The 72,089-nt window shown below is 43.0% G+C and overlaps 3 non-coding genes across 3 annotated transcripts; all 3 read left to right on the top strand.

The window, feature by feature from the left end:
* The first annotated feature begins 11,566 nt into the window (after positions 1-11,566).
* On the top strand, positions 11,567-11,672 carry LOC120110951. The gene has a single exon (XR_005512073.1). It is a non-coding gene; the product is annotated as a small nucleolar RNA R71 (small nucleolar RNA).
* Positions 11,673-36,442: 24,770 nt separating this feature from the next.
* On the top strand, positions 36,443-36,551 carry LOC120110948. The gene has a single exon (XR_005512070.1). It is a non-coding gene; the product is annotated as a small nucleolar RNA R71 (small nucleolar RNA).
* A 9,573-nt stretch (positions 36,552-46,124) lies between these two features.
* Positions 46,125-46,233, top strand: LOC120110949. Its single transcript, XR_005512071.1, has one exon. It is a non-coding gene; the product is annotated as a small nucleolar RNA R71 (small nucleolar RNA).
* Positions 46,234-72,089: the final 25,856 nt, after the last annotated feature.

A 72,089-nucleotide genomic window follows, 5' to 3' on the forward strand; every position in this document is an offset into this window, starting at 1 on the left:
ACTTCCTCACCATAGCTACTCCAATTTTGGGCATTTTCAGCTAAGTCAACAAGAAATTCATAGGCTTGATCTGGAGTTTGGTTCATGAACCTACCCTTGTGTATGGACTCAATCATGTTTCTATATGCCGGAGGTAGTCCTTTATAAAAGAAGTGGACCAGATCAGCCTTATCAAGCCCATGGTGCAGGCACTTGACCAAAAGATCATGGAATCTTTCCCAAAGTTGGGAAAATTCCTCCTTAGATTTTTCTCTAAAAGTTCTGATGGCATCCTTAATTTTTTCAGTTTTTACCATGGGATAGAACTTAGCCATGAACTTCCTAGATAGTTGTTCCCATGATGTGATGGAATTTGAAGCTAGGAAATACAGCCATGCAGCAGCACGATCCTCTAAAGTCATGGGAAATAACCTTAATTTAATACCCTCTTCATCTAAATTTTGATTTCTAAACGTTTGACAGATTGTCAAAAATTTGTTTAGATGAATGTAGGGTTGTTCACTCTCGAACCCATGAAACTTGGGTAACATGTTTATTGTTGCAGCCCGAATCTCGAATTGGGCTGCATTATTAATCGGTAATACTATGCAGGTAGGGGGACTAGCGGATGCGGGTGCAAACAATTCATTTAGGGTTCTAATATGTTCACCCATTGTAGAGATCGACGGTTGGTTTACAGTTCGCAAGTTGTGATGAAAAGTTCTGTCAATCTCAGAATCAAATGGGGTTAACTTATCCCTTAATGACCTTCTACCATGCATACATTATTGTTGCTGGAAATTGGACCCGGGGGCCGCCGCGAAACCAGGGGAGGAGGAGCTCCGCCGCAGGGACGGTGGTCGGCGGTGCGCCGGCTGGTGGCGTCCTCCTGGAGGGTGTGAGTCCTGCAAAAAGCCGGTGGCCGGGCTCTCCGGCGCCGGCCCTCCGATGCTTAAGTCAGAGGGGGCAAGTATGTGGAGAGAGCAAAGGAGAGATATGTGGAGAAGATAAAGAGAATATTTTGCTCAATTGTGTCTGTGCTGTTTTTTCCTGTCTTTCCCCCCCAGTTTCCTTTTATAGAAGGGCATTATGTTACCTGGGAGGTGACAGGGGAATTTGTCCTCTTTTGTGATAATTGGGCAAGATTTTGCTCATTAATGGCGTAGTGGAGGATAAGGCCGGATCAGACCGGAGTCAGGAAGTTGTCGCGGTTTGATCGGACCCGTCGGAGTGGTTGAACCGTCGGCCGTAGTGGGCCTGGGGTTCGTAGATGGTAAGTGCATTTATTGTCGAGTGAACCGGCGGTCAGGAAGAGCCATACGCTCTGATGGTTCAGTGATCCGGAGATCGTCTTGGGCCGTGTTCATTAAATGACTGAGTGCATCGGAGACTTGAGGGGGTCTCATGCATTAATGACAGGTTGTGCCAGAATACCTGCGGAGATCTCGTGCCTTGACGGCTCAGAGATGGTGGCAGGTTATAGTGGAGTTGTGTATGTAGCCGTCAGATCCTTCACAAAGGTTGGGCGGAGATGAGTATTGGTTAAGGCATTGGCTCGACGGGGGTGCCGAGCCGAGCTGGTCGCCCAGCGGGGCGCCCTGTGGCGGGGTTGCTTCTAGTACTTCTGGTCGGCGCCTTTTGGGCGAGCGCCTTCTAGCCGAGCGCCTCTATTGGGCGGTTTTTCTGGTCGGCGCTCTTTAGTCGAGCGCTTTCCTGGTCGGCGTCCTCTGGTCGGCTTTTTCTAGCCGAGCGTCCCTACTTGGTGCTTTGGTTGGGCCTTTTCGGATCGGCGCTCTCTAGCCGAGCACCCCTCTGGTCGGTGCCCTTTGGTCGAGCGCCTCTTAGCGCTCTTTCTGGTCGGCGCTCTCTAGTCAGGTGCCTTCCTGGTCGGCGTTCTTTGGCCGAGCATCTTTCTGGTCGGCGCTCTTTGGCCGAGCGCCTCCGTGGCGATATGACTTGGGTTTTTCCCCCAACACTACCCCCCGACTTCCGAGTTCCAGCTGGCTACTAGCTGGAGCGCGGGAAGTAGCTTTAGTTGGGTCATTACGGGTTCCGAAGATTTTAATTTATTGCGCGTTTTGAATTATCGGACGCTTCGAGGTGCCTTTAATAGGCGGCGTCCCTTCTTTCCCGAAAAGCCTCATTATTGGGACACTTTTTGCGAAGCGTCCTCGCGTCGTGGGCTCATGATGGGGCCGCACGATCCGATGGGGCGCTTCGGTGTTCGAAGCGCTAGCCCTAATTAAATGCGTCGTTCTGTCTTTCAGGCCGACACGTGTTGCAATCTAAACGGGATGCGGCTTCTCTTTTCGCCGATCGGGGCCGTTGGGGAGGTTTATATAAACCCTTCCCTGGCCCTCTGTCCCTCCTTATTGCCTTCTTCCAGCTTTTCTTCTTCCAGTCTTCCTCAGGTTCCCCTTTTTCTTTTTGATCTCTTTCTTCCTTCACAATGGGTTCTATTCCCAGTGAAGTCGAATCTACTATGAGCGTCCTGGAGGTCGAGATGACCGAAGAGTGGTTCTTCCCTCTTCGCGGGTTGCGTTTGGAGCCCGCCAGGCGGAGGGATCGGGTAACCGATCCTCCGGTAGGCCGGATCGGAGTGTATCTAGAATCACTCTGGGCCGGCCTACGATTTCCTCTTCACGGCTTCGTGAACGAGTTGTTGACGGTATGCCAGCTGGTTCCGGCGCAACTCGCTCCGAATGCCTGGAGGACAGTGATCGGTTTCCTGTCACTGTGCTTACTGCACGGGATTCCGACTTCTGTCAACGTTTTTCGGCCACTTTTTACTTTTAAGTCGAATCCGGGAGACGGAGAGTGGCTCTATATCGCCCTTCGGGCGGGTCGGCCACTTTTTCATGGTGCCCCTTCGTCTATTCACGACTGGAAGAAGAAATTCTTCTTCCTTGGTTCTGAACGGACCTGGGGGTTTGACCCTAGGTGGGGGCCGGCCCAGCTCAGGTCTATCAACAAGCCCCCCCAGCTTTCTCCACGTGAGCAGGGGATCATCGACACCATCCGCGGCCTCGGGGACGGCATTTTGCTGAACGGCCTCATATGTGAGGACGCTCTAGTGAACGTGGGCCTGAGCTCGGCGCGTCCCCATGGTAAGGATAGTTACAGTGTCTTTTTATTTTATTACTGTTCTAATGTTCTAATCCTGTTCGCCTTTGCAGATATCGCAAAGATGGTGACCAAAAGCGAAGTCCTCTACGCCCGCTTCCAGAAGAGGGCCGCCGAGCTCTCGGGCGAGCCCACCGAGCCGAGGAAGAAAGCGAAAGTCTCGGCGACCTCGACTCCCTCGGCGGCGGCAGTGGCCGAGGCGGGCCCTTCTCGCCCCGCGCACTCCGGCGCGGATTCCAGGGGCACGGGCTCCCAGGGAGCTTCGGCGGTGCTCCCATGCCCGGTGCCCCTGGCGCAAGTTCCTGGTCGGCAGGACGCTCCAATTGCCGACCAGGGAAGGAGTCCCGCGGGTCTCGCGCTTGCGCGCCCCGCTCCAGTCGTGCGGCAGTCAGATCGGCCGCTTGTCCGACCCCAGCCCCCTAGCTCCGAGCCGGGGAGCAGTCAGGGATCCTCAGGGTCGGCTCCACCTAGGCCAGCCGGTGCTGACCTTCCGGGCCCATCAGGCTCGGGGGAGCGAGTGCCCCTTGCACTCACCTGGTCGGTATTCGAGGGCGATTCAGCCCTCGAAAACCCTCGAGTAGCGCGCGAAGTGTTTCGGGTCGCGCTGCTCCCGGCCGACCAGGCCAGGATGCGGTCCATGAGCTATAATGCTTTCATGGACGCTACTCTCTGCAACGCCGTCCGAGTAAGTTTTTCTTCGTCTGTGTAATTTACGAGAGTTTACTCGTAGCGCCTTATGTTTTTTCACGTCTCTTTTACAGCACTTGCACGAGACAGAAACGCTGATGCACATTATCCAAGACTACCGGGAGCGGGCCCGGAGGTGTCAGCGTGGGTATGAGGAGGCCCAGGCGAGGTACCTGGCCGCCGAGGCGAGGTACCAGGCCTCCGAGGCCGAACGTCAGGTGCTCCAAGAAAGAGTAGGAGCATCCGAGGAAGGAATTCGAGCTCTGACCGCCGAGCTCGATGAAGAGAAGGGCGCGCATACATTGGCGAGGTCCGAACTGCGCGCCGCAGAAGCTCGTCTGGCCGAAGCCGAGCTGGCGCTAGCCTCCCGCGAGCAGGAGGTGGGGAATGCCCGCCTTCGTCACTTAGAGCTCGAGCGGGAATTGAGAGATCTCGAGCGGAAGGCCGCGTACCACGAGGCTCGGGAGCTCGAGGCTCGGGAGAATGCCCAAAATGCGGTAAAGCTCTTCCGCAAGTCGGAGGAGTTTCACGACCTCCTAGCAGAGGAGGGCGTAAATGGGCTGATTCAGGGCTTCCGGGATTTTCGCAACCAACTGCGGCGGCTCCTCCCGGATTTTGACGTGAACCTGCTCCAACCGGGAGCAGGGGTCGAGAGGCCGGAGGCGGAGGCAGACACCCCGGAGGCCGACCAGAGAGGTCTGGCCGAGGCGGCCGAAGCCATCCCTGAAGTCACCGAGGTCGCCCCCGAGGCTGCTCCTGCTGCTGCCGAGGCCACTCAAGAGGTCCCGACCGCTGAGCCAGCCGCTCCCGACACTGCTGGAGCCGAAGTAGTCTAGCTCGAGCCTTAAAAGTGTAATTTTTGTTGTTAAGTCGGGATGGCCCCCACATTTGTAAGGGCCGAGCCCGAATTTTTGTACTTAGCCTGCGGGCTCTTTGAAATGAATATACGTTTTTGGAAACTTGTCTTTTACAGACTTAAAGTTTCTCTGCTCGGATCCATTTTAGGCTCCGAGGATATGGGCTCTATGGCCTCAACTTCGCCCGCCACAGGGTTCGGGTTTAGGTTCGGCTTGCCGAGCTTCATTGCTCGGTCCTTCGGCCAGCTGTACAGTAATGCTTATGCTTATACTAAGGGGATTTGGGCTCGGAGAATTTTTCCGAGCCTAGCCCAGAATTCGACCAAGCCCTAGGGCGGTCGCTAGGACTTAAAAGACTTTTAGCGTAGTGAACTTCGAATCCGAGCCTCGAGTTGCCGGGGCGGACCGGATTCTTTTCTAACAAATGGGTTGAATGCTCGTCAGCCCGTGACGGGGATTCACCGAACTTAACTAAGTTTGCCGGTAACGTGAGCATTTTCACGCCGAGGCGACCGAAAACGCTCCTCTGCTCGGGGTCCGTTCTTTGAGGACGTCGGCAGAGAGATCCAAGAATAGGTAAGATAATGTAAAAACATTAAATAAATGGGTACCTTGTACCGTGTGCGTCCTTGCGCCGAGGCGACTGAAGACGCTCCTCTGCTCGGGGTCCGTTCTTTGAGGACGTTGGCAGAGATCCAAGAATAGATAAGATAATGTAAAAACATTAAATAAATGGGTACCTTGTACCGTGTGCGTCCTTGCGCCGAGGCGACTGAAGACGCTCCTCTGCTCGGGGTCCGTTTTTTGAGGACGTTGGCAGAGATCCAAGAACAGATAAGATAATGTAAAAACATTAAATAAATGGGTACCTTGTACCGTGTGCATCCTTGCGCCGAGGCGACTGAAGACGCTCCTCTGCTCGGGGTCCGTTCTTTGAGGACGTCGGCAGAGATCCAAGAATAGATAAGATAATGTAAAAACATTAAATAAATGGGTACCTTGTACCGTGTGCGTCCTTGCGCCGAGGCGACTGAAGACGCTCCTCTGCTCGGGGTCCGTTCTTTGAGGACGTCGGCAGAGACCCAGCGATGGAGAACGAGCCGAGCTTATTGGCTGAAGTCGGTGGAGAACGAGCCGAGCTCGTCTGGTCAATGAAGACCGCATCCCAACGTATCGGGGCATCCCGATGAATCGGGGCATCTCAACGTCTCGAGGCATCCCGGCCGAGGTCGGGGTAGGAGAATGAGCCGAGCTCGTTGGCCGATGGAGCACGAGCCAAGCTCGTCGGTGGAAGTCGATGGAGAACGAGCCGAGCTCGTCTGGTCACTTAAGACCGTATCTCGACGTCTCGAGCCATCCCGACGGATCGGGGCATCCCGACGTCTCGGGGCATCCTGACCATGGTCAGGGTAGGAGAACGAGTGATCGGTTCTTTCAATTTTGAAAATAAACCACGCAATAGCACGTATCCCGTAGGATAGTGATTACGGGTGTCGGTCCACAGGGATTGGAGATAAGTTATTTTTCTTTTAAAAATAAATCACGAAGAAGAATTTGCTAACTTGATTTAACTAAATTAATCTATAAGTACGAATTGAAATTTATCAAAGTAGTTGGATCTAGGGTTTGGAATCCACCGCGTAGCATGGCATTAGGGATTGTGTTCTTAATTTTTATCTTTTGGAGAGGCATGCAAATTGGCTACAAGCCTTTTTTTAAAAAAACATAAAGAGTTTTAGGAAAATCCATCTTCGGTATAGAATGAAGTGTCTACCTAAGTATGCTAATCTAGGGTGCAGCACACTTCATCTTCCTAGGCATGAATCATCTTAGACTACTTTAGCAAACATGATTAGTAACTAGCATGCTCAAAGTTTAAATATCATAAAGGAATATTTCATTGAAAATAAAAATTTAAACAAGCTCCAAAATAATAAAAAATAAGAACTACAATGCCCTGATACATTGCTAGGGCTTCATCCAGCCCTAGACTAGACGTTTAGCCGCGCATGGTGGCCGGATGTCCTTCCATCTTCAAATGAAAGCCTTCACCTCCCATTCTTCCCAATATATCACAAACTATTCTCTCTCCTCCCCTCTCTCTTCTTTTTTTATTTCTTTCTCTCGGCTTTCTCCTTCTTCTTCTTCACCGAAACAGGGGTTCCCCTGTTTTCTTTCGAACCGAGCTCAGCCCCCCCTCTCTCGATGGCTCCCTCTCCTTTTATAGATCAACCCCCCTGGGGAGGGGGAGGATACTTGGGATCATGGAAGGAAGGAAAGAGGCGGACTCTTGGGCTGCTGGGAGGAGCCAATCACGGCCATGGTGGAGGCTGGATCATCGGGAGGAAGGACGTGAGTTCCCGCTGGCTACGGAATGCTGAGAGGTTGATTCGGGAAGGGATTAGATGCGGAGTGCCCATCCAGCCGGCCACGAAATCACTGGATTACGGGATAATAATCCGGATTGGATTTGGGAACGGGATGCTTCACGGCTGGCCGCATGATCACTGGGAGGAGCCGGGACATGGAGCGGACGCGGGAGCTTGATCTGTGGAGGGGGTGATTCACGGATGGCTGAATCACGGGCGGAAGGAGAGGGCGGACTGCCGGTGATGCGTGGAATGAAGTTGGGACGTTGCGGATGGAAGGAGCTTGACGCTGATTGTGGGATGTTGGAGACGCGGGCGTTGCAAGGCTGATACGCTGGGAATCCGGAAGCTTGGACGCTGGGACTCTGCTGATGGGCGAACGGCTGGAAGAAGCTGCTTCGAACGGGCGCCTGGGAGGAGGCGTGGATCACGGACGCGACGTCGGAGGCTTGGAGATCGCACGGGATCATTTGGAGGCTGATCCGGCTGGAAGCTGGGATTTGAGAGGAGCTTGGATCACGTTGCAGTCGGACGGGGGCGGATTCTTCACGGGCGTGGGAGGTTGAGCCGATCACGAGATCCTTGGAGCTGAAAGGATGGACGGCTGCGATGGTGTTGTGATCCGTGGGATGCTAGGAGGGCTCGTTGAAGATGCGGACGGAGTGGATTTATTTGGGATGTTTATGATTAGCTGGACGGATGGCTGCGAAGGAAATGATTTTTCACGGGATACTGTTCATATGAACAGTGTTTCCAGTAATTCTTCCCGAAATTATTTTTATTTATTTTATTATTTTATTATTATTAATTATAAATTTTATATGAAGGCACGCAAGGCATTGGTTGGGAATTGACTTTGGGTTTGAGGTGGGTCATGATTATTGATTTGCTTGAATTTGTTCTCGAGCTCAATGACATTTAATTCTTACCATACCGCTTCAGATTGAACTCAACCAGATCAGACCGTGACTTAATAAAAAGGTTAATCAAATATTTTTCCATATAATTATAACTTTCAATCTAACCAGGACCAAAGCCCATTGAATTATACCCTTAGCTTGATTGCAACTCCATCAGGTTAATAATTCGGGTCAACACAATCTCCTCCTTATATGTTTTTATGAAAGATCTCAACCAGAAGAGAGACAATTCAGAGTTTGTTTTAAGAAAAGTATTATTTACCTCATAATTTAAATTTATTTCATTGTTTATTCAATTTCATGGTAAAACAAGTAGTTATCCGTTTAAGAACATTGATAAGTGCTGGAAAAAGAATATTAAATTATAGATTAATCAGCACTTATCACACCCCCAAACCTATGTTTTGCTAGTCCTCGAGCAAAATAAAACTAGAAAAGAAAAACTCTAACTCACTTTCGCAGGTATCGCGATTGTATTTACCACATGCAACAAGGCTTTAAACCCCTAGGTTACCCTAGTGGACGAGTTATAGTCTCGTGAGGGTTTCCAGTGAAGATACCCACAAACTTCAATATCATTTATTGTTATGATTAATTTGTTGTTGTTATTGTCGTTGTTTTTTTTTTTTTTTTAATTCGATTGATGAAACTTCAAATTCCAAGTGCATACTAGCTAGAAAAAAATTTTTTTTTTTTAAATTAAAATCTAATTTAAGATACATAAATGATAAGAATTTCAAAGCACACACGGTTTTATTTACTAAGTCAGCCCAAATTCTAGATTAGTATGCAATCTAAGTTAAAGTCATTAAGTTTCCGTTTAGGGAGTTGTAAGACTTATTTATACTGGAGTGCTCGATGAAATCTGGACCGTACACAAGCTAAGGGTTTGGATCTCCAAAATATTGTTAATACTAGTAGTTTCCAAGGATTGGTCGAAAAAACCTACTCACTGATTCAAAATCATCTTATCTGCAGGATTTCGAGAGTTGTGGATGTTTACTTTAGTACCTCACGGGCTTTATCTGTAATATTCCAGTTTACTCGAATTTTTACAACGACGGCTTTCACACTATTGTCTTTTCGGTCAATACAACATTTTTTTTTTCTTTTTTTTTTCTCTTTTTTTTAAAGAAAGATATATAAATTGTGCACTTTTACTCTTGTGGTGATTTCTCCGTGTAACGAGCAATCAGTCGACAACTCTCACACCAGTTGGCATAAGGTGTCGGGCATCAAGACTCCCCTACGGACTTATGCTCGGAGTCCTCATCACAAGCCCACTTGACCTTTGACAATAGGTAGCCCTTTTCGATGTTCCTGACTAAATCCATTTTTATTGATTTTTTTTTTTTTTGGATTAGATAAGTATGATTCATCAGGGTCCAAGGTTGCTACTATACTATCAACATAATGTCGAGCCTAGACCTTAGAAGGGTCGGCCAGTGTGTAGTGAAATTCCAAAGTATTAATTAGCTTACAACTCCCTAAGAGAGACTTAATAAAAAGAACTTAAATTTGTATTACTTCCCACTAGTCATTGGGCTTTTAGATTTTATATACCTTGTGTGTTTATCATTCTCGCATAAATGTATATAAATTAGGTTTTTTTTTTAACAAAACTTTTTTTAATAATTTTTTTATTATTAATTTATGAAAATAAACACATTTTTTTAAAAAAAAATATTTGTAATTTTTTTATTTTTTTTTAAGATGATTTTTTTATTATATTTTTTTTAACTCTTTTTTTTTTTAATGAAAATCAAGATGAATACCCCCAAACCTAAACCTAACATTGTCCTCAATGTTAAGAAATAATCTAAGAGAATTGGGTTGCCTCCCAACAAGCGCTAAGTTTATTGTCTTCAGCCAGACACAGTCAGGTGGTTTTTGCATCTCCTTTTATGGGTTCATCTATTTTGTCTATCATAAAACACTCAACTTTCCTCGCGGGTTGGTCGTCTGCATTGAACACATTTAATTTTACCTTCATGTTCCCAAATGATATATTCATTACCCCCGTTCTACAATTGATGCATGCATTGGCTGTTGCTAAAAAGGGCCGCCCAAGGATCACGGGGATTTGTTTATTAGGATTGGGCTCATGTTCCATATCAAGGACAATGAAATCTACTGGAAAATAGAATTTATCTACCTTGACAAGAACATCTTCAATTATCCCACGTGGTGTTTTTACAGATCGATCAGCCAATTGAAGGGATACCGAGGTTGGTTTTAACTCACCTAACCCAAGTTTCTCATAAACTGAATAAGGTAAAAGGTTGACACTTGCCCCTAGATCTAAGAGTGCTCGATCAATGAAATTATTTCCTAAGACACAGGAGATGGTGGGAGCCCCAGGATCTTTGAATTTCGGAGGGGTGTTGTTTGGAGAATAGAACTCACTTGATCAGTTAGGAAGACCTTTTTAGGCACATGTGTCCTAGATTTTCGTTTTTGTGTACAAAGGTCTTTGAGAAATTTGGCATAGGAGGGAACTTGTTTGATGGCATCAAGAAGTGGAAGGTTGATTTTAACTTGTTTGAACACCTCCATCATCTCTTCTAGTGAAGTTCCCTTCTTGCCAAAGGGAGTGGGTGCATTAAATGCTTCAGGGAATGGAGCCTTTGGAGTATGGGTTGTGACAGATGGTGGACTAGCTGAAGAAGGTTTTGGGTTTTCATGTGAAACATTCCTCTCCTCTTCTTCATCTTCCTTATTGTTACTCTCCCCAACCTTATTATCTATTATACGACCACTCCTTAGGGTAGTCAAAGCATTGGCTTGCTCATGATTTAGTCGGGTTTCTTGAGCCACGTATTGTCCCCTAGGATTACTTAGTGGTTGGCTTGGAAGCTTTCCTTCCTCTCGTTTGTTTAGTGCATTAGCTAGTTGACCCATTTGGGATTCTAGCTTGGCGATTGATTGCGTATGAGAGTGCACTAATTGTGTAATGGTTTCCAAACCTTGAAGGGCGTTCAACACTTTCTCCTCAAAGACTGTGTTTCTTTGGGGTGGAGGAGGAGTGTGTTGAAATTGAGTCGAGGGATGGTAGGGATGAATATTTTGTGGGGTTTGAAAATTCTGAGGGTTTGGAAAGTTTTGGGAATAAGGTTGGGCAGTATTCGAAGCTTGCTGCTTCCAAGAAAAGTTTGGATGATTTCGCCATCCCGGGTTATATGTATTGGAAAATGGGTCATTACCCGGTCTGGGCAGTGTTTGAGCAGCATTGATGTGTTCTTGCACGAGTTCGGGGAATTGGGGCGCTGAAGGGCACTCATGAATAGGGTGGGATGGGCTAGAACAAATAGTACACACTTGTGCTTGGGAAGAGTTCATGTAATGCCCACCTATCATCAGTTGGTCAATCTTATGGGACAATGCATCTACCTTGCTAGACAGGTCCATAGAATGACTTATTTCACAAATGGTCCCTTTTCTTTGAGAACTCGGGGGTGCTTGACGAGAACATGAAGCATGGTGGAGAGAGTTTTCATTTAGATTTTCAAATAATTTCCATGCTTCATGCTCATTTTGAAGCATGAATGTCCCCCCACATGCGGCATCAATCATCTGACGGTTTCGTTCAGTCAACCCGTCATAGAAGCATTGCACTAGCTGCCACTTAGGTATTTGATGATGTGGGCATTTACGGATTAGGTCCTGAAATCTCTCCCAAGTTTCATGAAATTCTTCTCCCTCAGTTTGGGAGAAGCTTGTGATAGCACGTCTAAACTGGTTCGTTCTTCCTATGGAAAAGTATTTTTTTAAGAATTCTTGTTGCATTTGACCCCAGGAATGAATCGAATTGGCCTCTAAAGAATTCAGCCATTGCTTAGCTCTATCTTTAAGGGAGAAGGGGAATAATCTAAGTTTTAAAGCATCATCAGTGAAATTTTGAATCTTGACAGTGGTGCAAATCTCAAGGAATTCATCTAGGTGTTTATATGGGTCTTCATTGGTGAGCCCATAAAAAGATGGAAGCATTTGGATCACACTAGACTTTATTTCATATTGTACCGCTGCTACTTCAGGTAATCGAATGCAAGATGGGGAAGTGTAAATGGTGGGAGTAAAGTACTCCCTCAAGAGTTTGGGTTGTTCTTCAGCCATCTCAGGAGGTAGGGATGATTCTAATGTTTTGATCTTAGCTCGAATATTCCTAAGGGTTCGTTCTATTTCAGGGTCAAAAGGTAATAGATTTTGTACTCTAGAACGACTACCGTGCATACACTAGTACTCGATCAATCAAGCATGCAATAAAAGAGAAAAGCATATCAATCCTAGTCTTTGTCCTAAAATCACTAGACAGCTCCTAACTGGTTTGAAGAGGGCACCCAAGCCTCCAATCCGGTCTAATGAACCGAGTTGACCAGGTAAGCTCCCAGGTAAGTGGAGGGGTCACGATGCGTTCGCAAAGGTCCCACTTAAAACCCACTTGCCTCGAACAGATGAACTGTCTCCCTTATAGGGACAAAGCTTGCCTAGACATCAACTAAGCCACAGAGCAAAATTGGTGCAACTTTCGGTGATCTTCGTCCTATTGAGCTCGAATGTCCCTAGGGGCCAACGTCTAATTGATTTTAATTAAAGATGACACTTTGTGAGATTGAGTTCACCTAAGTTGGGCAAGAGTCCGGTGATGAAATCCGGCTCTTATCTTGTTGGGGTGATTGCCCTTACTATGTGCAAATTGATTTGTGTATGTGTATCAAGCATGCATTCACAATTTTGCTATAATTAAAATCAAACAATCACCACAAAATTTCAAACCAATAATTAATTTAAATAAGAAAAGTTTAGAGGTTACCAAAGGGAATTTCCCCAGCAATTTAATTTTTTTTTTGTAAACCTCTACAGCATTTCTTCTCCGGCAGTTCTCCTTTTGATCATCCCAGATTTTTTTTTGGATTCCTGATAAAAAAATAAATAAATAAATAAAAATTAGTAAGGGAGAAAAAGAAGATAAGAAAAGTAACAATAATAGAAAATTTTTTTTAAAGAAATTTTTTTTAATTTTTTAAAAAAATTTTAATAAGAAAAATAACTATGCTAGCAATCCCCGGCAACGGCGCCAAAAATTGATCGGTTCTTTCAATTTTGAAAATAAACCACGCAATAGCACGTATCCCGTAGGATAGTGATTACGGGTGTCGGTCCACAGGGATTGGAGATAAGTTATTTTTCTTTTAAAAATAAATCACGAAGAAGAATTTGCTAACTTGATTTAACTAAATTAATCTATAAGTACGAATTGAAATTTATCAAAGTAGTTGGATCTAGGGTTTGGAATCCACCGCGTAGCATGGCATTAGGGATTGTGTTCTTAATTTTTATCTTTTGGAGAGGCATGCAAATTGGCTACAAGCCTTTTTTTAAAAAAACATAAAGAGTTTTAGGAAAATCCATCTTCGGTATAGAATGAAGTGTCTACCTAAGTATGCTAATCTAGGGTGCAGCACACTTCATCTTCCTAGGCATGAATCATCTTAGACTACTTTAGCAAACATGATTAGTAACTAGCATGCTCAAAGTTTAAATATCATAAAGGAATATTTCATTGAAAATAAAAATTTAAACAAGCTCCAAAATAATAAAAAATAAGAACTACAATGCCCTGATACATTGCTAGGGCTTCATCCAGCCCTAGACTAGACGTTTAGCCGCGCATGGTGGCCGGATGTCCTTCCATCTTCAAATGAAAGCCTTCACCTCCCATTCTTCCCAATATATCACAAACTATTCTCTCTCCTCCCCTCTCTCTTCTTTTTTTATTTCTTTCTCTCGGCTTTCTCCTTCTTCTTCTTCACCGAAACAGGGGTTCCCCTGTTTTCTTTCGAACCGAGCTCAGCCCCCCCTCTCTCGATGGCTCCCTCTCCTTTTATAGATCAACCCCCCTGGGGAGGGGGAGGATACTTGGGATCATGGAAGGAAGGAAAGAGGCGGACTCTTGGGCTGCTGGGAGGAGCCAATCACGGCCATGGTGGAGGCTGGATCATCGGGAGGAAGGACGTGAGTTCCCGCTGGCTACGGAATGCTGAGAGGTTGATTCGGGAAGGGATTAGATGCGGAGTGCCCATCCAGCCGGCCACGAAATCACTGGATTACGGGATAATAATCCGGATTGGATTTGGGAACGGGATGCTTCACGGCTGGCCGCATGATCACTGGGAGGAGCCGGGACATGGAGCGGACGCGGGAGCTTGATCTGTGGAGGGGGTGATTCACGGATGGCTGAATCACGGGCGGAAGGAGAGGGCGGACTGCCGGTGATGCGTGGAATGAAGTTGGGACGTTGCGGATGGAAGGAGCTTGACGCTGATTGTGGGATGTTGGAGACGCGGGCGTTGCAAGGCTGATACGCTGGGAATCCGGAAGCTTGGACGCTGGGACTCTGCTGATGGGCGAACGGCTGGAAGAAGCTGCTTCGAACGGGCGCCTGGGAGGAGGCGTGGATCACGGACGCGACGTCGGAGGCTTGGAGATCGCTCGGGATCATTTGGAGGCTGATCCGGCTGGAAGCTAGGATTTGAGAGGAGCTTGGATCACGCTGCAGTCGGACGGGGGCGGATTCTTCACGGGCGTGGGAGGTTGAGCCGATCACGAGATCCTTGGAGCTGAAAGGATGGACGGCTGCGATGGTGTTGTGATCCGTGGGATGCTAGGAGGGCTCGTTGAAGATGCGGACGGAGTGGATTTATTTGGGATGTTTATGATTAGCTGGACGGATGGCTGCGAAGGAAATGATTTTTCACGGGATACTGTTCATATGAACAGTGTTTCCAGTAATTCTTCCCGAAATTATTTTTATTTATTTTATTATTTTATTATTATTAATTATAAATTTTATATGAAGGCACGCAAGGCATTGGTTGGGAATTGACTTTGGGTTTGAGGTGGGTCATGATTATTGATTTGCTTGAATTTGTTCTCGAGCTCAATGACATTTAATTCTTACCATACCGCTTCAGATTGAACTCAACCAGATCAGACCGTGACTTAATAAAAAGGTTAATCAAATATTTTTCCATATAATTATAACTTTCAATCTAACCAGGACCAAAGCCCATTGAATTATACCCTTAGCTTGATTGCAACTCCATCAGGTTAATAATTCGGGTCAACACAATCTCCTCCTTATATGTTTTTATGAAAGATCTCAACCAGAAGAGAGACAATTCAGAGTTTGTTTTAAGAAAAGTATTATTTACCTCATAATTTAAATTTATTTCATTGTTTATTCAATTTCATGGTAAAACAAGTAGTTATCCATTTAAGAACATTGATAAGTGCTGGAAAAAGAATATTAAATTATAGATTAATCAGCACTTATCAACGAGCCGAGCTCGTTGGCCGATGGAGAATGAGCCGAGCTCGTAGGTGGAAGTCGATGGAGAACGAGCCGAGCTCGTCTGGTCACTAAGGACCGCATCTCGACGTCTCGAGCATCCCTATAACCGGGGCATCCCGACGTCTCGGGGCATCCCGACGGATCGGGGCATCTCGACGTCTCGAGGCATCCCGACCGTGGTCGGGGTAGGAGAACGAGCCGAGCTCGTTGGCTGATGGGGATCGGGTCGAGCTTGTCGGTGGAAGTCGATGGAGAACGAGCCGAGCTCGTCTGGTCACTTAAGACCGTATCTCGACGTCTCGAGCCATCCCGACGGATCGGGACATCCCGTTGTGTCGGGGCATCCTAATATATTGGGGCATCCTGACGTCTCAGGGCATCCCGACGGATCGGGGCATCTCGACGTCTCGAGGCATCCCGGCCGAGGTCGGGGTAGGAGAACGAGCCGAGCTCGTTGGCCGATGGAGCACGAGCCGAGCTCGTCGGTGGAAGTCGATGGAGAACGAGCCGAGCTCGTCTGGTCACTTAAGACCGTATCTCGACGTCTCGAGCCATCCCGACGGATCGGGGCATCTCGACGTCTCGAGGCATCCCGGCCGAGGTCGGGGTAGGAGAACGAGCCGAGCTCGTTGGCCGATGGAGCACGAGCCGAGCTCGTTGGCCGATGGAGAACGAGCCGAGCTCGTTGGCCGATGGAGAACGAGCCGAGCTCGTTGGTCGATGGAGAGCACGTCACGAGCTCACGAACATCTTCAGGGAGTCCTCGTAAGTACTCCATCATCCCGAGACATCGGGGCATCCCAACCGTGGTCAGAGGAGGAGAAATAACCTGGTACCATGAGATAACCAGGAGAATCGGTGAGCTTGAAATGAGTACGCAGACCATAAGTTTATTATGAAATGAAATTCATAAAATGAAATTCAATAGTTGAATAATGGGGGACCCCTTTGGGTTCTACTGGTGGTACACGCGGAGATGTTCAGAGTTCCAGCTCCGCGGAATGGGAGTCCCATCTAGAGACTCCAATTTGTAAGTTCCGGGTCGGCGGATGCGCGTGACTCGGTATGGTCCTTCCCAATTCGGGGCTAGCTTCCCTTGCTCAGTTGGTCGGGAGGCTTCAGCTCTTCTGAGGATGAGGTCCCCTGGTCTGAAAGATTTGGCTTTGACCCTGGCGTTGTAGTACTGAGCTGTCTTTTGCTGGTACCTCGCCATACGAACTCGGGCGGCCTCCCTTGTTTCCTCGATTAGGTCAAGGTTGCTCCTGAGCTGTAAAGAGTTGGAGCTGGTCGTGATGCTCGACTCTTGGAGAAGGAATCCCAATCTCCAGTGGGATGACAGCCTCCGTCCCATATGTTAGGTTGAAGGGAGTCTCGCCGGTGGGGACGCGGAACGTGGTCCGGTAAGCCCACAGGACATTGTATAGGTCTTCGACCCACTATCCTTTGGATTTATCGAGCCTGGCTTTGAGACCCTGCAAAATAGTACAGTTTGTTACCTCGGTTTCTCCATTTGTCTGAGGATGCGCGACCGAGGTGAAGCGATGGTCGATGCCAAGCTCGGAGCAGAATTCTCTGAAACGGATGTTGTCAAACTGGCGACCGTTGTCAGAGATGAGGATGCGGGGAAGCCCGAATCTGCAGATTATGGACTTCCAGACGAAATCCCGCATCTTCTGCTCGGTGATTCGGGCAAGGGGCTCGGCTTCCACCCACTTTGTGAAATAGTCGATGGAGACGACCAGGAACTTCCTTTGCCCGGTGGCCAGTGGAAATGGCCCTAGGATATCAATTCCCCACTGGGCAAAAGGCCAAGGAGAGTTGATTGAAGTTAAGGGAGCCGAGGGCCGGCGTTGGACATTGGCGTTCCTCTGGCACCGGTCACATCTTTGGACGAAGTCCATAGCATCCCTCTGGAGTGTCGGCCAATAATATCCTTGGCGTAAAATTTTGTGGGCCAAGGCTTGTCCTCCCAGATGATTTCCACAAATTTCTTCATGGACTTCGCGCATGGCGTAATCAGCCTCCGTTGGGCGAAGGCATCTGAGGAGGGGAGAGGTGAAGGATCTCCGATAGAGCTTTCCCTCATGCAATATGTACCGGGTGGCGGAGCGCTTTACTCGGCGAGCCTCTCTTTCATCAGTGGGGAGGACTTCATTTTGCAGGTATCTGATGAACTCGTCCATCCAGCTCGACTCGTACTCAATGCAGAGGGTCTGCTCGGGCTCGTCTGTACTGGGCTTTTGGAGATACTCCAGTACTGCCTCCTTGGGAAGCTCGCTCATATGGGAGGACGCCAGCTTTGACAGCTGGTCGGCCCTAAGATTCTCCAACCTGGCAACATGTTGAATGTAAAAAGAGTCTAGGGTCGAGGCGAGATCCCGTACCTTCTGAAGATACTTTTGCATGGTCGGGTCTCTGGCTTCGAAGTCGCCTATGATTTGATTGACGACGAGCTGAGAGTCACTGAAGGCCTTCAAGTCCTTCACTCCTAGCTCTTTGGCTAGCTTGAGTCCGGCGACGAGCGCTTCGTACTCCGCCATGTTATTGGAAGCAGGAAACTCGAGGCGCAAGGCTTGCTCGGCGACCACCCCCTCTGGGCTGGTGAGGATGAGCCCTGCTCCGCTACCCCCCGAGTTTGAAGAGCCATCGACATGCAGAGTCCATGTCAAATTCGGGGTCTGCTCCTTTGGTGGCTCAGGTTCGGGCTCGACCTCATCTGGTATGGTGCACTCGACTATAAAGTCTGCGAGCGCTTGTGCTTTGATCGCCGGTCTGTGTCGGTACTCGAGGTCGAATTCCCCGAGCTCAATGGCCCATTTAGTGATCCGACCCGCACGGTCTGATCTCTGCAGGATCTGCTTGACCGGCTGGTCGGTCAGCACAGCCACTGTATGAGCTTGGAAGTAGGGTCGGAGCCTCCGAGCCGAGATGACCAGGGCATAGATAGTCTTCTCCAGCTTGGAGTATCGGGTCTCGGCGTCCCTTAAGACCCGACTGGTGTAATATACTGGCTTCTGGAGTTTACCCTCCTCTCGGACCAGGACCGAGCTTACTGCTACAGGGGAGACAGCTAGATATAGGTAGAGGAGCTCGCCCTGTTGAGGCTTCGTGAGCAGGGGAGGGGAAGCCAGGAGATGCTTGAGCTCTTCAAAGGATTGCTGGCACTCGTCCGACCACAAAAAGTTCTTCGGCTTCTTGAGGGCTGCAAAGAATGGAAGGCAGCGCTCGGCCGAGCGGGAGATGAATCTCTCGAGAGCTGCAACTCGGCCCGTGAGCCGTTGTACCTCCTTGACCGTCCTAGGAGGTGTCATCCCCTGGAGGGCTCGGATCTTTTCAGGATTGGCCTCAATTCCTCGTTGTGTAATGATGAAGCCAAGGAATTTGCCGGAGGTAACTCCGAATGCACATTTGGTTGGATTGAGCTTCATCTGGTACTTTCGGAGTGTGCAGAATGCTTCATCAAGGTCGGCCACATGATCTTGTGCCACCCTGCTTTATATCATCTACATAGACCTCCATGTTTCGGCCTATTTGGTCTTTAAAGATCCGGCTGACCAGCCTTTGATAAGTTGCCCCAGCATTTTTTAAGCCGAACGGCATCACTTTGTAGCAGTAGGTTCCCCCGTCAGTGATGAAGGCTGTCTTTTCCTCATCTTCTGGCGCCATGCGGATCTGATTGTATCCGGAAAAGGCGTCCATAAATGCCAGCAGTTCGTGACCTGAGGTGGAGTCCACGAGCTGGTCGATGCTGGAGAGTGGGAAGCTGTCCTTTGGGCAGGCTTTATTCAGGTCGGTGTAGTCCACGCACATACGCCACTTCCCGCTGGCTTTCTTGACGAGGACCACGTTGGCGAGCCACTCCGGGTAGGATATTTCCCGGATGAAGCCAGCCTCAAGGAGCTTGCCGACCTCCTCGGCTGCTGCTCGCTGTCGTTCAGGGGCGGCGCCTCGCTTCTTTTGTCGCACGGGCTGGCTGGTTGGCTTCACTTGGAGCCGGTGGACCATGACCTCTGGATCTATCCCTGGCACGTCCGCAGGCGACCATGCGAAGACGTCCATGTTGTCTCGTAGAAAATTAACGAGGCGACCCCTCTCATGCTCGTTGAGGCCAGAGCCGACCTGTACGGTTAGCCCGGGAGAGTTCTCTCGTAAAGGAACTTGAATTAATAATTCACCGGGCTCTACCCGCTTTTTCTGTGGGTTGTCCCATGCCTCCAGAGTCTTAGTCGAGGGCTGGTCGGTCGCTGGGACAGGTACCTCGGCTGGTCGCTTTGCCTCGTGGGTCGCCAGGTAGCATCGCCTTGCCACCATTTGGTCTCCTCGAACTTCGCCGACTCCCTGGCCGGTGGGGAACCGCATGAGCAAGTGGTGAGTTGAGACCACTGCTCGGAGGGCGTTGAGGCCTGGCCTTCCGAGGATGGCATTGTAGACTGAGGGGAGGCGTATCACGAGGAAGCTCATCCCTACGGTACTTTCACGGGGGGCGAGCCCAGCTGTGACCAGAAGGTCAATCTCGCCCTCTACTGGGACTGAATCCCCAGTAAATCCAACTAACGGAGCATTCATCCTCCGTAGCTGTTCTTTGGTCATCCCCATTTTACAATAGGCACCAAAATACAAAACATTCGCCGAGCTTCCATTATCAATTAAGATGCGTTTTACATCAAATTTATTTATGATCATGGAGATGACCACGGCATCATCATGGGGAGTTTCGACTCCCTCTAGATCATCATCTGAAAAGGAGATGGCTTCAGAGGCGCGCAGGCGCTTCGAGGAGGTTTCTTCCCCTGAAGCTTCTCCAGCCGAGGTCCCGCCCCGGATGGTGTTGATGATGCCGGCGATGGGCCTATTGGCATTTGAACCTTCAGGCTGTGCGGCTTCTTCGGCTGGCTTCTTCTCTTCACGCCGGCCTTGCACGAACCGATCGAGCACCCCTCGGCGGATGAGTGCCTCGATCTCGTTTCGGAGCTGATAACAATCCTCAGTATCATGGCCGTGATCCCGGTGGAAACGGCAATACTTCCGGGAATCACGCCGGATTCTGGTATCTTGTTTCGGAGGTGGGAGCCGGATGCGATCCCGACCCTCAATCTCCATGAGGATTTCAGCCCGAGGAGCATTGAGGGGGAGTGTATTTTTCATACCTCTCCTCGGGTGCACGGGCCCGTAGTGGGAACCTCGGGCGGAGTGGTGACCTCTGCTGCGGCGGTCCCCTCAATCGGGGTGGACTCTTCGGGCGGGGCGGATTGTTAGCTCGTCGCGGAGACGGGCTTCTGGGCTGACCGCGCTCCTCGCGACGTCTCTTCTTGGGGTTCTGCTCGGTCCCGCCCCGCCTAACTGCCACGGCTTCTTCCGCCTTGGCGTACTTCCGCGCCCGAGCGAACATTTCGGTGAGGTCCGCGGGGAAACTCTTCTCGATTGAGAAGAGGAACCTGTAAGACCGGGCTCCAGTCTTTAGCGCTGACATGGCGATTGACTGGTCAAGCTCCCGGACCTCCCATGTTGCGGCAGTAAACCGGTCCAAATATTCCTTGAAGGACTCTCCCTCCTTTTGCTTAATGTCTAGGAGGGAGTCGGACGTCCGTCGCTGGGGCTGGCTGGTGGCAAAGTTGCCGGCAAATTGTCTGTCGAGCTGCTCAAAGGAGGAGACAGTACTCGGCTTCAGTCCGGTAAACCACAGCCGGGCTGGTCCTCGGAGTGTCGCCGGGAAAGCTTTGCACATCATGGCCTCCGAGGCTCCTTGTAGGGCCATCAAGACCCGGTAGCTTTCCAGGTGGTCAAAGGGATCAGCCTTGCCGTTGTAAGGCTCCACCTGGGGCATCTTGAACCGTAGCGGAACCGGTTCATCTTCAATCTCCGGGGAGAAGGGTGACTTCGTAGTGAACTCGAAGTCGCCATCACGTCCTGGTTTTCTTCCGTGGAGTGCCTGGATTTGGCGCTCCAGCTTCTCGACCTTCTTGTCGAGTTCGTCATTCTGGAGGATCGCTGCAGCGGTTCGTTCGGGCGCAGGTTGCCCTGGAACCGACTCAGCTTCTGAAGGCTGTGGCCAGCCTCCGTGGCCTCTGATTGGGTGCTCTCTCCAGAGGGAGGCCTGGACTTGAGAGTCCTGACCTCGAAGGGGAAGTCCGCTTGTAGGAGGCTCCGGTTGAACTGGAGCCGGAGGAGGTGGTGCCGTTGGGATGCCCCTGGGTTGCAGGCTTTGGACAGCGGTGGCCAAGGCCTGCACCTGTTGCACCAGGGCATCAAACTGCTCCGACCGAACTTGAGGTGCTGACTCGGCCGGAGGTGGTGAGTTTCGGACAGAATGTTCTGGACTGAGTGGAGGACGTCGAGAGGCGTTGGAAGCCCCTTTACTTCTTAGTTTCATGGCAGCAACTCGGGCCCTTCCTCTAGCGCCAACTGTTGCTGGAAATTGGACCCGGGGGCCGCCGCAAAACCAGGGGAGGAGGAGCTCCGCCGCAGGGACGGTGGTCGGCGGTGCGCCGGCTGGTGGCGTCCTCCTGGAGGGTGTGAGTCCTGCAAAAAGCCGGTGGCCGGGCTCCCCGGCGCCGGCCCTCCGATGCTTAAGTCAGAGGGGGCAAGTATGTGGAGAGAGCAAAGGAGAGATATGTGGAGAAGATAAAGAGAATATTTTGCTCAATTGTGTCTGTGCTGTTTTTTCCTGTCTTTCCCCCCCAGTTCCCTTTTATAGAAGGGCATTATGTTACCTGGGAGGTGACAGGGGAATTTGTCCTCTTTTGTGATAATTGGGCAAGATTTTGCTCATTAATGGCGTAGTGGAGGATAAGGCCGGATCAGACCGGAGTCAGGGAGTTGTCGCGGTTTGATCGAACCCGTCGGAGTGGTTGAACCGTCGGCCATAGTGGGCCTGGGGTTCGTAGATGGTAAGTGCATTTATTGTCGAGTGAACCGGCGGTCAGGAAGAGCCATACGCTCTGATGGTTCAGTGATCCGGAGATCGTCTTGGGCCGTGTTCATTAAATGACTGAGTGCATCGGAGACTTGAGGGGGTCTCATGCATTAATGACAGGTTGTGCCAGAATACCTGCGGAGATCTCGTGCCTTGACAGCTCAGAGATGGTGGCAGGTTATAGTGGAGTTGTGTATGTAGCCGTCAGATCCTTCACAAAGGTTAGGAAGAGATGAGTATTGGTTAAGGCATCGGCTCGGCGGGGGTGCCGAGCCGAGCTGGTCGCCCAGCGGGGCGCCCTGTGGCGGGGTTGCTTCTAGTACTTCTGGTCGGCGCCTTTTGGGCGAGCGCCTTCTAGCCGAGCGCCTCTATTGGGCGGTTTTTCTGGTCGGCGCTCTTTAGTCGAGCGCTTTCCTGGTCGGCGTCCTCTGGTCGGCTTTTTCTAGCCGAGCGTCCCTACTTGGTGCTTTGGTTGGGCCTTTTCGGATCGGTGCTCTCTAGCCGAGCACCCCTCTGGTCGGTGCCCTTTGGTCGAGCGCCTCTTAGCGCTCTTTCTGGTCGGCGCTCTCTAGTCAGGTGCCTTCCTGGTCGGCGTTCTTTGGCCGAGCATCTTTCTGGTCGGCGCTCTTTGGCCGAGCGCCTCCGTGGCGATATGACTTGGGTTTTTCCCCCAACAATTATCAATAACTTAATTAGACTCGACTCCTAAACGAAATCCTAAAAGAGAAGAGAAGGGCTAGACACAGATGACCACAATCAACACCACACAACAATTTGACCCTATTAGTCTTAGAATTAAGTGAGGTTTAGTAGCTTCTTAAATCTAGTTGCACAGAGATTTATCAGGTTAAAAAATTCCTGAAATTCTCTCCTAGATTAGACAGCTCCTAATCTCCCTTTCAGATTAAGCTTGAGCTTACCAGTTAAGTAATCCAGTAACCAGTGACCAGAAAAGTCCCGGGGTGTGTGGTGGTGCCAGAAGGGATACACCGATCCCACAATACCCGTAACAGTTCTCACTGTTGTAAAACTTTCCTAGACATCACCAATTACTAAATCCTCACTGGAGTGGCTTTCAGCCGCTTCTTTCCAAGAGCCTAATTGAGCTCGAAAATCCTAAGGACAACGTCTAATTTGATTTTAATTTAATTTGGCTTAGGATAAGTATGCAAGGTGGTGATTTTTGGGCTAAGGACAGATAATGACTTCCTGACCTTATCTTTTTAATGGGTTTTGCCCTTAAATTCTTTTATGCAAATGCTTAATACTAAATGCAGCAAATAATCAATGGTTTTTTAAAGTTTATGCAATGTCATTAGGTTGTACTGATTAAATGAGCAAGCAATTTTTTTTTATTTTTTTTATTTTTCTTAATTTTTTTTAATTTTATGTTGTTTTTTTTAATTTTTTATATAGGAATAACTTGAATGTAAACTAAAACTAATCCTTATGCATCAGTCAATCTCCGAATGCCCGTTGAATAAGCTCTAGAGATTACTCCGTGAGGAGCCCCAATAGAGGTATGATCACCTCGGAGGATTGCACCCTATCAATTACTAGCAAAAAAAATTTTTTTTTTAATTAATTTTTTAACCTTTTTTTAATTTAAATTTCAAATTTCGAATCACAGAATTCAAATTTTGAATTTAAATTTTTGAATTTTTTTTGAATTTTGGAATTTTTTTCAATTTTTTTTAATTATCTTTTTTTTGAATTTTATTTTTTTTACTTTTTTTTGAAAAAAAATTTTAAATTTTGAATTTCAAATTTCAGAATTTAATAACTACGAAATTATTAACTAGAAATTATCAAAATAAGGAAAATTAATAAAAATAAAAACTTACTACCGGAGTGCGTTCACTCCGGGCATCCAAAATTTGTTTTGATCTTCGTGATCGTTCTTGCTTCTCGATTTGCTTCCCCGGCAACGGCGCCAAAATTCTGTTCGTCCGATTCCTGCCTACCTAAAAATATGCTAGACAGATCGTTGTTAGAACCGACGAACAAAAGTTAAATTTAAATTCTACTCTTACCTTTCCTACTCGAAGAATAGCGGTTGTAAGAGGTTGATCCACAGGGAGATGATTGGAGTTGCATAAAAATTAGAACGTTCACTCGGATTTGAAATTGATTTTTGAATGATAAAAGAAAAACATTATTTTGAGGATGTTGATGGATTCTCTAGTCTACCGGAGAATGTTTTTAATTGAAACTACCTAAAAGACAGGTACTTAGATTTAAAGAGCATTTATATTTTTAACTAATCAAAGAAAAGCTTTGGCATAAATTAAACTGGATGAAAAACAGTGCTAAGAAGATCAAAAGCCTAGAACATAAATTGCATAAAGGAAAATTAGATGTGTTGCATAAAAAGAAAAAAATAAACGGTTGCATAAAGAAAACAGAAATTTAACTAAGCCTAGAACAAGGATTGCATGGAAGAGAAATGATAGATTTACTAAAAAGAAAATTCATTACAAATAAAAGTGGAGATTGGAAATCTAATGTTTCTTCTCTTTTGCAAATAACATAAAAAAAATAAAACAAAAAGCCTCTTCCTCCCGTTAGAACATAAAATATTTTTTTTTTACTCTTTTCTTCCCCAAAAACAGAGGATTGCTCTGTTCTTCTCTTCCCCACCGTGGACTTTCAACATAACATACTCTTTTTTTTTCTTTCTTCTTTCCAAGAACAGAGCTCCCCTGTTCTTGGCCCAACCGATGGCCTCCCTCCTCCTCTTTCTTGGACCCGCCGGCCACCTCGCCGAGAGCTCTCCCTCTTCTCCTCCCGTCCTCCTCTTATAGATCGCCGAAGACCGATGGATCCCGGGAGAGGAGGAGGGCGCGGTCTGCGGTTGTGTGCGGGATCACGGCTGCATCACGGCGGAAGCAGAGGCGGAGGAGGCTGGATCGGGAGCTGATGCACGCGGGATCGCTGGAAATCTGGGAGGATGACGTGGATCTGCCGTGGAGGAAGGCTTGGAGGTGTCATGGACGGCGAGATGAGGTGCTTCACGGGCGGCTGGGACGTTGATCACGAACTTGGGGCCGCGGGATCGACGGAATGGAGCTGGACTGTCCAGGATGATGGCGTGATCCGTGGGAGGAAGGAGAGGGCGGACGGGCTGGGAAGACGCCATTCACGGACGCGGTGCTTGGAGGCGATCTGTGAGGCGGGATCATTGCAAGGAGGGGCTGGCCGCTGGGATTCCGGGATGAAAGGGGAGTCGGATGCTTGGGAGGAGTCGTGGACGGCGGGATGATTGGGCGTGATGGAGGAGGCTGGATCGCTGGGATGTTCACCGCGTGAAGAACGCGGGCTGCTGGCACGGTGGCTGGCACAGAAGTTGGATTTTGGAAGAAGGTCTGGGACTTTCTTTGCCCTCCTAAGAGGGGAGCTGGGAGACACCAAGTTCCGTCCAATTAGTCATATAGATAAAAAAAAATAGTGTGATATGAAATTTGGCTTGTAGAGGACTTAGTTCGTCATGGGTCATCTGTTCTGACTGGAGGTCAATTGCAAGTCTTTCAAGTCCCAGCACCTCATAGTTATGATATGGTCAAATTAGATTTGCCAAAAATTCTTTCTCAAAAGCACAAAGAAATTGGACCCGATTCGGAACCGACCCCGACTCGGACCTGACCCGATCTTCAACCGGGTCGAATCTGGGAAGGGATCCTTCTGAAGTCAAATTTGTACTCAATGTACATTTTATCTCTAATTTATGATAATCTGTGTCAAACCCAAATATAATATTAATCTAGTGAATTTATTATTATCGGTTAGCAATAACACTAATTTTAGTGACATGTAGGTCGCACTTTTGTGCTCTCATCACAAAGCATGATCAAGAAGTCATCCAAGACCTCCAAAAAATCAGGTATGAAATTTGATCTCATTAAAGTTAAGATTAGATCTTAAACATGGTTGCTGAAATTTCAAGGTTGCTGAAATTCCATAATTCTATATTAGACATACAATCATTGTTTCATGCTTTACCTAAATATTTAAATCATGGTTCTTATTTTTGTTGTAGAGATATGATCTCTAGCATGCATAAAAATAAAATAGTTTAATTTTTAAATGCTTCCGCTGTAATTTTTTGAAAATAAATGCACGCAACCCGCAAGGATTTCTTTCAATGGTATCAGAGCCAAGGTTCATTGAATGTTTAAATTGTTTATGCTTAAAATAATTGTATTAATCTAAGCAGTTTAGTAATCTAATTGGATTAATCATCAGGCCGTCTGGTCATAGGAGAAAGAAGGGTTCGTTACCCTCTTTTCCCATTCGATGGGATCTCCTATGGCATGTAGGGGTGCCACTGTGATTGATCCTTAAAGATGAACAACGAAAGGTAGATTAAAATCTGTTTTAATCTTTGTAATTAAATCCAAGATTTATAAATATGTTTAGATCAGATCTAAAGAGTATTTATGAATGATTTAGTTACTGATTTTTCATAATTAATCAGATCTGAAAATCAGTTGCATGTGATGCATGAGATCTAGGTAAATTCATGTTGATGTATACGTGATATAAAGAACATGAATAAATTTGAAATCATAAACTTGTTTAGATTAAATCTAAATAAAATATATGATTCATTTATTTTCTGATTTTGTATGACAAATCAAATCTGAAAACAAATGCATATGATGTATGTTGTTTAAGCTAATTCATATTAGTTTGTATATGTGATATGTGAACACAAATCATCTAAGATTTAAATATGAATTAAATCTGAAATAAATATGATTAATTGCAAATCTCAGATCTGAAAATAAGTTTTAAGAACTGAAACTTTGTAATTAATATGTAATTAAAAGAATATGCAATGATCTGAAATTTTCATAAGCTTACACTTAATTAAGAATTAAGTGACATGAAAATCTAGATCTAGAATTATGAACTCAATTCAATGACATTGCATAATTCTTGGGGGTTTGGGTTAGCTTGAATCAACTTCTTAAGATTGGGTTAGACCTAAGGTTAGAATCATTCATGGACTATTAAAATTAATTGATCAAATCTAATTAAGTAGTAACTAGATTAGGTCAAGGTAATTCTAGTTCAATTTGCAATAATTGTAGATTGATCAAGTGCATGTCTTTGATTAGACCAAGATGGAACTTGATTTAGGCTCAGAGGTAGAACTCGAGTCATTTGAGTGATCAAATCGAAATTGATTAACTAGTCGGTGTCTAAGGTAAGTTTGGCAGACTTGACTGGTGGTTTTTAATTGAAAACTACTTGCACTGATTCGTCTTTGTCGAGTTAATGGCATATCCCTTCCACCGATCTCACTTACCTGGTGGACATGGTCAATCACATTTTGATTAAATCACTTAATGATTCGAGTTGACCCAAGCCTTTAAGGAAAATCAGTATGACTGTTTTAGGTGTCTCCTTAACCGGATTAAATCTAGTTCTTATTAATCTGACTTAATGAAGTCAGTGGGAGGATCCAGATTAACCGATTTTTCTCATCTATTCTTAATTAAATCAAATTCTCTAAAATTATTAGGTTCCTAAAATAAAATAGTTATAGAGATAACTAGGTCATAGCTTCCCATTAAGTTGGATGATAATGGGTCCAATGGCTAGATAATCATTAGAGGCGCCACACGCCTGGTGATTATTTGACCATTGGAATTATCATTCAATATATGATGAGTCGAGTGTACCTTCAATAAGTGATCAGGTGGGCCGACCCACACTAGTGTATGCAAGGGAGTCGTTCTAGAGTACGTGACCTATTATTTTTCTTTTATTGCATGCTTGACTGATCAAGTACTAGTGTATGCAAGGGAGTCGTTCTAGAGTATGTGACCTATTACCCTTTGACCCTGAAATAGAACGGATCCTTAGGAATATTCGAGCTGAGATCAGAACATTAGAATCATCCCCACCTCCTGAGATGGCTGAAGAACAACCCAAACTCTTGAGGAAGTACTTTACTCCCACCATTTACACTTCCCCATCTTGCATTCGATTACCTGAGGTAGCAGCTGTACAATACGAAATAAAGTCTAGTGTGATCCAAATGCTCCCATCTTTTTATGGGCTCACCAACAAAGAACTATATAAACACCTAGATGAATTTCTTGAGATTTGCACCACTGTCAAGATTCAGAACTTCACTAATGATGCTTTAAAACTTAGATTATTCCCTTTCTCCCTTAAAGACAGAGCTAAGCAATGGCTGAATTCTTTAGAAGCCGATTCGATTCGTTCCTGGGATCAAATGCAACAAGAATTCCTAAAAAAATACTTTCCCATAGGAAGAACGAACCAGTTTAGACGTGCCATCACGAGCTTCTCCCAAATCGAGGGAGAAGTGGTGCAAAAATAAAACTGTTCTCCCAAGTGCAGGAGAATCGCACAAGTAGTATAACTCGGAAGTCCGAGGTCGATTTCTCAGGGAATGATCTATGGATTATTAGCTTAATTTCAGATTAATTGATTCAATAAACTTGTGGATTAAGATGATGGTTTGCAAATAGAAAATAAACCAGTAAATAGAGAGTCGAAGTTTGGATAGATTAAAATGGTGTAGGGATCCAGAATCTCCTTTAATAATATCAAGTTCATGCAATAAATTCTATGATTCTTTTGTTTTCTTTTAAAAATTATAAGCAGATAAAATTTAATTATTGAGTATGTTCTTGATAATATGAATTCTCTTTTTAAGCATTCAACGTGCCTTAGAACGTCAACGATGAATCAAATAATTGAGGAAGACATGTATCAATAAGCATAAATTATAAAAGAATTTTCAACATATGAGAATCATAACATAATCAAAAGATAAATCGTATAAAGCAAAGGATTAGAATTTACATCATGAACTCGGTACACCAAAGGATCCTCCTTCACCCATCACCAAGGATTTTAGCTCATCATCTTCCTCTCTCTTTCTCACTCTTTTTTTTTTTTTTAATAACAGAAACAGGGCATCCCCTGTTTCTTTCTATTTTTTTTCTTTTTCTTACTACTGCAGCAGCCCGGCTCCTCTTTTCTTCTTCAATGGCTCCCCTGTTTTCTTCCTCAAATCCCCGGCTCCCCCTTTTGGATCAGAGGCCTCCTCATATAGATCGCCCCAGAGCCCATGGACAAGCTAGGATTCCCCTGATCGCGCGTGGAGGAGATTGCGGGCGGATCCGGCGTTGAGAACGGACGCCGAGGATCGTGCAAGGGAGGCTGAGGTCTGGGAGATTCAAATGGATGAGAGCTGCAGCAGGATCTTCGAATGCTGGGAGGCGTGTGAAACGGGCGGAAGAAGGGGCGTTGATCGGGATGCTGGGTTGCGGAAACGCTCGCTAACGGCTGGGATATTGCGGAGAAATGAAGCCGCGGACGCTTGGGACGCTTCACGGCTGGCTGGGACCATTCACGGGATGCTGTAGAGGAGGCGGACGGATCTTTGGACGCTGATTGCGGATGCCATGGTTCACGCTCGGGATGAGCGGATGGCTGGGACGTTTCACGGCTACCTGGGACGGATCGCGATCGCGGTAGCTGGAGCTGGAGCGTGTGAGGCGCAGGGTGAGCGGACGTGGTGGAGACGGGGTGCTGGGATACAGGGTCGCAAGCGGAAGGAGGAAGCTGGGAAGCGCCTTAAACGGGCGGAAGATGAGGGCCTTGATCGCGGGATCTGGATGAGGGGTTGCGGGAGATCAAATCACAGATCCGTTGCGGGCTTTTGGATCCTCCCGGATGATGAAATTAGACCCTTAGTGGATCCATCTTGTGCTGCCTCCGGATGGCTGCCATGTGTCCCTCGGGTGCAAGTGTGCTCGACCAGGTTCAATTCTATTCCAGTGTAATCAGGCTTGAAGTCAACCAAATGCACATTTAAACTCTGATTTACGATAATCTGTGCCAAATAAAATATAAAATTAATGCAGCCTTTTTATCATTATTTGTTAGCAATAAAATTAATTTAAGCAACGTGTATAACGCACTTTTGTGCTCTCATCATACCCCCCAACTAGCTTATTGCTAGTCTCTAGCAATTCAGAGTAAATAATAACATGAGAGTACAAAAAAGTGTTGGTCAATTCTTTGACTTTTTATTAAAGCTAAAGACATAAAACTAAGATATGTACCCACTTTCGTAGGGCATCACGATTGCACTTAGCACGTGCAACAAGCCGTTAAACCCCTAGGTTACCCTAGTGGACGAGTGTTGTCTCGTGAGGGTTTTCAAGGATGTTACCCACAAACATCATGAATGATATGAAAGCAATACCCATGTAATTAATATATATTTTCAAGCATGGCAACTATTAAAGCAAGGGGAAATATGAAAGTGTAGTGTGCATAAAATAGTATGACTTTTTCAGAGTACTAATACCTCCACCACAACATGATACCTTTTGAATTTTAGGTGTACTACTCGAGTTCACAAGTGTTTACTACAGTTTATTAGGGCCTGATCCATCAAATTTTCGGAATATCTCATGTTGTCTAAAATTGTCAAGAATAGTTCGCATAAAAAGAAGGAGTTATCAATCCCAACTAAATATCCAAAGTACACAAAGGTCCAATACAATGGAGTCAAACCAGCCATTACCACATGTCACTGGGTTCAGCCCAACCAACCCTATTCATGCTTTTTTTTTTCTTTTTTTTTTTTTTTACCAATGGTGATTACAATAGTCCAACCCCCTTAGGCTCTAGCAAGGTCCATGTAGCGAGTTTTCGGCCAATGACTCCTGATCCAGTTGGCTCAAGGCATTAGGTGAAACACCCCTCGGGCTTAATTACTCGAACCAGACTACGCCACGAGGTTAGACTTGTCATCTCCTCATTTATTTATTTATTTATTTTAATTTTTTTTTTTTTAAGATAGAGAAGGTAAACTGAACCATATAATGTGACTGCAACGTGACTATAGGTCAACCAAGGTCGGAACATAAGGCACTTAGATGATCTAGCCGGGGTATTCAATCTCTATCTTTATGTGAAAACCAAATCAAGAACCTTATAGCACGGACAAGGATACTCGTACTTCTTTTACAGATATGGCTTAATAAAAATGCATTAAACAAATGTGAACTCCTGAGGCCTTCCTATAATCATTAAATACATGTGCGGAGATCTAATAATAGGTCTCTGATCAGTCATAGTACGCATGTATTCCTTGCCTTAATAGTTGCACAAACTCAATATGAAAATACATGTGCATTTGCTTAGAAAAGAATGCAATTATTATTATTATTATTATTATTATTTTTTTCAAAATACTTCCCTCCCCCCAACTTAAACATTGCATTGTCCTCAATGTAATAGATACAAGAAAGCTATAATGAAAGACAGTAGAGAAAATAATATTGAAGAGAAGAGGAATACCTTGAGCTGTTGATATCCAGAAAATAAAACCTACAAAACTAGAAAAATAATCCTAACTAATATACACATACCTTTGCCTTCATGTTCAGTCATAAGAAGGCTCCCCCAAGAAAAAGGAGTCTTCTTTATCTGCAAAATTCTCAAGAAAAGGTTTAAGTCTGTGTCCATTTACCTTAAAAATTCTACCATCCCGTGGATTCTCAATCTCTACCGCCCCATATGGAAAAACAGTTTTTATGATGTAGGGACCTGTCCATCTTGATCGCAACTTACCAGGAAACAGATGTAAGCGGGAATCATATAAAAGAACTTTTTATAAAGGTTCAAAAGATTTTTTCAAAATTGATTTATCATGTAAGATCTTCATTCGTTCTTTGCAAATTTTAGCATTATCATAAGCATCTCTGCGAATCTCATTAAGCTCGTTCAATTGTAATTTTCTAGCTAGACCGGCATTATGTAAATCAAAATTTAATTTTCTAATTGCCCAATACGATTTATGCTCTATTTCTACAGGCAGATGACATGCTTTTCCGTAAACTAGCCGGTAGGGAGACATGCCAAGAATGGTTTTGTATGCAGTCCGATAGGCCCATAATGCATCTGATAGTTTTAAGGACCAATCTTTTCGTGATGGATTTACCGTTTTCTCTAAAATATGTTTGATCTCCCGATTGGCTAACTCTACCTGGCCACTGGTTTGCGGATGATATGGGGTAGCAATTCTATGGGTGACACCATATTTTTTCAATAAGGTTTCGAAAGGCTTATTACAAAAGTGTTTTCCACCGTCACTAATTATGATTTTAGTCATCCTAAATCGTGAAAAAATATTTTCTTTTAAAAACTTCAGGACAGGTTTGTGATCATTGGTCTTACAAGCAACAGCTTCTACCCATTTGGACACATATTCGACACCGACTAAAATGTACTCATATCCAAAAGATGGTGGGAATGGGCCCATAAAATCGATGCCCCAACAATCGAAAATTTCGATAATAGTAATGGGTTGAAGAGGCATCATTTGCCTCCGAGTTAGACTTCCAATATGTTGACATGGATCACATGTTCTGCAGAACTCGTGGGCATCTTTGAACATAGTAGGCCAATAGAAACCACATTGCAAGACCTTTGCAACAGTTTTCTTAGAGGCAAAGTGTCCACCACAAGCATCAGTATGGCAGAAAGAGAGTACGCTTTGTATATCATGATCCGGTGTGCATCGTCTAAAGATTTGATCATTGCAATATTTAAATAAATAGGGTTCGTCATAGTAATAATTCTTTACTTCGCGCAAGAAAATTTTTCTATCTGTCGACCCCCAATGCTCCGGCATCCGGCTTGTAACAAGAAAATTTACAATATCTGCATACCATAGTATACTAGAAAGTGCAAACAACTGCTTTTCAGGGAATGAGTCCTTGATGGAAAACTGTGGCACTGAATCATGAAAAACTAATCGTGATAAATGGTCAGCAACCACATTCTCTACTCCTTTTTTATCTTTGATAGTGATGTCAAATTCTTGGAGTAGAAGTATCCATCGTATTAAGCGTGGTTTGGCTTCTTTCTTATCCAACAAATATTTTAGTGCCGCATGGTCCGTGAAGATAACAATAGGAGCACCAAGGATATAAGAGCGAAATTTATCTAAGGCAAATACTACTGCAAGCAATTCCTTCCCGGTGGTAGTGTAATTCATTTGAGCATCGTTTAAGGTTTTGCTTGCATAGTAAATGACATATGGCTTATTATCCTTGCGTTGTCCTAGGACAGCTCCTATCGCATAGTCGCTAGCGTCGCACATAATCTCAAAAGGTAATGACCAATCGGGTGGTCGAACGATGGGTGCAGTGCTAAGCATAGACTTTAACTTCTCGAATGCATCTTGGCAAGTTTCAGTCCAATTGAACGATGTATCAAGGGATAGGAGGTTACATAATGGTCGAGCTACGACACTAAAGTCCTTGATGAACCTCCTATAAAATCCGGCGTGACCCAAAAATGATCTAATATCTCTAACCGTCTTGGGTGCAGGTAGCTTAGCAATTAAATCAGTCTTAGCTCTATCTACTTCCATGCCCTTCGATGAAACAATATGTCCTAAGACAATTTCCTTTAGCACCATGAAGTGACATTTCTCCCAATTCAGTATCAAATTCTTTTCTATACATCGAGCTAAGACTGCTTGTAAATGTGACAGGCAATCATCAAATGAGTCGCCAAAAATGGAGAAATCGTCCATGAACACTTTCAAAAATTTCTCGTTCATGTCTTCAAAGATGCTGAGAATGCATCTTTGGAATGTTGCAGGTGCATTACACAACCCAAATGGCATTCGTCGGAAACCAAATGTGCCAAAAGGACAAGTGAAGGTAGTCTTCTCTTGATCTTCTGGTGAAATTTCAATTTGATAATATCCCGAATAGCCATCGAGAAAACAATAGAAATCATGCCCTGCAACCCTCTCCAATACTTGGTCTAGGAAGGGTAGAGGAAAGTGATCCTTTCGTGTGACCAAATTCAGCTTTCGGTAGTCAACACACATGCGCCAACTCGTCGGGACACGAGTTGGAACTAGTTCACCTTGTTCATTTTCTACTACCGTCAAACCCGATTTCTTAGGAACGACTTGAGTAGGGCTTACCCACTTGCTGTCAGAAATTGGGTAAATAATACCCACGTCAAGCAACTTGAGGACTTCTGCCTTAACCACATCTCTCATTGTAGGATTTAACCTTCGTTGCATTTGCCTTGTGGTTTTGGCATTGTCCTCCAAATATATCCGGTGCGTGCAAATTAAGGGGCTAATTCCCTTCAAGTCGGCAATAGACCACCCTAAGGCTCCCTTATGATTTTTTAGAACACCAAGTAATTTTCTTTCTTGGATATGATCAAGTCCAGACGAGATAATTACAGGAAAAGTGTCATTAAGTCCAAGAAAGGCATACTTAAGTTCCTTTGGTAAGGGTTTTAATTCGAGCTTGGGTGCTTGCTCATGGGATGGTACTATTTTCGCCTCTTGAGGCGACAACCTCTCAAATTCTCCTACTTTCGGTCTCCACCTAGTGACCATCTTAATATCCAGATTATCCACAATAGGTGTGACTGACAAATCATCATCATTAGTTCCATTAAGACATTGATCAATTAAGCTATCATCGGATGGGTCTTTAATTGCTTTAGCTAACAAATATTCTTCTGCGATGGTTTCAACCCAATCAACCTCCTTACTCTCTTCGAAATCATTGGGTTGTTTGCACACATTAAAAATATTCAGTTCTAAGGTCATGTTACCAAAAGAAAGCTTCATGACGCCATTCCTACAATTAATTAATGCATTAGAAGTCGCAAGGAATGGACGTCCTAAAATGACCGGAATCTGAGATTGTGAGTTCGAAGCCGGATGTGTGTCCAATACAATAAAATCTACAGGAAAGTAGAACTTGTCTACTTGGACTAATACATCCTCGATAATCCCCCTTGGAATTTTAACTGATCTGTCAGCTAATTGCAAAGTGACGGAGGTTGGCTTCAACTCACCTAAACCAAGTTGCTCATAGACAGAATATGGCAACAAATTCACACTCGCCCCTAAATCTAACAATGCTCGCTCTATCCTAAAGTCACCTATGATGCATGAGATGGTTGGGCAACCTGGATCTTTATATTTAGGGAGAATGTTGTGCTGCAAAATAGCACTCACATTTTCAGTTAAAAATGCCTTCTTCTTAACATTTAATCGGCGCTTGACGGTACACAAGTCCTTCAAAAATTTGGCATATGAGGGTACTTGTTTGATTGCATCAAGAAGAGGTATATTGATTTTTACTTGTTTAAAAAGCTCAAGAATTTCAGAGTTAGGTTCGAGCTTTTGCAACGGCTTTAACCGTTGTGGAAAAGGTGGAGGAAAAGGACATTCAACTTTCTTAGTAGAAGTTGGGACCTCAACTTCTTCTTTGTCCCTTTCATCGACTTTGGGAGCATCAGAATTAGAAGTGACTTGCGGTCTCAATTGGACAGTTTGATCAATGACTTTCCCATTACGCAAAGTCATGATGCTCTTTGCATGCTCCGTATGCGATCTAGAAGGAGCCGTATTATTACTACCGTGCATTTGTGGGTTAGGTTGGGGTTGAGCTGGAAGCTTACCCTTCTCTTGGGTACTTAGGACGGTAGTCAACATTGACAATTGGTTCCTTATGTCTTCAAAATTTCGAGTATTTTGAGCATTGATATTAGCTTGACCTTGTAGAAAAGTTTGTATGGATTGCAAGGTATCCTCGATATTTGGCTTTTGAGAGGGTGGTGATGCAAAAGTAGGATGTGCAGGTGGAGGAGCTGAATGGTGTGACTGTTGAGGATGATCGTTTCTCCACCTAAAGTTTGGATGATTCTTCCAACCAGGGTTATAGGTATTCGAGTATGGATCGTTATAAGGCTTTTGGTAGGAGTTCATAGCATTTGCTTGATCGTGCAAGACTTCTTTGAATGCCGGTATGGTGGGACAATCTGTAGTAGTATGACCCGACATATCGCAGATACCACAACACTCGTTTCTAAGCTCTATAGTCTTGACAGGCTCAACCTTCCTAAGCTCAATTTCTTCTACCTTCCTAGTGAGGGCTGCCATTTTAGCGTGAAGATCATCATCAGTTCTGAGGTTGTAAAGGCCTCCCTGTACAGAGCTAGTAGGCTTAGGCAAAGACTTGTTGTTTCTATCCCCGTTATCCCAAAGTTGGGCAGTCTCAGCAAGGGAATCCAAATACTCCCATGCCTCATCAGGTTGTTTTTCTAAAAATCTACCATTGCACATGGTCTCTACAAACTGTTTCAACTGTGGAGATAAACCTTCATGAAAGAAGCTAATGGTTCTCCAAGTTTCGAATCCGTGATGAGGGCATGAGAGAAGAAGGTCTTTAAATCTTTCCCAACATTCATAAAATGTTTCATTATCTTTTTGTTGGAAATTGCTGATATGTCTTTTCAAAAAGTTGGTCCTTTGTGTGGGGAAGAACTTCTTTAAAAATTCTCTCTGCATATCTTGCCAATTTCTTATTGATCTAGGTCGCAACGAGTTTAGCCATGTTTTGGCCTTATCCTTTAGAGAGAAAGGGAACAATGTCAACTTGAGGACATCCTCGGTGACGTTCGGCACTCTAAATGTAATGCTCAATTCTTCAAAATCCTTTAAATGAAGATACGGACTTTCGGACTCTAACCCATGAAACTTGGGCAGCAATTGAATTACCCCGGGTTTGATATCAAAATGTCCTACATTATCAGGAAAAATTATGCATGAAGGCTGACTAGTCCTAGCTGGTTGTAGGTATTGTCTTAGAGTCATAACATGGGGTTCTCGTTCTCGATTGTGGTGACTCCCCGCATCTTCATTTAAATCAGCCATCTCACAAGGTGTGAGATATTGAGAAGGAATTTCAGAGGTATGTCCTAAGGGATGATCTAAAGTTGTACGACTTAATCGACCGGTGTCGTCCCTATTCCACTTTAACATGCAAAATATTTCCCTCTTTTTTTTTTTTTTTTTTAATATAAGTACCAACTAAAGATATCCTAAAACGACATCCTAAAACAAAAATCCTATTCACAATCAAACATGCAACAAAACATTACACCTCAATTTCTAATGTTTTTTTTAAATTTCTAGACAGCTCCTAACTGGTTTGAAGAGGGCACCTAAGCCTCCAATCCGGTCTAATGAACCGAGTTGACCAGGTAAGCTCCCAGGTAAGTGGAGGGGTCACGATGCGTTCGCAAAGGTCCCACTTAAAATCCACTTGCCTCGAACAGATGAACTGTCTCCCTTATAGGGACAAAGCTTGCCTAGACATCAACTAAGCCACAGAGCGAAATTGGTGCAACTTTCGGTGGTCTTCGTCCTATTGAGCTCGAATGTCCTTAGGGGCCAACGTCTAGTTGATTTTAGTTAAGCTTGGGACATTTATGCACTGGGGTGATTTTTGGGCTAAGGACGAGTGATGAAATCCCGACCTTATCTTTTTAAATAGGTTCAGCCCTTAGAATATTTTATGTTGATGCCTTACACTATATGCAACAATCAAGAGATTTTTTTTTTAAATATTTTATGGCATGACATTAAATTTCATTGAATAGGTGATCAAGCAAATTATTTCTTTCTTTTTTTTTAAATTTTATGAGTTGTAGTCTGAAATTTGAAATTTGAAATTTGAAATTTTAGGTTTTCCCTCTTTTTTTTATTTTTGAATAATCACCCTTGATCTTTTCTTAAAGTTTTTCTTTCAAAAATTTTTAATTAGCAACAAGGGTTTGATGAGATATGATAACAATAAAATTCTGATTCTAAAAAAAATAAATGTAGAAAATTTAAAGTAGAAAGCAGCAAGGTTTCGTATTAATCGGATGGTCTTAAAAATGTTAGAATGTCAATCAGACCGTTCAGATTATCTAGCAATGTGTCTTGCACTAGCTGACCAAATTTGAGTCAAATCAGACGGCTAATTTCTATGATATCAGAGTTTGATGCAAACTGTGCAGGGAATTAAAAATAGTAGTAAAGATGCAATTTTTTTTTTTCAAAAGAAAAATACTAACTACTAAGGTAAAAATTAAATCTAAAATTATACTAATAACTCAGCCGTTCTCCGGCAACGGCGCCAAAAACTTGGTGCAAAAATAAAACTGTTCTCCCAAGTGCAGGAGAATCGTACAAGTAGTATAACTCGGAAGTCCGAGGTCGATTCCTCAGGGAACGATCTATGGATTATTAGCTTAATTTCAGATTAATTGATTCAATAAACTTGTGGATTAAGATGATGGTTTGCAAATAGAAAATAAACCAGTAAATAGAGAGTCGAAGTTTGGATAGATTAAAATGGTGTAGGGATCCAGAATCTCCTTTAATAATATCAAGTTCATGCCATAAATTCTATGATTCTTTTGTTTTCTTTTAAAAATTATAAGCAGATAAAATTTAATTATTGAGTATGTTCTTGATAATATGAATTCTCTTTTTAAGCATTCAACGTGCCTTAGAACGTCAACGATGAATCAAATAATTGAGGAAGACATGTATCAATAAGCATAAATTATAAAAGAATTTTCAACATATGAGAATCATAACATAATCAAAAGATAAATCGTATAAAGCAAAGGATTAGAATTTACATCATGAACTCGGTACACCAAAGGATCCTCCTTCACCCATCACCAAGGATTTTAGCTCATCATCTTCCTCTCTCTTTCTCACTCTTTTTTTTTTTTTTAATAACAGAAACAGGGCATCCCCTGTTTCTTTCTATTTTTTTTTCTTTTTCTTACTACTGCAGCAGCCCGGCTCCTCTTTTCTTCTTCAATGGCTCCCCTGTTTTCTTCCTCAAATCCCCGGCTCCCCCTTTCGGATCAGAGGCCTCCTCATATAGATCGCCCCAGAGCCCATGGACAAGCTAGGATTCCCCTGATCGCGCGTGGAGGAGATTGCGGGCGGATCCGGCGTTGAGAACGGACGCCGAGGATCGTGCAAGGGAGGCTGAGGTCTGGGAGATTCAAATGGATGAGAGCTGCGGCAGGATCTTCGAATGCTGGGAGGCGTGTGAAACGGGCGGAAGAAGGGGCGTTGATCGGGATGCTGGGATGCGGAAACGCTCGCTAACGGCTGGGATATTGCGGAGAAATGAAGCCGCGGACGCTTGGGACGCTTCATGGCTGGCTGGGACCATTCACGGGATGCTGTGGAGGAGGCGGACGGATCTTTGGACGCTGATTGCGGATGCCATGGTTCACGCTTGGGATGAGCGGATGGCTGGGACGTTTCACGGCTACCTGGGACGGATCGCGATCGCGGTAGCTGGAGCTGGAGCGTGTGAGGCGCAGGGTGAGCGGACGTGGTGGAGATGGGGTGCTGGGATACAGGGTCGCAAGCGGAAGGAGGAAGCTGGGAAGCGCCTTAAACGGGCGGAAGATGAGGGCCTTGATCGCGGGATCTGGATGAGGGGTTGCGGGAGATCAAATCACAGATCCGTTGCGGGCTTTTGGATCCTCCCGGATGATGAAATTAGACCCTTAGTGGATCCATCTTGTGCTGCCTCCGGATGGCTGCCATGTGTCCCTCGGGTGCAAGTGTGCTCGACCAGGTTCAATTCTATTCCAGTGTAATCAGGCTTGAAGTCAACCAAATGCACATTTAAACTCTGATTTACGATAATCTGTGCCAAATAAAATATAAAATTAATGCAGCCTTTTTATCATTATTTGTTAGCAATAAAATTAATTTAAGCAACGTGTATAACGCACTTTTGTGCTCTCATCATACCCCCCAACTAGCTTATTGCTAGTCTCTAGCAATTCAGAGTAAATAATAACATGAGAGTACAAAAAAGTGTTGGTCAATTCTTTGACTTTTTATTAAAGCTAAAGACATAAAACTAAGATATGTACCCACTTTCGTAGGGCATCACGATTGCACTTAGCACGTGCAACAAGCCGTTAAACCCCTAGGTTACCCTAGTGGACGAGTGTTGTCTCGTGAGGGTTTTCAAGGATGTTACCCACAAACATCATGAATGATATGAAAGCAATACCCATGTAATTAATATATATTTTCAAGCATGGCAACTATTAAAGCAAGGGGAAATATGAAAGTGTAGTGTGCATAAAATAGTATGACTTTTTCAGAGTACTAATACCTCCACCACAACATGATACCTTTTGAATTTTAGGTGTACTACTCGAGTTCACAAGTGTTTACTACAGTTTATTAGGGCCTGATCCATCAAATTTTCGGAATATCTCATGTTGTCTAAAATTGTCAAGAATAGTTCGCATAAAAAGAAGGAGTTATCAATCCCAACTAAATATCCAAAGTACACAAAGGTCCAATACAATGGAGTCAAACCAGCCATTACCACATGTCACTGGGTTCAGCCCAACCAACCCTATTCATGCTTTTTTTTTTCTTTTTTTTTTTTTTACCAATGGTGATTACAATAGTCCAACCCCCTTAGGCTCTAGCAAGGTCCATGTAGCGAGTTTTCGGCCAATGACTCCTGATCCAGTTGGCTCAAGGCATTAGGTGAAACACCCCTCGGGCTTAATTACTCGAACCAGACTACGCCACGAGGTTAGACTTGTCATCTCCTCATTTATTTATTTATTTATTTTAATTTTTTTTTTTTTTAAGATAGAGAAGGTAAACTGAACCATATAATGTGACTGCAACGTGACTATAGGTCAACCAAGGTCGGAACATAAGGCACTTAGATGATCTAGCCGGGGTATTCAATCTCTATCTTTATGTGAAAACCAAATCAAGAACCTTATAGTACGGACAAGGATACTCGTACTTCTTTTACAGATATGGCTTAATAAAAATGCATTAAACAAATGTGAACTCCTGAGGCCTTCCTATAATCATTAAATACATGTGCGGAGATCTAATAATAGGTCTCTGATCAGTCATAGTACGCATGTATTCCTTGCCTTAATAGTTGCACAAACTCAATATGAAAATACATGTGCATTTGCTTAGAAAAGAATGCAATTATTATTATTATTATTATTATTATTTTTTTCAAAATACTTCCCTCCCCCCAACTTAAACATTGCATTGTCCTCAATGTAATAGATACAAGAAAGCTATAATGAAAGACAGTAGAGAAAATAATATTGAAGAGAAGAGGAATACCTTGAGCTGTTGATATCCAGAAAATAAAACCTACAAAACTAGAAAAATAATCCTAACTAATATACACATACCTTTGCCTTCATGTTCAGTCATAAGAAGGCTCCCCCAAGAAAAAGGAGTCTTCTTTATCTGCAAAATTCTCAAGAAAAGGTTTAAGTCTGTGTCCATTTACCTTAAAAATTCTACCATCCCGTGGATTCTCAATCTCTACCGCCCCATATGGAAAAACAGTTTTTATGATGTAGGGACCTGTCCATCTTGATCGCAACTTACCAGGAAACAGATGTAAGCGGGAATCATATAAAAGAACTTTTTATAAAGGTTCAAAAGATTTTTTCAAAATTGATTTATCATGTAAGATCTTCATTCGTTCTTTGCAAATTTTAGCATTATCATAAGCATCTCTGCGAATCTCATTAAGCTCGTTCAATTGTAATTTTCTAGCTAGACCGGCATTATGTAAATCAAAATTCAATTTTCTAATTGCCCAATACGATTTATGCTCTATTTCTACAGGCAGATGACATGCTTTTCCGTAAACTAGCCGGTAGGGAGACATGCCAAGAATGGTTTTGTATGCAGTCCGATAGGCCCATAATGCATCTGATAGTTTTAAGGACCAATCTTTTCGTGATGGATTTACCGTTTTCTCTAAAATATATTTGATCTCTCGATTGGCTAACTCTACCTGGCCACTGGTTTGCGGATGATATGGGGTAGCAATTCTATGGGTGACACCATATTTTTTCAATAAGGTTTCGAAAGGCTTATTACAAAAGTGTTTTCCACCGTCACTAATTATGATTTTAGTCATCCTAAATCGTGAAAAAATATTTTCTTTTAAAAACTTCAGGACAGGTTTGTGATCATTGGTCTTACAAGCAACAGCTTCTACCCATTTGGACACATATTCGACACCGACTAAAATGTACTCATATCCAAAAGATGGTGGGAATGGGCCCATAAAATCGATGCCCCAACAATCGAAAATTTCGATAATAGTAATGGGTTGAAGAGGCATCATTTTCCTCCGAGTTAGACTTCCAATACGTTGACATGGATCACATGTTCTGCAGAACTCGTGGGCATCTTTGAACATAGTAGGCCAATAGAAACCACATTGCAAGACCTTTGCAACAGTTTTCTTAGAGGCAAAGTGTCCACCACAAGCATCAGTATGGCAGAAAGAGAGTACGCTTTGTATATCATGATCCGGTATGCATCGTCTAAAGATTTGATCATTGCAATATTTAAATAAATAGGGTTCGTCATAGTAATAATTCTTTACTTCGCGCAAGAAAATTTTTCTATCTGTCGACCCCCAATGCTCCGGCATCCGGCTTGTAACAAGAAAATTTACAATATCTGCATACCATGGTATACTAGAAAGTGCAAACAACTACTTTTCAGGGAATGAGTCCTTGATGGAAAACTGTGGCACTGAATCATGAAAAACTAATCGTGATAAATGGTCAGCAACCACATTCTCTACTCCTTTTTTATCTTTGATAGTGATGTCAAATTCTTGGAGTAGAAGTATCCATCGTATTAAGCGTGGTTTGGCTTCTTTCTTATCCAACAAATATTTTAGTGCCGCATGGTCCGTGAAGATAACAATAGGAGCACCAAGGATATAAGAGCGAAATTTATCTAAGGCAAATACTACTGCAAGCAATTCCTTCCCGGTGGTAGTGTAATTCATTTGAGCATCGTTTATGGTTTTGCTTGCATAGTAAATGACATATGGCTTATTATCCTTGCGTTGTCCTAGGACAGCTCCTATCGCATAGTCGCTAGCGTCGCACATAATCTCAAAAGGTAATGACCAATCGGGTGGTCGAACGATGGGTGCAGTGCTAAGCATAGACTTTAACTTCTCGAATGCATCTTGGCAAGTTTCAGTCCAATTGAACGATGTATCAAGGGATAGGAGGTTACATAATGGTCGAGCTACGACACTAAAGTCCTTGATGAACCTCCTATAAAATCCGGCGTGACCCAAAAATGATCTAATATCTCTAACCGTCTTGGGTGCAGGTAGCTTAGCAATTAAATCAGTCTTAGCTCTATCTACTTCCATGCCCTTCGATGAAACAATATGTCCTAAGACAATTTCCTTTGGCACCATGAAGTGACATTTCTCCCAATTCAGTATCAAATTCTTTTCTATACATCGAGCTAAGACTGCTTGTAAATGTGACAGGCAATCATCAAATGAGTCGCCAAAAATGGAGAAATCGTCCATGAACACTTTCAAAAATTTCTCGTTCATGTCTTCAAAGATGCTGAGAATGCATCTTTGGAATGTTGCAGGTGCATTACACAACCCAAATGGCATTCGTCGGAAACCAAATGTGCCAAAAGGACAAGTGAAGGTAGTCTTCTCTTGATCTTCTGGTGAAATTTCAATTTGATAATATCCCGAATAGCCATCGAGAAAACAATAGAAATCATGCCCTGCAACCCTCTCCAATACTTGGTCTAGGAAGGGTAGAGGAAAGTGATCCTTTCGTGTGACCAAATTCAGCTTTCGGTAGTCAACACACATGCGCCAACTCGTCGGGACACGAGTTGGAACTAGTTCACCTTGTTCATTTTCTACTACCGTCAAACCCGATTTCTTAGGAACGACTTGAGTAGGGCTTACCCACTTGCTGTCAGAAATTGGGTAAATAATACCCACGTCAAGCAACTTGAGGACTTCTGCCTTAACCACATCTCTCATTGTAGGATTTAACCTTCGTTGCATTTGCCTTGTGGTTTTGGCATTGTCCTCCAAATATATCCGGTGCGTGCAAATTAAGGGGCTAATTCCCTTCAAGTCGGCAATAGACCACCCTAAGGCTCCCTTATGATTTTTTAGAACACCAAGTAATTTTCTTTCTTGGATATGATCAAGTCCAGACGAGATAATTACAGGAAAAGTGTCATTAAGTCCAAGAAAGGCATACTTAAGTTCCTTTGGTAAGGGTTTTAATTCGAGCTTGGGTGCTTGCTCATGGGATGGTACTATTTTCGCCTCTTGAGGCGACAACCTCTCAAATTCTCCTACTTTCGGTCTCCACCTAGTGACCATCTTAATATCCAGATTATCCACAATAGGTGTGACTGACAAATCATCATCATTAGTTCCATTAAGACATTGATCAATTAAGCTATCATCGGATGGGTCTTTAATTGCTTTAGCTAACAAATATTCTTCTGCGATGGTTTCAACCCAATCAACCTCCTTACTCTCTTCGAAATCATTGGGTTGTTTGCACACATTAAAAATATTCAGTTCTAAGGTCATGTTACCAAAAGAAAGCTTCATGACGCCATTCCTACAATTAATTAATGCATTAGAAGTCGCAAGGAATGGACGTCCTAAAATGACCGGAATCTGAGATTGTGAGTTCGAAGCCGGATGTGTGTCCAATACAATAAAATCTACAGGAAAGTAGAACTTGTCTACTTGGACTAATACATCCTCGATAATCCCCCTTGGAATTTTAACTGATCTGTCAGCTAATTGCAAAGTGACGGAGGTTGGCTTCAACTCACCTAAACCAAGTTGCTCATAGACAGAATATGGCAACAAATTCACACTCGCCCCTAAATCTAACAATGCTCGCTCTATCCTAAAGTCACCTATGATGCATGAGATGGTTGGGCAATCTGGATCTTTATATTTAGGGAGAATGTTGTGCTGCAAAATAGCACTCACATTTTCAGTTAAAAATGCCTTCTTCTTAACATTTAATCGGCGCTTGACGGTACACAAGTCCTTCAAAAATTTGGCATATGAGGGTACTTGTTTGATTGCATCAAGAAGAGGTATATTGATTTTTACTTGTTTAAAAAGCTCAAGAATTTCAGAGTTAGGTTCGAGCTTTTGCAACGGCTTTAACCGTTGTGGAAAAGGTGGAGGAAAAGGACATTCAACTTTCTTAGTAGAAGTTGGGACCTCAACTTCTTCTTTGTCCCTTTCATCGACTTTGGGAGCATCAGAATTAGAAGTGACTTGCGGTCTCAATTGGACAGTTTGATCAATGACTTTCCCATTACGCAAAGTCATGATGCTCTTTGCATGCTCCGTATGCGATCTAGAAGGAGCCGTATTATTACTACCGTGCATTTGTGGGTTTGGTTGGGGTTGAGCTGGAAGCTTACCCTTCTCTTGGGTACTTAGGACGGTAGTCAACATTGACAATTGGTTCCTTATGTCTTCAAAATTTCGAGTATTTTGAGCATTGATATTAGCTTGACCTTGTAGAAAAGTTTGTATGGATTGCAAGGTATCCTCGATATTTGGCTTTTGAGAGGGTGGTGATGCAAAAGTAGGATGTGCAGGTGGAGGAGCTGAATGGTGTGACTGTTGAGGATGATCGTTTCTCCACCTAAAGTTTGGATGATTCTTCCAACCAGGGTTATAGGTATTCGAGTATGGATCGTTATAAGGCTTTTGGTAGGAGTTCATAGCATTTGCTTGATCGTGCAAGACTTCTTTGAATGCCGGTATGGTGGGACAATCTGTAGTAGTATGACCCGACATATCGCAGATACCACAACACTCGTTTCTAAGCTCTATAGTCTTGACAGGCTCAACCTTTCTAAGCTCAATTTCTTCTACCTTCCTAGTGAGGGCTGCCATTTTAGCGTGAAGATCATCATCAGTTCTGAGGTTGTAAAGGCCTCCCTGTACAGAGCTAGTAGGCTTAGGCAAAGACTTGTTGTTTCTATCCCCGTTATCCCAAAGTTGGGCAGTCTCAGCAAGGGAATCCAAATACTCCCATGCCTCATCAGGTTGTTTTTCTAAAAATCTACCATTGCACATGGTCTCTACAAACTGTTTCAACTGTGGAGATAAACCTTCATAAAAGAAGCTAATGGTTCTCCAAGTTTCGAATCCGTGATGAGGGCATGAGAGAAGAAGGTCTTTAAATCTTTCCCAACATTCATAAAATGTTTCATTATCTTTTTGTTGGAAATTGCTGATATGTCTTTTCAAAAAGTTGGTCCTTTGTGTGGGGAAGAACTTCTTTAAAAATTCTCTCTGCATATCTTGCCAATTTCTTATTGATCTAGGTCGCAACGAGTTTAGCCATGTTTTGGCCTTATCCTTTAGAGAGAAAGGGAACAATGTCAACTTGAGGACATCCTCGGTGACGTTCGGCACTCTAAATGTAATGCTCAATTCTTCAAAATCCTTTAAATGAAGATACGGACTTTCGGACTCTAACCCATGAAACTTGGGCAGCAATTGAATTACCCCGGGTTTGATATCAAAATGTCCTACATTATCAGGAAAAATTATGCATGAAGGCTGACTAGTCCTAGCTGGTTGTAGGTATTGTCTTAGAGTCATAACATGGGGTTCTCGTTCTCGATTGTGGTGACTCCCCGCATCTTCATTTAAATCAGCCATCTCACAAGGTGTGAGATATTGAGAAGGAATTTCAGAGGTATGTCCTAAGGGATGATCTAAAGTTGTACGACTTAATCGACCGGTGTCGTCCCTATTCCACTTTAACATGCAAAATATTTTCCTCTTTTTTTTTTTTTTTTTTAATATAAGTACCAACTAAAGATATCCTAAAACGACATCCTAAAACAAAAATCCTATTCACAATCAAACATGCAACAAAACATTACACCTCAATTTCTAATGTTTTTCTTAAATTTCTAGACAGCTCCTAACTGGTTTGAAGAGGGCACCTAAGCCTCCAATCCGGTCTAATGAACCGAGTTGACCAGGTAAGCTCCCAGGTAAGTGGAGGGGTCACGATGCGTTCGCAAAGGTCCCACTTAAAATCCACTTGCCTCGAACAGATGAATTGTCTCCCTTATAGGGACAAAGCTTGCCTAGACATCAACTAAGCCACAGAGCGAAATTGGTGCAACTTTCGGTGGTCTTCGTCCTATTGAGCTCGAATGTCCTTAGGGGCCAACGTCTAGTTGATTTTAGTTAAGCTTGGGACATTTATGCACTGGGGTGATTTTTGGGCTAAGGACGAGTGATGAAATCCCGACCTTATCTTTTTAAATAGGTTCAGCCCTTAGAATATTTTATGTTGATGCCTTACACTATATGCAACAATCAAGAGATTTTTTTTTTAAATATTTTATGGCATGACATTAAATTTCATTGAATAGGTGATCAAGCAAATTATTTCTTTCTTTTTTTTTAAATTTTATGAGTTGTAGTCTGAAATTTGAAATTTGAAATTTGAAATTTTAGGTTTTCCCTCTTTTTTTTTATTTTTGAATAATCACCCTTGATCTTTTCTTAAAGTTTTTCTTTCAAAAATTTTTAATTAGCAACAAGGGTTTGATGAGATATGATAACAATAAAATTCTGATTCTAAAAAAAAATAGAATCAGACCGTTCAGATTATCTAACAATGTGTCTTGCACTAGCTGACCAAATTTGAGTCAAATCAGACGGCTAATTTCTATGATATCAGAGTTTGATGCAAACTGTGCAGGGAATTAAAAATAGTAGTAAAGATGCAATTTTTTTTTTTCAAAAGAAAAATACTAACTACTAAGGTAAAAATTAAATCTAAAATTATACTAATAACTCAGCCGTTCTCCGGCAACGGCGCCAAAAACTTGGTGCAAAAATAAAACTGTTCTCCCAAGTGCAGGAGAATCGCACAAGTAGTATAACTCGGAAGTCCGAGGTCGATTCCTCAGGGAACGATCTATGGATTATTAGCTTAATTTCAGATTAATTGATTCAATAAACTTGTGGATTAAGATGATGGTTTGCAAATAGAAAATAAACCAGTAAATAGAGAGTCGAAGTTTGGATAGATTAAAATGGTGTAGGGATCCAGAATCTCCTTTAATAATATCAAGTTCATGCCATAAATTCTATGATTCTTTTGTTTTCTTTTAAAAATTATAAGCAGATAAAATTTAATTATTGAGTATGTTCTTGATAATATGAATTCTCTTTTTAAGCATTCAACGTGCCTTAGAACGTCAACGATGAATCAAATAATTGAGGAAGACATGTATCAATAAGCATAAATTATAAAAGAATTTTCAACATATGAGAATCATAACATAATCAAAAGATAAATCGTATAAAGCAAAGGATTAGAATTTACATCATGAACTCGGTACACCAAAGGATCCTCCTTCACCCATCACCAAGGATTTTAGCTCATCATCTTCCTCTCTCTTTCTCACTCTTTTTTTTTTTTTTAATAACAGAAACAGGGCATCCCCTGTTTCTTTCTATTTTTTTTTCTTTTTCTTACTACTGCAGCAGCCCGGCTCCTCTTTTCTTCTTCAATGGCTCCCCTGTTTTCTTCCTCAAATCCCCGGCTCCCCCTTTCGGATCAGAGGCCTCCTCATATAGATCGCCCCAGAGCCCATGGACAAGCTAGGATTCCCCTGATCGCGCGTGGAGGAGATTGCGGGCGGATCCGGCATTGAGAACGGACGCCGAGGATCGTGCAAGGGAGGCTGAGGTCTGGGAGATTCAAATGGATGAGAGCTGCGGCAGGATCTTCGAATGCTGGGAGGCGTGTGAAACGGGCGGAAGAAGGGGCGTTGATCGGGATGCTGGGATGCGGAAACGCTCGCTAACGGCTGGGATATTGCGGAGAAATGAAGCCGCGGACGCTTGGGACGCTTCATGGCTGGCTGGGACCATTCACGGGATGCTGTGGAGGAGGCGGACGGATCTTTGGACGCTGATTGCGGATGCCATGGTTCACGCTCGGGATGAGCGGATGGCTGGGACGTTTCACGGCTACCTGGGACGGATCGCGATCGCGGTAGCTGGAGCTGGAGCGTGTGAGGCGCAGGGTGAGCGGACGTGGTGGAGATGGGGTGCTGGGATACAGGGTCGCAAGCGGAAGGAGGAAGCTGGGAAGCGCCTTAAACGGGCGGAAGATGAGGGCCTTGATCGCGGGATCTGGATGAGGGGTTGCGGGAGATCAAATCACAGATCCGTTGCGGGCTTTTGGATCCTCCCGGATGATGAAATTAGACCCTTAGTGGATCCATCTTGTGCTGCCTCCGGATGGCTGCCATGTGTCCCTCGGGTGCAAGTGTGCTCGACCAGGTTCAATTCTATTCCAGTGTAATCAGGCTTGAAGTCAACCAAATGCACATTTAAACTCTGATTTACGATAATCTGTGCCAAATAAAATATAAAATTAATGCAGCCTTTTTATCATTATTTGTTAGCAATAAAATTAATTTAAGCAACGTGTATAACACACTTTTGTGCTCTCATCAAGAAGAATTTCATGAAACTTGGAAGAGATTTCGGGACCTAATCCGAAAATGCCCACATCATCAAATACCTAAATGGCAGCTAGTGCAATGTTTCTATGACGGATTGACTGAACGAAACCGTCAGATGATTGATGCTGCATGCGAGGGGACTTTCATGCTTCAAAATGAGCATGAAGCATGGCAATTATTTGAAAATCTTAATGAAAACTCCCTCCACCATGCTTCTTGTTCTCGTCAAGCACCACCGAGTTCTCAAAGAAAAGGGACCATTTGTGAAATAAGTCATTCTATGGACCTGTCTAGCAGGTAGATGCATTGTCCCATAAGATTGACCAACTGATGATAGGAGGACATGTCGTTAGCTCTTCCCAAGCACAAGTGTGTGCTATCTGTTCTAGCCCATCGCACCCTATTCATGAGTGCCCCTTGAAGGGTTCTAGCATGCTATAATGGGCAGCGGAAGCTAGGAATTTTAAAAATTTTTTGATAAAGTTTCTTAACATAAAATCCTTATAAGCCAAGATCACCTTAATGGAAGCAATCAAATAATATAATATAAATACAGAAATAGAAGAATACCTCTAACGCTAATCCAATGTGCAGAATTTTCACTAGGTGCCCAAGTGTTCACCCTCCAACGTTGATCCACATGAAAACTTGATTTAAGTCTTAAGCTCCAAAGACTTTGATCCTTAATGCAGAATTCTTCTAAAGAACTCTAATGGCTTGCTTTCCTTTCTTTCTATTTTTCTTTAACCTTCTAAAATCACTTCTAATCCTTTTGTCCTAAAGAAGACCACCTTGTCTTGGCTTAGGACACACTAGAAGCAATGCTAGAAAGAAAGAAACTAATGTAAGAAAGAAAGAAGAGAGGAGTGGGGTGGAGTTGGAATGATGAAACCCATGGAGTGCTAGCCTATTTATAATAGGTGTAGGGATGCATCTCCAAGGGATGCATCCCATCCACACATCCTCTCATGAAAGGGCATCATCTAAAGGGCCGTATCAAATAAGAGGAGGTGCAGATCAAGTGAGAAGGTGTATCAAATGATATGTCCTTTCATATGGTGCCATATTTTGACCAAGTCAACATCACATGCTAATCACATGTCCATCACGCCTCACCTCTTGATCTTTCATGATGATGATCCAAGGGCTCCAATGCAAGGCGCCATTCACTTGACCCATTATGTCTTCATCCAATGGTGGGATTAAGATCCAATGGTTAATTATGGTAGCCATCCTCTAACTCAATCCAATTGGGTTAAACCAACTCTCCATTATGTCTTCATCCAACGGTAGATCAAGATCTAACGGTCTAGATTGAATGATTTATTAAATCTAATCCAATTAGACTCAAACCAAGCCAATTAGGTGCCAACTCTTGGCTAACCCATATTAGAACATGATCTAATCAAATTAGATCAATTAAGAATCGGATTCGAATCCAATTCGAATCAAGAGCTAAGGGTTTGCAACACCTGCTAGGATGTCTATCTTGCAAACATGATCTAATCCAATTAGACCCTTAATACGTTTTCTTGTGTGTGACCCATTGGGTTCCATACTTAGCCAGCAATAGGTGTGAGTGCGAGTTGACCCAACTTGATTAGAACTCTTCTAATCGATTTAAGTCCGAACTGCGCGAACCCGAACTTAACCATTAGAATCCTTTCTAATTGGTGATCAAATTAAACTCTTTAATTCGATCAAACCTATAAGACAAGATTGACGTCTAGCAACGTGTCATGTCTACCCGAAAAATATGGAATTTGGTGGAAATACCAAAAATACCCTTCAGTGGCAAGTTACCGTGCAATTCAATCCTTTAAACAAACTGCATCCCAAATATGTATATGAGTATGAATATATGTCAAACTCAATTTCATATTCATATATTTCTCAATCTTCTAATGATAATTCGAATAATGAAACATTAGAAACTCTTTCTAATTTTCATTGTGCTTTGATCAAAGGCTTCCTGAATTATCATATGATTAGAATAAATAGGATGCGATCTTCTCTTACTAGAAGTGATTAATTTCTTGTTGACCTACTCATAACCTTCGTACACATTCCACCATATCTAGAAGACCTCGTACATAACTTATTGTCATGAATGAGTGGAAACCAAAATATGGATTTATGTGCACAAGATACTATGGTGATCTCAGGTCAAAGGATCAGTTGCACAACTCCCACTAAAAGAATCATCTTTTGACATGTAAGTAAGACTTCATAAGATTTCTCTTTGTAGGTCAATTCAGTGAACTCATTTCTCTAATGAGCACCCACATCTTTGTATTAGTGTCTCCACACAAGTGATTGTTAGATCAATCACCCTCTGCATCGAGCATACATAAGATGTGCCAGTCTTTCCGGTAAACATTGATCCCCGACTCAATGTACCAATGACTGGGAATATTTAAGATTAGGATTTTAGGATTTTAGGTCTCACTAGTATGATCTCATCATAGCCTCAAAATCATTGCCTTAATCTAAGGGGTTCATCACAAATATAATCAACAGTATATGATGAAACACAATGCCTTTATTTATATTGAATGTCATGTACATGATTTGAAAAATCAAAAGAAAATCCTTCATAATACATATTGCGATTGGCTTGTAGGGCATCTACTCTTTCAATCTCCCACTTGCACTAAAGCCAATCGCCCTTATATTTCATCCCCATACAATCGAGGTGGCGATCGAACTGCTGTTGTGGTAGAGCTTTAGTGAACGGGTCTGCTAAGTTGTTCTTTGTGTCTACTCGTTCAATGACTATGTCTTGTCTCTCGACGATCTCTCGAACGAGGTGGAAGCGTCTTAGAATGTGCTTGGATTTGTGATGAGATCTTGGTTCCTTTGCTTGAGCAACAGCTCCAGTGTTGTCACAATAAACTGAAACTGGTCCAGCAATCTCAGGAACTACTCCCAACTTAGAGATAAACTTCTTCATCCAGACAGCTTCCTTAGCGGCTTCACTTACAGTGATGTATTCTGCCTCAGTAGTTGAGTCAGCTACAGTTTGCTGCTTGGAACTCTTCCAGCTCACTGCACCACCATTTAGGGTAAAGACATACCCTGAAGTGGACTTGCTATCATCTAGGTCTGATTGAAAACTAGAATCAGAAAATCCTTCTAGTTTCAACTCAGATCCTCCATAAACTAGAAAAATATCTTTAGTCCTTCTTAAGTACTTAAGAATATTTTTCACAGCTATCCAATGATTCTCTCCTGGATCAGCCTGGAATCTGCTTGTTATGCCTAAGGCATAAGCAACATCAGGCCTAGTACATAGCATAGCATACATAATTGATCCTACTGCCGAAGCATAGGGAATAGAATTCATTCTATTCCTCTCTTCAGATGTCTTAGGAGACATCTTCTTAGAGAGACGTATGCCATGACTCATAGGTAAGTAACCTCTTTTACTTCCTTCCATGCTGAATCTTTTCAGCACACGATCTATGTACTTAGACTGGGACAAGCTTAGCATCCTTTTAGATCTATCCCTATAGATCTTTATACCAAGTATATAGGATGCTTCTCCCAAATCTTTCATGAAAAAGCTTTTTGATAGCCAAGTCTTGACCGATTGTAACATCGGAATATCATTTCCAATGATTAGAATGTCATCTACATACAATATTAAGAAGACAACGGCACTCCCACTAGTCTTCTTGTACACACATGGTTCATCCACATTTTTGATAAAACCAAACTCTTTGACTGTTGTATCAAAACGGATGTTCCAACTCCTCGATGCTTGCTTTAATCCATAAATGGATCTCTTAAGCTTGCATACTTGATTTACTCTCCCACTTGAGACAAATCCTTCTGGCTGTGTCATGTAAACCTCTTCCTCAAGATAACCATTAAGGAAGGTGGTTTTGACATCCATCTGCCAAATTTCATAATCATAGTATGCAGCTATTGCAAGCAAAATTCGAATAGATTTAAGCATGGCAACTGGTGAAAAAGTTTCATCATAGTCAATTCCTTGCTTTTGCCTGAAACCTTTTGCCACCAATCTAGCCTTGTAGGTTTCTACTTGGCCATCTGCTCCAATCTTCTTCTTATAGACCCATTTGCAACCTATAGGGTTTACACCTTCTGGTGTATCAACCAAAGTCCATACTTGGTTGGTATATATAGAGTCTATTTCGGATTTCATAGCTTCTAACTATTTGTCAGAGTCATTACTCATGATAACTTCCGAATAGATCAGAGGATCATCATTTTCAACGATGTGGGCTTCATCATTCTCAATGATAAATCCATACCTCTTAGGTGCATTTTGCACTCTATCTGACCTTTGGAGAGGAGATGTGTGTTATGGTTGTACTTCATCAATGGGTACTGATGAGAGCATAAAAGTGCGACCTATATGTCACCTAAATTAGTATTATTACTAACCGATAATGATAAATTCACTGGATTAATATTATATTTGGGTTTGGCACAGATTTTCATAAATTAGAGATAAAATGCACATTGAGTACAAATTTGACTAAAGAAGGATCCCTTCCCAGATCCGACCCGGTTGAAGATCGGGTCGGGTCCGAGTCGGGTTCGGATCCGAATCAGGTCCTTTATGCTTTTGGGAAATAATTTTGGGCAAATCTAATTTGGCCATATCATAACTATGAGGTGCTGGGTGACCCATGAAAGACTTGCACTTGACCTCCAGTCAGAACAGATGAACCGTGACGAACTCAGTCCGTCCGTCTACAAGCCAAATTTCATATCACACTATTTTTTTTATCTATATGACTAATTGAATGGAACTTGGTATCTGTTGACCCCCTAATGGATTTTGATGAATACAAAACACTAGAGTAAAATTCCATTATATCTTAACAATTTAATTGAGGAATTCATGTGTTCTATTGAGAATATTGTTAAGAAATGTCTAGGCAAGTTCCCATAATTTTTATGAATTTATTGAAGAAAATTTTCAGTTAAAGAAAAAGTTCAGGGACAGCCGAGACGTCTCCTGATAGTTTCAGAGACGTCTCTGGCACAAACAGGAAGAACTGGCACAAGCCGAGACGTCCCCGGCGCCTGGCGAGTCGTCCCCGCGTTAGCGGAGTCGACTCTCTCAGTAGCGGAGTCGACTCTCTCAGAGGCGGCAGAAAGACAGCTTTCAAGAAGATATGCGCGAGACATCCCCACTGTACGCGGAGTCGTCCCCGCAAGTAAAAAGGTGGCTTCCCGAGTCGTCCCCAAGATGGCGGAGACGGCTCTCTCAGGGTTTTCCAGAGAATGATTTTTTCCGTGTTAAGGAAGCGGAGTCGACCCTGAAAAAGCGGAGTCGTCCCCACGCATAAAGTGCAGACAAGCGGAGACGTCCCCTGAAAGAGCGGAGTCGACTCTCTCAGGAAATTCCAGAGGACATGATTTTCGGAGATAAAGAAGCGGAGTCGTCCCCAAAGCAGCGGAGTCGTCCCCACTCAAAAAGTGCTAACACGCCGAGACGACCCCTTAAAGTGCCGAGTCGACCCCAGACAACGGAAAAAGTAAAGTCTTGTAGCCGAGACGTCTCCCGTTGAAGCGGAGACGTCCCCGGAGCGCCTGGGACGCGACTGACAGCTTTTCAGGGACCTCTTAAGTGGTTCTCAACAACTCTTCACCAACCAAAAGCAAAATCATTCAAGAGAGAAGTTAGAAAGAAAAGCTCAAGGGAGTGAGTGCATTCAAGAAAGGAAATCAAGTGCTTTCAAGTCTCCCAAGCGATTTCAAGCTCAACCACTCTCGTGTGCTCGGGATTCAAAGCTCACACCCAACCCTACGCGTCCCACATCGGAAGAATCAACATCTCCCACGCTTCCAACAGCAAAAAGATTCTTCCGGGTTTCATTGTTCATAAGTGCTATATTTGCTTTCTAGAGCTTTTATATTCTTTTGTACACTCTTTTATTGTGGTGCTTGTTCCAGTCAAGGGACTTGGAACAAGGGAAAGGGCGTCCCAAGCCTAAGAGAAATTGGGGGTTTTGGGTTTGTTGTGAGCCCGGTGTAAAACAACGAGTTGGGTAGTGAACTCGCAAAACTACCGTACTGTAATCTTGGATTATAGTGAAAATTCCCAAAGGCGCTTTGGGGAGTGGATGTAGGAGCGGTGAAGGCTCCGAACCACTATAAAACCGTGTGTTTGTGGTTGTCTCTTCTTATCCCTTTATCTTTGCTTTAGTTCATATATTTGTGTGTTTTATTTTTAAATTAGCCAAAAAGTTTTAAAACACCCAATTCACCCCCCTCTTGGGTGACCATCTCTGGGCAACAGTATCTCCCAGCCTCCCCAACCTTCCATGCCCGTTCGACTGCAGCGTGATCCAAGCACCGTCCCCGCATCTCCAGTGGTCCCGAGTCCCTGCTTCGTCCGCATCCTTAGCGTCCCAACCGCGTGCCAGATCCCATGCGAAAGAAGGGGAGAAGAAAGGATTCACCAGCCCGCGTCCCCACCTTCCGCTTCAACTCCCAGCATCGCGCCCGTCCGCCATCCTCCTTCTCCATTTGAGCATTCCGGCCATGGCATCCCTTCCAAATCCTCCCAAATCCCAGCTCTTCCATGAACGGCTCCTCCCGTCGATCACGCTCCCAGCTCGCCCGTCTCCAAATCCTCCGCAATCATCGGCGATCCCAGCCCCTCTTCCGTGATCCGGCGATCCCGCATCGCACCCAGCTCCTTCCGTCCGTGATCGACTCCTCCCCGCGTCCCCACCTTCCGTTCCAGCCGTGAAGCTTCCAAGATATCTTCCGTGCCAGCCATCGTGCCAGCTCCCGTCGGATCCCCAGCATCATGCAGCCATCTTCCTCTCCAGGTTCATCCCAGCCGGTCCGTTTGTTCATCCCAGCAATCACGGAAGATCCCAGCTCTCCCGTGATTCCGCATCCTTCCCAGATCATCATCCATGTCCTCCTCCTTCCCAGCAACCGAAGAAGGAAGCCCGCCCCTTCCGGCGATCCCGCATCCGTGGCCTAAAGAAGCAAGTTCACGCCTCCCTTCCGCGATCTGCCCGACCGATCCAGCCGTCCGCGTTTCTTCCGGAGCTGATCCAGCCTCTACCGCATCTCCAAGGGCCTATAAGAAGAGGGGAGGAGAAGCAATGGGGGTGTGCTCGATTAGGGGTGGAGGCCAAGAGAGAAGAGGGTTCGGTTGGGGGAAAGAAGAAAGAAAGAAAACAGAGCTTGCTCTGTTTTCGGGAAAGAAAAGAAAAAAGAAAAAAAGAAGAAGGAAGGGAGGAGTATTTTATTAGTTTAGTTTGAGTTTAGTTTTTTTTAATTCATGAGAGCAATGTATTTTTTTGTTTTAGTTGTACTTTAGTTGAAAGTTTTTATTGAGAAGTATATTTTGAGTTTGAAAGCATATTGTTCTTATTTTTAGTTTCATTTTAGGTTTTGTTTTGAGTTTTAATTTTTGAGAGTTTATTCGGGTAGAAAGTTATATTTATTCTGTAATTTTAATTTCTGTTCTGCAATCCATTAAATCCTCTTTCATGCAATCTATATTTCAGTCTGTAATTTTCCTAACACTGTTTTCATCCATTTTAATTTATGTCAAAGCTTTAATACATGAATGCTCTTTGAATCTGACTACCTGTCTTGTAGTTAATTTCAATTAGAAAACATTCTCTGGTAGTCCAGGGAATCATTCAACATCTCCAACGTAAGATTTTTCTTTCGTTATTCAAAAAAATCGATTTCGAATCCAAGTGAATGTTTTTATTTTTAAGCAACTCCAATCGCCTCCCTGTGGATCGACCTCTTACGACCACTATTCTTCGAGTAGAACAGGTAAGAGTAAATTAAATTTAAACTTTGTTTGTCGGTTCTAACAACGATCTGTTTAGCATATTTTTAGTTAGACAGGAAAGGACGAACAAAATTTTGGCGCCGTTGCCGGAGAGGCAAATCAAGAAGCAAGAACGATCACGAAGATCAAATCGGATTTTGGATGCCCGGAGTGAACGCACTCCGGTAGTAAGTTTTTTTTTATTTTTATTTTTATTAATTTTCCTTATTTTGATAATTTCTAGTTAATAATTTCGTAGTTATTAAATTCTAAAATTTGAAATTTGAAATTTAAAATTAAAAAAAAAATTTAAAATTAAAAAAAATAATAATTCCAAAAAAAAATAAAAAAAAAAAATTCAAAAAAATATTATTTTTGCTAGTAATTGATAGGGTGCAATCCTCCGAGGTGATCATACCTCTATTGGGGCTCCTCACGGAGTAATCTCCAGAGCTTATTCAACGGGCATTCGGAGATTGACTGACGCATAAGGATTAGTTTTAGTTTACATTCAAGTTATTCCTATATATATAAAAAAAAACAACATAAAATTTTAAAAAAAAAATTAAGAAAAATAAAAAAAAAATTGCTTGCTCATTTAATCAGTACAACCTAATGACATTGCATAAACTTTAAAAAATCATTGATTATTTGCTGCATTTAGTATTAAGCATTTGCATAAAAGAATTTAAGGGCAAAACCCATTAAAAAGATAAGGTCGGGAAGTCATTACCTGTCCTTAGCCCAAAAACCACCACCTTGCATACTTATCCTAAGCCAAATTAAATTAAAATCAAATTAGACATTGGCCTTAGGATTTTCGAGCTCAATTAGGCTCTTGGAAAGAAGCGGCTGAAAGCCACTCCAGTGAGAATTTAGTAATTGGTGATGTCTAGGAAAGTTTTACAACAGTGAGAACTGTTACGGGTATTGTGGTATCGGTGTATCCCTTCTGGCACCACCACACACCCCGGGACTTTTCTGGTCACTGGTTACTGGATTGCTTAACTGGTAAGCTCAAGCTTAATCTGAAAGGGAGATTAGGAGCTATCTAATATAGAGAGAATTTCAGGAACTTTTTAACCTGATACATCTCTGTGCAACTAGACTTAAGAAGCTACTAAACCTCACTTAGTTCTAAGACTAATAGGGTCAAATTGTTGTGTGGTGTTGGTTGTGGTCATCTGTGTCTAGCCCTTCTCTTCTTTTAGGATTTCGTTCATTGTAGGTGTTGGGGGAAAAACCCCAAGTCATGCCATAACGGAGGCGCTCGGCCAAAGAGTGCTGACCGGAAAGGCGCCTGGCCAAAAAGCGCCGACCAGAGAGCTGCTCGGCCAAAGAGTGCCGACCGGAAAGGCGCCTGGCCAAAGAGCGCCGACCAGAGAGCTGCTCGGCCAAAGGATGCCGACCAGGAAGGCGCTCGGCTAGAGGGCGCCGACCAGAGTGCGCGCCAAGAGGTGCCCAACCAAAATAAGCTGCTCGGTTAGAAAGTGCCGACCAAAGACAGCGCCGAGGCGCTCTGCTAGAAGGTGCTCGCCTAAAGGGCGCCGACCAGGAGTACTCAAAGCAGCCCCGCCACAGGGCGCCCCACTGGGCGACCAGCTCGGCTCGGCACCCTTGCCGAGCCGATGCCTTAAACCAAATGTTCAACCTCCGCCTAAAGTCCAAGGGACTTGGCAACTCCTACGGCTTGCGACCTGCCACTATCTCCAAGCCATCAAGGCATAAGATCTCCGCAGGCATTCGGCACGACCTGCCATTAATGCACGAGACTCCCTCAAGTCTCCGATGCACTCAGGCATTTAATAAACACGGCCCAAGACGATCTCCGGATCACTGAACCATCAGAGCGTATGGCTCTACCTGACCACCGGTTTATTCGGTAATAAATGCACTTACCATCCACAGACCCCAGGCCCGCCACGGCCGGCGGTTCAACCACTCCAACAGGTCCGATCGACCGTGACAACTCCCTGGTTCCGGTCTGATTCGGTCCCGTTCTCCACTACGCCATAAATGGGCCAAATCGTGCCCAATTATTACGGACAGAGACAAATCCCCCGGTCACCTCCCAGGTAACGTGATCCCCTCCTATAAGAGGGAGCCTGGGAGAACCAAAAAAGGGGGGAACAAGAAGAAACGAAAACAGACCCCCGGGACTGAACCCTCCGGGAAGCACAGACACAATTGATGACATCATTTCCTTCGTCTTCTTGATCTGATAAAAATACTGTGTCTTCTCCATACACTTCCTCTCCCCCGCTCTCTCCACATACTTGCCCCCTCTGACTTAGGCATCGGAGGGCCGGCGCCGGGGAGCCCGGCCACCGGTTTTCCTTGCAGGACTCGCACACCCCCCGCGGCGGAGGACGCAGCCAGCCGGCGCACCGCCGTCCGCCTCCTGTAGCAGCGGAGCTCCTCCTTCCCCGGCTTCACGGCGGCCCCCGGGTCCAATTTCCAGCAACAGTAGGAGTCAAATCTAATGAAGTGTTGATAATGTATGCATGGTAGAAGGTCATTAAGGGATAAGTTAACCCCATTTGATCCTGAGATTGACAGAACTTTTCATCACAACTTACGAACTGTAAACCAACTGTCAATCTCTACAATGGGTGAACACATTAGAACTTTGAATGAGTTATTCGCACCCGCATCCGCTAGTCCCCCTACTTGCATAGTATTACCAATTAATAATGCAGCCCAATTCGAGATTCGGGCTGCAACAATAAACATGTTACCCAAGTTTCATGGGTTCGAGAGTGAACAACCCTACATCCATCTAAACAAATTTTTGACAATCTGTCAGACGTTTAGAAATCAAAACTTAGATGAAGAGGGTATTAAATTAAGATTGTTCCCATGACTTTAGAGGATCGTGCCGCTGCATGGCTGTATTCCCTTGCTTCAAATTCCATCACATCTTGGGAACAACTATCTAGGAAGTTCATGGCTAAGTTCTAACCCATGGTAAAAACTGAAAAAATTAAGGATGCCATCAGAACTTTTAGAGGAAATTCTGAGGAGGAATTTTCCCAACTTTGGGAAAGATTCCATGATCTTTTGGTCAAGTGCCCGCACCATGGGCTTGACAAGGCTGATCTAGTACATTTCTTTTATAAAGGACTACCTCCGGCACATAGAAACATGATCGAGTCCATGCACAAAGGTAGGTTCATGGACCAAACCTCAGATCAAGCCTATGAATTTCTTGTTGACTTAGCCGAGAACGCCCAAAATTGGAGTAGCTATGGTGAGGAAGTAAATAGAGATGAGTTCGTGATCGGTTCTTTCAATTTCGAAAATAAACCACGCAATAGCACGTATCCTGTAGGATAGTGATTACGGGTGTCGGTCCACAGGGATTGGAGAATAAGTTATTTGTCCTAATTAAATAATTACTTCAAAGGGTATAAGCTAGAGTGAATGATAAAAACTAAAAATCAATATGGATGTAATAGTATGAATTATCTATGGAGAGAGATGTTTAGGGCTAGAGTCTACCGATAGATTTATATTCGTGACGCTTTCAATGATTGAGTTGTATTTAAGACTTGATTGCTTCCGACTACAAGCTAAAGCAATTATAAAAGAAAATTATAACTAATTTCCAGCATGAATCATCTAAGTCTAGCACAAATCATCTACTCTAACGATAAGCATGACCTGTCTAACCTAGCATGATGCATCTGATCATTAAATCATTAAACATGAAATCGATATCACATGAATATCTCCTCCAAACCACAGGTGTTGGATTCGATGAAATAGATCAATCTATGTAAAATATTTTATGCAAGTTAAATGTTTCACATAAATTGGATAAATCATAAGATCAATTGATAAATTCTTCATCATGCAACAATCTTATAATACAAACTCAAATCAATAAAAATGAAACAAATACTCCTCTATGGCTTCATCGAACCCCTAAACCGAGGTTCAGCTGCTCATGGTGCTTGTCATCTCCATTGGTTGGCTGAAGAACTCCTTTGCCATCCGCCTCAAACACTCTCTATTTTTTTATTCTTTTTCTCTTCTTCTCTCTCGGCTGGATTCTTCTTTTCACCGAAATAGGGGGTCTCCCTTGTTTTTTTTTCTTTCGAACCGAGCTCTCCCTCCCTATGAAGAACTCTTCTCCCTTTTTATATCCTTCCTGACCGTGGAGGATCGGATTCTTGAAGGAGGATATGCAGGTGATGGATCCGCGGATGAGTAGCTGGATTGGAGGACGCCGATGCTGCTACAACGTGATGGACGACGTGGGCGTTGAGAAGATTCTGCGCTGGCTCTCATCTGGACACGCGAGGCAGGGGAGCTTCTGGTGATGAAGCGGAAGATGAAAACGGATGCGTTATGCTGGGGATCCGACGGGAGCTGGCACGGGTGCTTGATTTCAGCTTGGATCACGGCTGCTGCTGGGAGGAATGAGATGCGGTGCGGGATCGCCGGGATCATGGAAGATGCTCCAACGGTTGGCTGGATAGGGGCGGAAGGAGAGGGCGGATGCGGTGGAGGGGGAGGGCAGACGGGCGCCGATCCGGAAGGAAGACGGCGTGATTGCTGGGGCGCCGGATGAAGAAGATCCTGGCTTGCTGATTTGGGAAGGAAGGAGACGCTGCGGGATCGACGGGAAGGAGGTTTGCACGCGGACGCTGGGATTTGGATCACGGGATGGTGGTGTTCACGCCTTGCTGGATGGCTGGAACGGGAGGGAGGAGCGAATCTTGGCCGTGATGCACTGCGGGGAAGAAGATGAACAGTGCTTATGTTTTGTTTATTTTTTTATTTTTTTTTTGTAACACTGTTCATATGAACAGTATTTTCACGGGACACTGTTCATATGAACAGTGAATCCGTGATGCACTATTCATATTTTATTTATTTTATTATATTCATTATTTTTTTTTGTTTTAAATTTATAAATTTTATATGAGGGCAGGTAAGGAATTGGTTGGGAATTACTTTGGGTTTGAGGTAGGTCATGATCGTTGATTTGGCTTGAACTTGTTCTCGAGCCCAATGTCATTTAATTCTTACTAAACCGCTTCAGATTGGACTCAACCAGATCAGACCGTGACTTAATAAAAGGGTTAATCAAATATTTTCCTATACAATTATAACTTTCAATCAAATCAGGACCAGAGCCCATTTAGTTATAACCTTAGTCGGATCAACACAATCTCCTTATATATTTTTTTGTAGTTTTCATGAAAGATTGCAACCAAGAGAGAGACAAGTTCAGAATCTAGTTTAAGAGAATAATTACCATATTTTAAACTTACTTCAATGTTTGTTCAATTTCATGGTAAAATATGTATTTATCAGTTTAAAAACATTGATAAGTGCTATGGAAAGATAACTAAATTATAGATTATTAATCACTTATCACACCCCCAAACCTATGTTTTGCTAGTCCTCGAGCAAAATAAAACCAGAAAAGAAGAATTTTAACTCACTTTCGCAGGCATCGCGGTTACATTTACCATATGTAACAAGGCTTTAAATCCCTAGGTTACCATAGTGGACGAGTTGTAGTCTCGTGAGGATTTTCAGTGAAGATACCCACAAACTTCAATAAATCATTTATCATTATTGTTATTATTAATTTCTTTTCTTTTTTTTTAAAAAATATAATAAAAGATACATAAATGATAAGAATTTCAAAGCACACATGGTTTTATTTACTAAGTCAGCCCAAATCCTAGGTCAAGATGCAATTCAAGTTGAAGTCATTAAGTTTCCGTTAGGGAGTTGTAAGACTTATTTATACTGGAGTGCTTGGTGAAATCTAGGCCGTACACAAGCTAAGGGTTCGGATCAACAAAATATTGCAAAGACTAGTAGTTTCCAAGGATTGGTCGAAAGGACCTGTTCACTGATTCAAAATCATTTTATCTGCAGGATTTCGAGAGTTGCGGATATTTACTTTAGTACCTCACGGGCTTTATCTGTAATATTCCAGTTTACTCGAATTTTTACAACGACGGCTTTCACACTATTGTCTTTTTCAAGGTCATTACAGAGTTTTTTTTTTTTGTTCCTTTTTATATATATATTGTGCACTTTTACTCTTGTGGTGATTTCTCCGTGTAACGAGCAATCAGTCGACAACTCTCACACCAGTTGGCATAAGGTGTCGGGCATCAAGACTCCCCTACGGACTTATGCTCAGAGTCCTCATCACAAGCCCACCTGACCTTTGACAATAGGTAGCCCTTTTCGATGTTCCTGACTAAATCCTTTTTATTGTTATTTTTTTTTTTTTTTGGATTAGATAAGTATGATTCATCAGGGTCCAAGGTTGCTACTATACTATCAATATAATGTCGAGCCTAGACCTTAGAAGTGTCGGCCAGTGTGTAGTGAAATTCTGAAGTATTAATTAGCTTACAACTCCCTAAGAGAGACTTAATGAAAAGAACTTAAATTTGTATTACTCCGACTAGTCATTGGGCTTTTTAGATTTTATATACCTTGTGTGTTTAGCATTCTCGCATTAATGTATAGAAATGAGGTTTTTTTTTAAAACAAAAACTTTTTTTTTAATTTTTTTATTATTATTATTATTTTATAAAAAATGAAAATGAACACATTTTTTTTAAAAGATATTTTTATTTTTTTTTATTTTTTATTTCTTTTGATAAACCTGACATTATGAAGTGAAAACGAATGCAAGAGATGAAACAAAACAAAAAATGAAAAAAAATACTTAAAAATACCCCCAAACCTAAACCTAACATTGTCCTCAATGTTTAAAGAAATCTAAGAGAATTGGGTTGCCTCCCAACAAGCGCTAAGTTTATTGTCTTCAGCCAGACACGGTGCATCCTTAATTATTTTGATAAATAGGGTTCGTCAAATTAAGGGATTCGATCAATTGCCCATCGGTAATACAGTCCACATAAGGTTTTAACCTTTGACCATTGACTTTTAAAATATATCCACCATTGAGGTGTTGGATCTCTACTGCACCATAAGGAAAAACCTTTTTCACTACGAATGGTCCATCCCACCTAGAGCGAAGTTTACCCGGAAAGAGTCGCAACTTTGAATTGAACAGCCAAACCTTTTGACCAGGTTCGAAGGACTTACGGTTAATATTTTTATCATGAAAAGCCTTAGTCCTTGCTTTATAAATTTTAGCATTTTCATAAGCCTCATTGCGCAATTCTTCAAGTTCACTTAGTTGGAGTTTTCGGTGAGGACCAGCTACTGCCATATCTAAGTTAAACTTTTTGATAGCCCAGAAAGCTCTATGTTCAAGTTCTACCGGTAAGTGACAAGCTTTTCCAAAAACTAATCGGTAGGGAGACATGCCAATAGAAGTTTTGTAGGCAGTACGATAGGCCCAGAGTGCATCATTTATCCTTTGAGACCAATCTTTCCTATCGGGACGTACCGTTTTCTCTAAGATGTGTTTTAACTCCCTATTGGACACCTCGACTTGTCCACTCGTTTGGGGATGATATGGGGTAGCAACTTTGTGGGTGATGTTATATTTGCGAGCCAAAGCCTCGAAAGACCGGTTGCAAAAATGAGATCCCCCATCACTAATGATGGCTCGGGGTGTGCCAAAACGACAAAAGATGTTTTCATGTAAAAATTTAATCACAACCTTGTGGTCATTAGTTTTAGTGGCGACAGCTTCTACCCATTTTGAAACATAATCAACCCCTACAAGAATATATTCAAAACCAAAGGATGGTGGAAAAGGGCCCATAAAGTCAATACCCCAGACATCAAATATTTCTACAATTAAAATAGGATTGAGAGGCATCATATCTCTACGGGAGATGGTACCATCCGTTGGCACCGTTCACAAGTTTGGCAAAAGTTATGGGCATCTTTGAAAAGAGTGGGCCAATAAAATCCACTCTGTAAAACTTTTGCTGCAGTTTTTCTACCCCCAAAATGTCCCCCACAAGCTTGTGAATGGCAGAATGAAAGAATACTTTGAAATTCGCATTCGGGGACACATCGACGGATTACTTGATCGGGACAATACTTGAATAGATCGGGATCATCCCAATAATAGAACTTTACTTGTGAAAAGAATCGGTTCTTGTCTTGAGTTGACCAATCATCAGGAATTCGTCCTATGGCAAGGTAATTTACTATGTTTGCAAACCATGGCGTTTTCATTCCTTGTACCCCAAATAATTGTTCATCTGGAAAAGCATCATGTAAGGGTGAGGTATTCTTAGAGGGCTCAAGAAGAATCCTAGATAAGTGGTCTGCTACGACATTTGCAGTTCCTTTCTTGTCTCGAATTTCTAGGTCAAATTCTTGTAGTAAAAGAATCCATCGAATCAGACGGGGTTTGGTGTCCTTCTTTGCAAGAAGGTGTCGAAGGGCAGCATGATCAGTGAATACGGTAACCTTGGATCCTAATAGGTAAGATCGAAACTTGTCTAGTGCGAATACTACAGCTAGCAATTCTTTCTCAGTGGTGGTGTAGTTCAATGTGCATCTGAGTGTGCTTTACTAGCATAGTAGATGACATGAGGTACTTTATCTAGCCGTTGCCCTAAAACTGCCCCAATGGCATAGTCAGATGCGTCACACATCAATTCAAATGGAAGGGTCCAATTAGGAGGCCGTATGATAGGTGCAGTGGTCAATTTCGAGCGAAGATTTTCAAATGCCTCCTCGCATGCTTTATCAAAGACAAAGGGAGTGTCCTTGGCAAGAAGATTGCACAAGGGTTTGGAAATTTTACTGAAATCCTGAATGAAGCGACGGTAGAAACCAGCATGGCCAAAGAATGATCGGATTTGTTTCACAGTTTTAGGTGGAGGGAGATTGGAAATAAGATCGACTTTGGCTTTATCTACTTCAATGCCCCTCTTGGACACGACGTGTCCTAAAACTATGCCTTCTTGAACCATGAAATGGCTCTTTTCCCAACTTAATACTAGGTTGGTCTCCTTACATCTTTTCAAAACTAAGGTCAAATTGTCCAGACAATCGTCAAAAGATAGGCCAAAAACTGAGAAATCATCAATGAATACTTCTAGAAAGTTTTCCACCATATCTGAAAAAATGGCCATCATGCATCGTTGAAAAGTTGCGGGTGCATTGCATAGCCCAAAAGGCATCCTCCTATATGCAAATGTCCCAAATGGGCAAGTAAAGGTGGTTTTCTCTTGATCGTCCGGGTAGACAGGTACTTGATTATATCCAGAATAACCATCTAAGAAGCAGTAGAAACCTTGACCAGCCAACCGTTCCAAAATTTGATCTATGAAAGGTAGAGAAAAATGGTCCTTCCTAGTCATTGAATTAAGTTTCCTGTAGTCAATGCACACGCGCCAACCCGTGGTTGTGCGTGTTTGTATCAATTCTCCTTCCGTATTTTCAACCACAGTGATACCTGATTTCTTGGGTACCACTTGTGTCGGACTCACCCACTTACTATCAGAAATTGGATAAATGATTCCGGCATCTAATAACTTCACCACTTCTTTCTTGACTACCTCCTTCATGTTAGGATTGAGTCTTCTTTGCATTTCTCGGGTGGGCTTTACATCATCTTCGAGATGAATTCGATGCATACAAACAGAGGGGTCAACCCCTTTCAAATCGGCTACAGACCATCCTATGGCATGTTTATTCTCTTCTAGCACCCTTAAAAGTTTACCCTCCTGTTCAGTAGATAAGTTGGCCGCGATGATTACAGGGAGGGTATCTTCTGGTCCTAGAAAGGCATACTTAAGAGTTGTCGGAAGTGGCTTTAACTCAAGTTTAGGTGGAGAATCAATGGAAGAACAAAGTGGTGCGCTAGCAATAGGGGGAAGAGGTTCAGGTCGGATCTTCCAAGGAAGGGAACTCATGGGAGATTGATTGTCGAGTAAGATGTTAACTTCTTCTACGGCCTTGTCTATATCAAAGTTGTCAATGTCAAAATGGGCCAAACATGCCTCTAAGGGATCATTTGCTAAGATATAGGGAAGGGCGTTCTCTACAAGATCATCCATTTCGTCAATTAGGCAACACTCGTCTTTCCTCACATGTTGGTCAGCGGCATGAAACACATTCAACTTAATTTTCATGTTCCCAAATGATATATCCATTGCCCCAGTTCTACAGTTAATACATGCATTGGCTGTCGCTAAAAAGGGACGACCAAAAATCACAGGAATTTGTTTTTTAAGGTTGGGCACATGTTCCATGTCAAGGACGATAAAATCTACTGAAAAATAGAATTTGTCTACCTTGACAAGAACATCTTCAATCATCCCCCTTGGCATCTTCACCGATCGATCAGCCAATTGTAAAGATACCGAGGTAGGTTTCAATTCACCCAACCCAAATTTTTCATAGACTGAATAGGGTAGAAGATTCACACTTGCCCCTAGATCTAAAAGTGCTCGATCAATGAAGTTATCTCCTATGACACAGGAAATAGTGGGAGCACCAGGATCTTTGAATTTTGGAGGGGTGTTGAGGATGATAGTGTTATTTTGATGATTAACAAGCAATTATCTAGAGTATGTTATAAGTTAAATCGATACTTCACTCATAAGTCCATTACTCTCAGTATATTTGCATGAATTGATATAGATACATTTCATTGTTCATTTGAATGAATCTAACCTTGAGATGCAGCAAAGTGTGGATTGAGTCGACCCAAAGGATGATTGGGTCGACCCCGGCACATCAAGAAAACATTTGGCACACTTTTGCAAAAATGGCCAAGATGAACAGTGAGTTGGGTCGACCCAAGGAAAGCATGAGTCGACCCAAACATCAAGATCCTCAAAACAAAACAGAAAAATGGTTCTCTGGATTTACTGAGAGGGTCGACCCAAGAAGTAGTTGAGTCGACCCAAGCTTGAGTCGACCCAAACCCTGAAAGGGTCGACCCAAAGGCAAGACAGAAAAGAAGACAGAAAATGGTTCTCTGGAATTACTGAGAGGGTCGACCCAAGAAGAAGTTGAGTCTACCCAAGTGAACTTTGAGTCGACCCAAAGAAAGGTTGGGTCGACCCAAGTGAAGGAAGGCTGAATTACAAGGTTCTGTGGATTCTGAGAGGGTCGACCCAAGGAATGTTTGAGTCGACCTAAGTGAAAGTTGGGTCGACCCAAGGACAGGTTGAGCCGACCCAAACACGGGCTGAAGCATAACGGCTAGTTCTGCAGATGTACTTTTTGTCCTTCCAAAAGGGAGTAACGGCTAGTTTTTGAATTCTAACCATTGGAGCTTGTCCAAAGGATGTAGGAAGCTATTTAAAGTGGCACTATTCATCAGATAGAAGATCTTTTGCAAAGAATATCAAAGAGTACACAAGAAAACAAAAGTGCCCTAATCTTCTTCATCCAAGTGCTTCATTCAAGAATCAAAGAAAGGGGTTGAGCAGATTCAAAGAGTCATCAAGAGCTCCATCCTCTCTTGAAGAGTGAAGCATCCTTGACAAAGAAGAGAGAAGCCACTTCAAAGCGATAAATATTTTCTAACTCTTCTTTGTAGTTTATATTGTTTCATTTGCTCATTTAGGAGTTTAAATCTTTCTTTTTGTTTGATAAACTATTTGTAAAGGTTGGTTGGTTAGCCCGCAAAACCAACGGGATAGGTTTTTGGTGAGCCCGGAAAACCAAAGTGTAAAGGTTCGTTGGTGAGCCCGTAAAACCAACAAAGGTTTTTGGTGAGCCCGGAAAACCAAAGTGTAAAGGTTTTTGGATTGTGAGCCCGGAAAACAATCCAACTGTAATCCGCGAGATTATAGTGAATTCCCAAGGGGTCGCTTGGGGAGTGGACGTAGGTGCTAAGGAGAGCACCGAACCACTATACTTTGCGTTGTTTGTATTGTGATTTGTTTCAACTTGCTAACCATTCATTTGACTCAAGTAAGTTAGTTAAAATTAAAAGAAACCAATTCACCCCCCCTCTTGGCTTGTCACCTTGGGCAACAAGTGGTATCAGAGCAAGGTGCTCTAATAGTACTCATTGATTTCACAATCAAGAGTTAAAGATCATGACAACCCAAGTGGGATGCTCTATGAGTGAAGGGCAATCCACAAATAGACCACCTCTATTTAATGGCACAAACTACGCATATTAAAAAGCTAGAATGAGGATATTCATTCAAGCTTCAGACTATGAACTATGGTATATCATCACTAGAGGACCTCACACACCCACACTTAACATAGACGGCACTATCATACCCAAACCAGAAATGGATTGGAATGAGAGTGATAGAAGATTAGCACAGTTAAATGCAAAAGCTATAAATGTACTTTACTGCTCATTAGATGTAAATGAATTTAATAGAATATCTACTTGCACTACTGCCAAAAAAATTTGGGACAAACTTGAGGTCACACATGAAGGGACCAATCAAGTTAAGGAGTCAAAGATAAACATATTGGTACACAAGTATGAATTGTTTAAAATGGAATCTACTGAGTCCATAACTGATATGTTTACTCATTTTACTGACATTATAAATGGGCTTAAGAGTTTAGGAAAGTCTTACTCTAACTCTGATTTGGTGCGAAAAATTCTCAGGTCTCTACCAAGGAATTGGGAGGCCAAGGTAACCGCCATTCAAGAAGCTAAGGACCTCAACACACTGCAATTAGAGGAGCTTCTAGGATCACTCATGACCCATGAGTTGACAATGAGGCAAAATTCAGAAGATGAAGTCAAGAGAAGAAAGCCCATTGCCCTAAAGACTACCACCCCTAAACAACAAACTGAATCGGAAGATTCAGATGATGATGAAGAAATTGATGAAGAAGGGATGGCTATGCTTGGAAGAAAATTCAGAAAATTTATGAGAGGTAAGAATAGATTCCATAAAAAGAAACCCTTCCTTAAAGGTAACTCAAGCAAAGAAAAGGGTAAGGACAAAGAAAAGGAAAAAGAAACTCCCATTTGCTATGAGTGTAACAAACCCGGGCATTATAAGATAGATTGCCCAGATTTGAAGTGGATGGCAAGAAAGCTGAAAAAGAAGAATTTCATGGCTGAATGGAGTGAAAGTGAGGAATCAAGTTCGGAGGAGGAAGATCATCAAGAGACGGCCCAAATGTGTCATATGGCCAATGACGATGAGGTAGATTCTGAACTTGACTGTGATTTTACTGTTGATGAATTACATGATGCATTCTTAGAACTCATGGAAGAACATAAGAAAGTAATTAATAAAAATAAAGCTCTAAAAGAAGAAAATCAATCTCTTATTAAAGATAAGTTAAAACTGTCTCATAACTATGAAACATTAAGTAGGAAACTTACAAATGAAACCAAGAATCTAATTGCTGAAAATATCAAGTTAAAAGAAGATGCTGAAAAATATAAATCCTTGGTAGATAAATTTACACTTAGTTCTACCAAATTAAATATGATTCTTGATAGCCAAAAAGTTGTATATGATAAGGCTGGTTTAGGATATAGAACAAATAGGAAACAAAAATTCTTAAAGAACATTTTTGTAAAAGCTAAAAGTGAAAATATTACTTGTTATTGCTGCAATAAGTTAGGACATAGAGCATATGAGTGTAACTTTAGAAGGTCCAGTCAAAACAAATTAAGTAACAATCAAAAGATTAAATTCAAGAAAGTTTGGGTTCCAAAAGGAACATTGAGTACTAACTCTAAAGGACCCAACTTAGTTTGGGTACCTAAAGTTTCTTCTTGATCTTGATTGCAGGTGTGTCTTACAGCTGATAAAGTGGAAAAACGTTGGTATCTAGATAGCGGCTGTTCAAGACACATGACTGGTGACGTAGATCAATTTGTCACCTTGGAATCAAAGAAAGGTGGAGTAGTAACCTATGGAGACAATGGTAAATGGCATATCATTGGAAAGGGTAAAATTTTCATTGCTCCATCTATTTTTATAGAAAATGTCTTATTAGTTAAGGGTTTGAAACATAACCTTCTTAGCATAAGTCAATTTTGTGATAAAGGGTTTAAAGTCACATTTGAAGCATCTGTATGCATAATCACAAATCCTAAAGATAATAGCATTGTACTTGTAGGACAAAGGCAAAGAAATATTTACTTAGTAGATCTTCATGAGTTAGGCAAGAAAAATGGGTTATGCTTAATTACTAATGAAGAAAAGAAAAATGAAACTAGTTGGCTTTGGCATCGAAGATTAGGACATGCTAGTATGGAATTAATATCAAAACTAGTTAAGAAGGAATTAATAAAAGATGTGCCAAAATTGATCTTTGAAAAGGACAAAATATGTGGACCATGTTCATTGGGAAAACAAACGAAATCATCTTTCAAATCGAAGAATGTAGTATCAACAACTAGACCATTTAAACTCATACACATGGATTTATTTGGACCTACTAGAACTACAAGTCTAGGAGGGAAGAAGTATGGGCTAGTTATTGTTGATGATTTCTCAAGGTATACATGGGTTTCATTTTTGGCACATAAGAATGAAGCATTTTCTGAATTCTTGAAACTATATAACAATATAATAAATGATAAGAAACTCACCTTAGTAGCAATTCGAAGTGATCATGGTACTGAATTTGAAAATCAACACTTTGAAGAATTTTGCACTAAAAATGGTATATCACATCAATTTTCAGCACCTAGAACGCCTCAACAAAATGGGGTTGTTGAAAGAAAAAATAGGACATTGGCAGAAATGGCACGCACGATGTTGTGTGAGTCAAATCTTCCAAAGTACTTTTGGGCTGAAGCTATAAACACTGCTTGCCATATTCTAAATCGAGTTTTAATACGACCAATAACCAAGAAAACTTCTTATGAACTTTGGAAGAATAAGAAACCAACTGCTAAATATTTTAAAGTATTTGGATGTAGATGTTTCATATTAAACAA

Source organism: Phoenix dactylifera, chromosome 5 (genome assembly GCF_009389715.1).
Source record: "Phoenix dactylifera cultivar Barhee BC4 chromosome 5, palm_55x_up_171113_PBpolish2nd_filt_p, whole genome shotgun sequence".
Taxonomy (NCBI): domain Eukaryota; kingdom Viridiplantae; phylum Streptophyta; class Magnoliopsida; order Arecales; family Arecaceae; genus Phoenix; species Phoenix dactylifera.